We start from the raw sequence: 72,089 nt of genomic DNA on the forward strand, positions 1-72,089 counted from the left end.
AATAATTTGGGAACAGTGGAAAACAGTAGGATTCTAGACAATAGCAGGTACATGGAGTCACTGACCTCAGTTGGATGACAGCTGTTAGATGCAGGTGTGGGTCAGGCTTGCTTTAAAGATAAACTATCACTGTAGACGAATACAGAAATATGAAAAGAGCCTTAGATCTCATTACTAGGAGTGTGAGAGGATGAGGAGCCTAAAATAAAGGGGTTTTTGTTTGTTTGTTTACTTTTTCTTGCCTCTGTTTTAAAGTTTTCTACCCAGAAAGAAACACATATAACCTCAATGCAGTTTATTAAGTAAAAGAGCAATGCTATCTGTTACTCAATTGGAAAGCAGAGTATTTTGCTAGTCATCATGGTACAGAGGGTCTCCATAAATTTAAGAAAAGCATAGTCTACTTAACATATTGGCTTCAAGGCCAGCCAGCCTAGAACTCTATAACAAGCCTCTGCCTCAAACATAACAAAAAAAATAGAATATCAGGAATCCTGAGTCCCAAATTGTGCCCACACCCCTAACTGTAATCCTTTTATTTTCTTCTAAAAGGTAACAGCTATTCTTTTATCATGAACTTTTTTTTTTTTTTTTTTTGCTTTTTATACTAATACACCTTACATCCTTATACATTATACGTTTTCACTCACTGACCTTTATACAGTCATTTGGTATGTGCTTCTTGGTATGTGCATTTTTCATTCAATAGTAGATTTGTGATATCTATCTACACTATAGCATAAAACTTCTATTGTTCTTGTTATTGTGTAATATTCTTCTTGTGACCAGGCCACCATTGACTTATCCATTCTAGTTGACATGAAAAGCTACATACTTCCAGTTTAGAGCTATTTGGACTAACATCACTCTGGATATTTTTGTTTTTCTTTTGGTGCACATGTGCCTGTGTTTGTTAGGAGTTGGATAACTGAGTCATAACATATGCACATGTTCCATTTTGGTCGCACTTGCCAGTTTTCCAAAGTGTGCACCAATTTACACCCTTTCATTGTGCCAAACCTTTAACACTGTTTTCAGATTTTGAAAATTTAATCCTTCTGGTGGGTGTACAGTGGTATCTCACTGTGGTTTTAGTGTGCAGTTCTGTGGTGACTAATAAAGTTGAGCTTTTTTTCATATAATCATTGGTCTTTTCTATATTCTTTTACACACAGTTCCTATTTAAGCTTGCTATCCATCTTTCTTTTACTATATTGCCCTTTCCCTTATTTACTTTAGGAGTTCTTTATAGATTTTATATGAGAATTTTTTTGATTTCAATATATGACAGTAAACCCCTGCCTCAACCAGAGATAAATTTCCAGTGACCACTCAGTTAACATTTGTTGAGTGTCATTCTCACTCCCTTAATTTCCATTAGACTTCCAGAGCCTGAATGATGCCCATCTTGCTCAGCCCTTTGCAAATTTTCCTCGATACAGTCAAGAGGGACACCTTACAAAGGCTATAGAGCTGTTTCCTCTACCTCTCCTTCCTTTTTAAATCTCTCCTTTCCTCCAGTTGACTTCCCCCTTTCCTTAAGAACCTTGCCTTCACTTACCGAGTGGTTTATTATTAATGGGATGCTTAACAATGACCTTTGTTCAGTCACAGTGCCAAGACTTTAGATTTGCCAGACAATGTCCCTTCTAGGGGGTAGACACAACCTGGTGAGTGTGTGGTTTTTCTCCCAGATAATGAGGAATGGGAACTCAGAGGAATTAAAGGACTTGCCCAAGATCATACTTCAAATTTATTGACCTAGTTAAGATTAGATCTAAGGTCTCTGGTATGCACAGGTTTTCCCACTCTACTATGCTAGGAAATCCCACAGCACATAGCTGCACATTAACTGAAGTGGGTTTTTTTTCCCTCTATCATCTGAACGTAAGTGCTGTCTGTGTCTGTGTAACAACGTAATCGGTAGAGACTATGGCTCATGTCTGTCTGGACCCAGGTTGAGAGATCGCATCACCTCTGCTACTTTCCCATCTCCTGGCTGTCAAAGCCTGAAGGACAACAAATGGCTTGAGTAATGAGATGAGTTAAGATAGTGTCTCCCACGCTGAATTATGTGCCAGTTCCAGGACTACAGGATTCTGCCACAATCCATTTACACAAGAAATTAAATTGAAGATCGCAATGTAATATTCATATATTAAATCCTGGCGGACAATCAAAGTAATTAAGGCCAAATGCTCTGAATCATCCTGTGGCATCACGAACATTCTATTGCTGGGTTTTTAGAAGGACTTATTTCTACAACCAATTATCTTGGAAATCATTATGGCTCCTTTGGAATGCGAATAATTTGAAAGCCACCTTAATATACAGTAATACTTGAATCCTCTCACCACCATGAAAGAATTCTGTTAGATAGACATATTAAAAAGGCGAAAAAAGTGATTTTCAAGGGAAGAGAATTAGAGGATAAAATACTTGCTCTTTTTGCTTTGTTTTACAAAGGGAGTGGATATATTTCATCCTAAATTGATGCAGTTCGAAGTGAAGCAAGTTCCTAGGCTAATCTCATCTACAGAGTGATCTGCTTGTATTGCTCCCTGGCTCCCAAAAACACATTCTACTGTCTTAAAAGAAGGACTTAGAGGAATGGGGATTGCTCATCTTTAGCCCAAGCATGATGTACATGGAGTTGACTTTCACACCTCTGTCACTGTAGACTACCAAATGTTCTCCTGGTCATTTAGAGTCTCTCCAGCTATTTTTGTCTTTTAGCCAAGTCTACCTCATTGTTTAGTCTTAGTTCTTCTTGGTTCCTTTCCCACACATCTCTCTTAAAGCACTGATTATAAAGCCCTCAAGTTATTTACTGATACACAAACCTTTCAGTGGCAGAGGTATAGCTCAATCTTCCCAGTGTTCATGCTTTACCATGTGTGGGAGTTGAGACAGGTGCTTGGTATATGGTATATAGTACGTGGTTGTTAGACACATGAAGTGAGAGAATGCTCAACAATATGTCCAAACCTTTTACTACTTGGAAATGACAGGGTTACTGTCATGCAAGCATCAAGGGAAGTCTATGCTCCCTTATCGTTCAGTAAATCTTCTTAAACAATCACCAACAAGTGAAACCCTGTCTACTAAGACCATGTAAATAAAAGATAAAGAAAATCCATTCAGCTAACTTGTACTTTTTTGAGCTATACTTCAAAGCAAATTATTTCACCTGAACTAATTACAAGACTTGCTTAAATCTTGAATACTGCATACAAAAGAGTGGGGGGGGGGGCTCTGATTCATCTGTTTTGCCCGGAGGAGAATAATTAAAACTCTGCATATACAGTAATACTAACAAATTATTCCTTCTCATAAATATTTATCCATAGCCTAAGTTTGTTGATACTAAGCAGCAGCGTTGATATTAAGTGGCTTTACCTCAACTGTGTTCTCCTTTACTTCATAACAATTTTGATTTCCAGGTGAGGTACTATATATATTCCTAGTTCCAGTACAGATGTTGGCAGAGAAAACATTCTCTGTAGAATGAATTCATGAATGAATGAAATTTTAGGAGGCAGAATCTCTAAGTAATGTTATCATCAATGTAGAACTAACTGTTCACATTGGTTCTTTATCTAGTTAGCAGGCTATAGAAATTCAAAGCCCTTAGGCTACCCCGATCCTCCCCACAAAATATTGTTTTCTCTGAAAAGTCAGTTGTCTCACTCCTCCATGTGCCTAGCACTAGCCAGAAAAGGTGGTGCAGCCTGTGTGTCAGAACATGCCAGATGGTCACATGAATAGCCATCTGTGGCTTATCTGGAAGGGGCCTTGGAGGCTACATATTTTACATTATCAGGTGGCTATCAGTCAGTATTGGAAGCTTTGTCAAAAATATTGATAGTGAACAAAATCAATACACTGGGGCCACACTAAATATTTATTGGGGCAGATGCTCATGCCATGCTTGCTCAGAAAACCCAATCAACTTCTGTCCTGTTCTAAACTGCAGATTTAGATAGGAATAAATTAGCTTTTAGTCATAGAATCCCAGAATGTCAGGGCTGGAAAGACCTTTACAATTCATCTGGCCTTGTTTAACCCTGAGGTTTTCAAACTCTTCTTTATTAAGGAAAACTTTGTAGTTAGGAAGATATATAACAGCTCTGTTATTCTACATGGGGTATGGTTCTCATACTTTGGTCTTCTCATTATACACAAATTGTATATTATCCAAACTATAATAGATATAGAATATAATAGATATAATATAATAGAACTGGGCATATAGTGGGAAAAGTCCCAGTCTTGGGGTAGAACAAGATGAGTTACAATTCTGTCTTAGCTACAGGGCTGAAAAATGCTACCACTTACATCCATGCCTGAAGAGGCCTTTTGGATTGTCATTCAAACTGGTGGTGATAGTGGGGTGCAGCATCTGTTCCCAAGGAAGGGTGACAGAGTAGCTCACAGACTGTTAGCAGGCGTGAGTTTATTTAAATAAATCACATTGTTACCAACTGTTATAAAGGTCAGAGGAAAATTCAGAGGGAAGTGGAGAGATGCTAGTGCCTAGCATTAGAAAACTTTGGGGAGGGGGGATGGGATAGGGGGGCTTCTGGCAGGGAAACCGGGAAAGGGGATAAGATTTGAAATGAAAATAAAAATATCCAATAAAAAGAAAACTTCCTGAATGCAGAGGGCAGGAATTGAGCTGAGGTTAGTCTTCTTTGACTCTGGCTGTCTATCTCTTCATATGACCAGCATTTCCTGGGTCTCTATCATATTCTCTGGTAGTATATCTCTACTTCTTCCTGGGCCTGCCCTTTTGGTTGGACTGGCTTTTTATTTATGTTTTAATTTTTTGTCTGTTTGTTGCGATGTTGGATTTGGATAATGCCTTGCATCTTTTGGCACCTACATATCTGCATTGCTACCTTTCACATGCCCTTTTGCTTCAAAATGAATTAAGGAGGGGGCATGTGCTTCTCTGTATGTTTAGATCTCTGTGTCTGTGCAGATGGTTTGTTCTGGCTTTGTTTCCACCTTCATTGCTTTTCCTTACAAGAGTGTTGAACAGTTGGTACAAGGCAGGATGTATTTTATGTATTATGTTAAAGTTTTAAAAATTTTTATCTGTATAAATATTTTGCTTACATATGTATATATACATACACATACACATATACTTATGTTCTCAGTATCCAGCATACATGGGACATCTCATATATAGTTGTGAGATGCCTCATGCATATTGGGAACTGAGAATAGATCCTCTGCAAGAGCATCAAGTACTCTTAACTGCAAAGTCATCTCTCCAGCCTCAAGAGAGATAGCCTTCTAAACAGGTGGAAACCTAGCCATTTTAAGGTCAACTTGGGCATCCCATTGAAATTGTAATGTGCTCTGCAATCAGTGTGTGTGGGGTACAAATGGGAGAGAGTATTTTTCATCCCCTAAAGATCAGTTTCTTCCACATTTCTCAGATTTCTTCAATTATTGTTTTTTAACCATCTTTTATCTCTGTGCCTTTTCTCTTTATATCTTTCTTTTTGATGATACTCTTTTTCTATTTATTCTTTTTTATTTTTATTTTTTATTTTTTTAGTTTATGTCTCACCTTTCTATTCTTCTAATGCTATTCACTTTCCTTTCAGACTTTAGGAGCATAAAAATGGATTTATATTTACATACATACATATTTACATACAAATTTATTTTCTGCTTCTACTCTACTACCACTATAAAATTTTGGTCTGAGACCTGTCTTTATTTTGATTTTTCCCTGCCTTTTTCTTTTTATTCTCTTGAATCTTCTTTCTGACTTTCTCTTTCACTGTAATCTTCTTACTCTTCCTGATTTTTCTGTGGTGTTTCATTGTATTTTTCTCACCTCTCTGTTCTGTATTCTGTCCTTGTCCTTCTCTATTTTCTTCTGTTTATCTTTCCGATGGCCATTCCTCATACCTCTCTTTGAGGAGCTTCTGGTGTGCCAAAATGCCAGGCTCTTTTGTGCTTTATTTCCTCCTTCACCACACTTGAAACATCAGGAAAGGTCAGGAATTACTCCTGCACACCCTGGGCTGAGCTGTGGGTAGATAAGTTCATTATCTATCTTCTCACAAGTGGGTGGGATTGTCACTGCTCCAGGGAACCTAATCTTTTCATGCTTATTCCCCTCCCCCAAGGACCCCATCTGCACAGTCACTGTGCAACTCTAGTCACTGCTTACATTCCCTGCACGTCCAGTGCAGAGTGATGCGCCCCCAGGTGCAGTGGGAGAATTCATCAGCATCTGACAGGGCTAACGATTTACTCCTGAGAAATAATCCATATCCGGATAATAGATCACCCACTACTCCCCGAGATCATTTGTCTTGGCACTTAAATGGCACCAGAATCCAGGGACAGAGCCAGGACTCTATCCCAGGTTCATTGGTAAATGAATAGGCTGGAATAATAGTGTTAAGGATTATGATAAGGAATACTTTGCATTTGGGTGGTGCTTTTAAGCTCTATAAATTTGGAGGCAATTAACCTTTCTTGGCTAGGCTCTCTTGAATCTCACACACTGGACCCTGTTTGCAGATTTAGAAGCAGGGGACTTTAAGTGACTCCCTGGGTCGTACAGTTTGATACTGACAGAAAATGAGAGAAAAATTATTTTCTGACTCTTTGAGACTATCCCCTCTGATTATTACACAGCCTCCCAATTCTTGAACCTTCCTATTTGTCTGTAAGAAAGGAGACCATTAGCATTGAATCTTGTCTCTGCGTTAGCTAGCTGTGTGGTCTTTAGCAGGTTGTTTAGTCACTCAGAGCCTCAATGTCATTCTCTATGAAATGGGGATCTTAATAACTCCTCTTCATAGAACCATTATAGGGTCTAGCAAAATTTATACATGTAGAATGTTTATTATAGCACCTGGTTCATAGCAAAAGCTCCTTGAAAGTTAGATATGATTATTACTACTGCCTATCTCTTTGCAGGATGCAAAGGGAACTCATACAAATGCATGAGAAAATTGGTCTGGAGGAGGGGAAGAGATAATTGATGAGCCAGCTTTTGCAGTGTCCCTGAAGCCATTTATGGGGGAAGGGACTAGGAAGGGTGAATTCTGATGGCAGGAGGAGCTAAGGCAGAGAGGTCCTGCAGGCTCTGGAAACTGGCAAAGGAAAGGAAGAAGACAGGAGAGATGCATTTAATGCCTCGAACATGTTTGAGATCTTAAATGTGCAACAGGACTAATTGCTGACCTTACATTTTATTTGACTAAATTTTTTCACTGGTCTTAGCTGTCCCTGTTTTCTGGGGTTGATTATAATTCCCCTAGAATGGACAGGGGGCTGGTCTGAGAAAATGCTAAATACATAAAAGATTGAAAGAGCATATAGACTAAAAATAAAAAAAAAAATCTTGTGCAGGACCCTTTTGTGTAAATGGAAGACTCCTGTGCAAATATAGAGTTATTAATATTCCTAGCAGTGACACAATCTTTAGAACTCATTGTATGGAGTATGGCTGCTAGAACCTGACACATCATTTAGATGGAGATAAACATCCCGGAGTCCATATGCATGCGGAATCTTAGCTCAGATCTTCTCCCCCTTTGGTGAGTCTCTCTCTCTCTCTCTCTCTCTCTCTCTCTCTCTCTCTCTCTCTCTCTCTCTCTCTCTCTCTCCCTCCCTCCCTCCCTCCCTCCCTCCCTCCCTCTCTCTCTCTCTCTCTCTCTCTCACACACACACACACACACAATTTAGCCTTCAGTGAAATGACTCTGATGCTATGAGACTATGAGGCTCCCTGGAGAATAAATGCTATGTGCAGGCTCCTGAGTTCAAGCTTCAGGGTGCTGAGGAACTGATATGTCTCAAGAGCACAGCTCAACTCTTTTGGAGATAAAGGTTTTGTCAAAGTATGATGGTTGATTAATAATTCTCCCAAGTGAAGAGAGACCCATGTTTATCTGATGTTACATATTTAGAAAATACCCACTGTGGGGTCTAACTAGGTTTGGGCGAGCTGATGATATGGTTGAGGAGATGGACCACATGCATATGAAGATTGTTGACAATACAAAGCAATCCATTTGATAAAGAGATGTGAAATATAGTCAGGAGACTTGATGTAACATAGTCATTCTGACCTGTGACCTTCCCATCCCTTCAGAAAGGCAGTCTAGTATCATTGAAAGAATATTAACTTTAGAATTATATCAACCTAACTTAACATTTCAAATACTTCACAGGTTAACTAGGTGTCCTTTAACAAGTTGCTTAACTCCTATGTGGTGCAATTGTCTCATACATATCGGTGGAACAATAATAGACCCTGAAGATTATGCTCATGATTAAATGAAAGCACACACACAGAACACTGTAAGCATAATGCCAGGTACATGGGATGCACTCAATCCTTGGTTCTTACAACTATAATATGCAAGGAGAAAGGCAAGAATTGTTTGGAAGGAGAAAGGTTTTATTTTCCATTTCAGCTCTTTATATGGCTGACAGTAAATTTCATAGGAATGAAAACCAAAATATAACATATGTAAATAATAATTACCATATCACTCTATAATACCTTTTGTATGCCCCCTCAGTCTTGCTCACTAGATTTACTATGATCAAATTTATAGAACAATGAAATAGCAGAGGAGGCAAATTATATGCTTCTTATGATCTTGGACTCCTTTCTAAGTTCCAGCTTTCTCATCTGTAGAATGTAGTAAGAACACCTACTTAACAGTGCTTTCTGAATATTTAATTAAAATGTGTATGAAACCACTTGGTGTAGAAGGGGCTGAAAATAAATGCCTGCTCTATTTTACCATTTTCATCATAAAAATTGGGAATAAGACAAAACCACCTACAGAGGATATTATATGAGTACAGAGTCAAATAAGTATAAAAAAATGCTTGTAAACTGAAAAAATCCAATCATAACCTTCATGAAACCTTTGTTATGTATCAGGCACCAAATAATTAGCAAATGCTAGTCAGTAAAGCAAACATTAATTGTATGCTCTATTTAGTACATTATTTCAGATACTTTGGCGTGATCTAGAAAGGCAAGAACCAATAGAGAGGGTTGAGCCTCTGCATATAAGGTTGGAGCATTAGAGACAGGACTTTGAGAATTGATTCTTTAAGAGTACCAGAAAAGGCTTCAGAGGTGGAAGGAAAAAATCTGCCTTGTCTTCAGAGACAAAGTAAAAGAGAGTTTCCATGAGTGCAAATTTACAATGAGGGATAGGCCAGAGATATGTCCTCTTAGACTAGGTTTCCAAACAATAATTGGCATCTTCACTAAAAAGGATAGTGTGTGTGTGTGTGTGTGTGTGTGTGTGTGTGTGTGTAGTTGTAAAAGCCATCTTACTGTGAACACAGGAATTTGTGTATGAGAAAATGCAAGGCATTTGGCACTGAGGCTGGGGAGAAGGTTGAGTAAGAGCTGTAAGGAGACTGAGAAAAAGAGGAAAGTCATTTTGTCCAGGAATATATCATGCCTTGATAGATCATGAGGAAAAAGAAAACTTACATAAAAAGAAAAAATGGATCAACAGGTGGGAGACAGGATGATTAATAGGCAGAATGATTTTTAGAGATGAGACCTGGGATGTTTTTATTAAGAGAAAGGAGGCATTTGTTCTATGAGTAGAAAGGGACCAGGGGGTAGCAAACAATGCCAAGTGGCTGAGTGAGCAGAGAACAGGTGAGGAGTTATTGCATCTACAACTGGGAAGCAGCTACAAAGGCCTTCAATGGCTGGAGACTATAGGACAAGGTAAAAGAGCCAGTAGATAGCAGACACTATAAAAGTTCCAAGACTGAGAAGTAGGATTTAAAAGGAAAGAAAAATGCACTTTTTAGAGAGGGCTAAGAAGTACATGGACAGAGGGTAGAGGTCTGTCAGAGGGAAGTTAAAAGGTACAAGAAGATGAGAAGTTTCTTGGTGGCTGAGCTGCAGAACATCCATGCTGAGGGCTGGACCCAGAAATGCTCCCTTCTCCCTATGGGATGAAGATGAAGGATCAAAACCATAGCTTATATCTTTGGGCCTTGAACCTGGTTCTGGTTACTAATATTCTCATTCCTGACTCCATGGTCTATAGGGTACCTCAGAATCAATGACAAGGATATGGAGGCAGCTCTGATGACAGTGGGGTGTGCTTTCCAGGGGTGGTGATAGCAAGATGTGGTCCCAATTTCAGAGTACTAGACCACAGAGCATGTCCCACTGTGGGTGTCGAAGTCTACAGTGCATGTTTCATACCCTCATCACATAGTTTCTTTTTCCCTCATCTTTGAAACTATCACCCCCAGAGGTCCACTTAAAAACAGGCAGGCTGGTGGGGGTGATGGCACACACACTTTTAATTCCAGCACTTGGGAGACAGAAAAGTAGCTCTTTGTGAGTTCTCAGGCAACCTGATCCAAAGAGAAAGTTCTAGGATCTCCAGAGCCACACAAGAAACCCTGTCTCAAACAAAACAAACAAGCAAGCAAACACTACCTCCAACAACAACCAAAGCCGTCAGGTTCCAAAGTCACTTAGCCATAACTGTTTCTCTCATTTGTTAAAGCATTAGGCACTTAGAGTATTGTGACCAAGCCAAATGCATCCTCTACTAAAAGAAAGGAAAGTGATATTCTCACATATAACTAGCTCTTTGGCTTTTTGGTATACACACAGTATGGTGGATGTGACACGGGATCTTCACTCTACTTGGTCTACTCCAGTGATGGATTCTCTTCTCCAGCATGGCTGCTTTCTGGTCTTATGCAGGTTCCTTTCTAATGGTGTCACCCTAACTTGCCTCTCATTTTTCTGTCTAACAAATCTCCTGGGACATAGACAATTATATATAGGGCGGTGAGACAATTATAATCTTGGGGTACTTGAAAGTAAGAGGTGCTAGGTACAGAAGTTAGGGTAGATGCCAGATCCAAAGAAGACCCCAGGAGAGTCAGCCTTGGGATCTTTTGTTTTGTTACTGAACCAGTCCCCCAGCATGTTCTGACACTAACTTCTGTGGTTCCCAGACTGCAGAGACACAAGAAGAGAAGAGAAAATACCTCATTATCGAGTCTTACATCTCTCTTTAAGGCTTCAGTTATCTCAGAATTGAATTATAGTAGAGAAAGGCTTATTTGCATTGACAAATGCCAATTAATGGAGGAGATGATTAAAAGTGAGAGAAGCTACAGTCCCTGAAATGTCAGTGGTTGGTGTGCAAAAGAATTTCTTCATCACTTTGCCTCTCCATGTTCTAGCCCCTCCTTTCTCTTCCCTCATTTTTTTCCCTGCTTCTCCATGTTTTTCCATCCCTTCCTCCTGCTTGCTCCATCGACCCCCACTGTCCGTTACTGATGTTATTTTTCATGATCTACAGTTAAATGCCATTAATCCAGACAGGCATGTGAGAGTCCAGCTAAGCTGTCCCATGAACCAATCTCCTAAGCAGTCAGACTCAGGGAAATAGCAGGCAGACAGTCCCCCCACCCTGCCCCTCAAGGGTAATGGCAGTTAAACCAATGAACCAGAGTGGCTGCCCCTAAAGTAATTAATAAATCACTGGAGTCCAAGAGAAGTAGAAAACTCTCCAGCAAACAGTGTTCAGGACACTTGCTATGACCTCCTCTGCCTTGAATACCCATGGCACACTAGCCACACAGACCGAGACCGGCCCTGACTGCTCTCAAGGTGCCGCTCCCAGATTCCGCCTGGCCTGTCTCAGTTTCAGAGGGAGGTCATTCATTCCAATGGGATGTGACAGGTGCCATCTTCAGGCGCCTGGCTCTGCTCCCAGCAACAGAGACTGTCGCTGCCTGCAAATCCCCCAAGTGCTATGCTGGTCTGAGGAGAGCAAGCCCTGAGGTGGGGAGATGACCTTTCCAGAACTCAGAAACTCAAGGTGGGATGGCAAGGGCTGTGTTGCAGAATGAGCCCTGGGCTGGAAGGTTGGACATCTGGCTTCTAGTCTCATTTTATCTACGAAACTTGCTAGACGAAGTTGGGTAAGTCACTTCCCTTTTCTAGATTTCTGCAATGCCCCATGTGGTGTGAGAAGGTTATACTGGATTATCTCTAATGACTCTCTCAGTCCTGATAAATCCTGAAATTGAAAAAAGAAAACACCTTTTTTAAAAAAAAAAATCTCCATTTCTAGTTAAAATTTCTTTGGGAACACCTTCTCCAGGGCTTCAGTTTTGTTAACTTGTCACCAAATCCTTCACTTTCAAGTGTTCATTCAGTACTTGGTGACATTTACTAGTATTCAAGTTCCACCTAAGAAACAGAGTCCTCATGGATTATGTGGAGCATTTTTTTTTCTCTCCTGCTGTGCCAATTCTGCCCTTGGGGCTTGGCCACAGATGGAGTTCTGTGGGTGGGGAATGAGCCTTTGGCACTCAAACTTCAACCTAGACAGGCTAGGCAGCTGCTTAAGAGAAAGTTCCCCTCAGCTTTGTATTTTCAAATACTTTTATGTTGAAATAATGGCACAATAAAGAGTTGTTTACAATATTAAAGTTTTGGTTTCATAGAAGTTGAAAACGAAGCAATTGTTACCAGAGGCCAGGATTTAAATATAATAATACATGTGTGGATCAAAATATCACACAGTACCCTACAAATAAGCACATTTTTATGTTACTGTGTATCAGTTAAAGGTAAATAGAAATAGCAAAATGCTTGCACATTCCACCATATTAACAACTGTCCCCTCCGCCTCAGTGGAAAATATGCTGTATTTGGACTTTGTTCCTAAACATGTTGGAATACATCTAGAAATAAGAACATTCGTAGCTGGAAAAATTGTCAGGCTTTGTGAGGGCTTCTGGACTCAGAAAAGGGTATGTGTCTAGTATCACTGGCAGTATATACAGTCTGAAGAGAGTCAATAAGTATATAGTCTGTAGATTTCAGTTTGCACATGTATAGCAAATGCAAGGAAGGCAGGCACAAGAGAATGATACACTAGCAGCAATCCAAATAAAGTCTTATGTTAATTTCTCCTTCATCAACTTGCCAAAGCCTGCTTAAACATCTGCAGGTCACACTAGACAGAGAAGAACTTCAGAGCTAGTAATTGTCAGGAGCTCCTCTGGCCACAGGTCTGGGAGGACTTGTAATATATCGAAACATATGCTTCTTTTTATGCTCATCCCCCAAATACTTGTAACTGGAAGCCACAAAATTTTCTACATGAAAAACTCAATTGTATGTATTGTTTATTTTGTAGTGTACACTGTACCTCTGTATAGTTTTTTTATATGCAATACCATTTGCTTTTCTGGATCAGGGCATAAAGAAAGGATCACCTACCTACTTTTTCTTTTTTGTGACATTTTCTGTACCCCCTTAGTTTGTACTATTCTCTCCAACCCCACCCTGTTAAGGCTTACAGAGTTGGAAAATTCTTTCATCCTGCCTACCCCCTCATTCAAAGAACAAAATGCTTTACAAGATTAAGTGAACACTTTGGATTTTTTAACTTGATTTTTATCTTTTCATTCAACCAGAGGGGTTTGTGTGTGGGAGATGCACTTGTCAACTAAAAGCAATTTCTCTGCCTCCTTGGGGACTGAGGTGTAATCGTGGCTCTGTCTTTCTGATGTCAGAATGAAACTCGAATTTTCTTGAGTGGTGTCAGCACACTGACAGACAACTCCTGGGATCTAGCAAGGAGGACTAGTAAAGAATGTGCTGTGGGGAGAGAGAACTGGAGACTCAGCTCATTTTTCTTCCCCTGGGTGACTTTATACCACTGGCTACTTAGTTTACCTCACCCCTATAACTTAAAAACACAAGAATAAAATTTCTCCACTTCCACATTACAAGCATTAGTAGAGGACTTTGTCAGGTTTTTGTTTAGAAGGAATAAAACTATAGGATGAAATTTCATGGAAGCACTATATCTTAAAATGCTATTAAACAACTGAAAGAAAGGTCTAGTTTTCCTTGTACAATTCTCCCTAAGGGATTAAAAAAAAAAAAAAAAGAATCACAAGATCGTCGGAGGCTCAAGACCCATAAAATTCCCTCATGATTTCTCGGATAGAGTCACCGTGAACTCAGATATCCCAAGCGGAAACCAGGAAGGCAGAATCTTGAGGTCCTTGGTACTGGGGTTTCCTTTATCAAGTATGTATGATTGACATGAACAACATATGGACATTTTATTAGTCTTCTCAAATCAGGGTATGTTGGGAGGCAGGGTTCCTAATCTACCATTCCCTCTACAGGCATATAGGTAGGGTCATTATTGTCTCATGTGAGGGTGGGACTAAGATCCATCCTCCATTTCATAGAAGTTCAGGGACACAGCCTTGCTCACATTCATTCATCTGGTCATGTACTGCGATGTTGGCCTCATTCATGAGGTCTTAACTCCAAACACTCAGCTATTTCTACATTGCTTCACCTCCCTCTTCCTTAACAAAAAGAGCCCAACACATAGGATACTCAAATGAAAAATCTGACTAGGCAGTGCTAAAATACAAGGACTCTCAGAAAGTTCAAACAGATGAACTTTTTGAATATGCCTGAACTATAAAGGTTAAGTTTTAAGAGCTGGTCCATTTTTTTGTAGTACATATTCATCCATTTCCCTAAGAGGAAGTAGAGTGGGGTTAAAATGATCTTTTTTTTTTTCTGATGACTGCCCCAAGGTTTCTTGTAGCTTAGATAAAATGGTAAGAGTGGCACAGGGTGTATGACAGATTTATTTCCTTGGTAATACAGTTTTCCCAATTTTAGTGAGCATACCTCCCCAATGAGTAACCTTTGAAATGTAAATTTCTGGTCCTTATGCCCAGAATGTTTTTGTTTGTTTCCTTTTGTTTATAAGGAAGGTTTCCTGGGGATTGGATCTAGGGCGCTAAAAAAATTCTTATTTGGAGATAGGGTCTCACATAGCTTTGTAGACTGGCCTGGAATTTGTGCTTCCCGAGCTTTGATCTACTGACTGGGATAGATTATAAGTGTGCCGTCATGCCAGACCGGAAATTTTTATTCAGCAGAACAGAAGTGAGTGTGTATTGTTAGAATGCACCTGAATTGATGTTTCTTGCCCCAAACACTATACCCTAAGAAACAATGAGCACTGACAAATTCTAAAGACCTTTGAGTCTTAGAGCTGTACTGAATTATCAACCATTGTTTGCCTGGTAATAAGCACTTTTGTACTTAAAGAGAAAGGAAGGTCTGAAGCTTTCCTTTTGAACGTCACTGAGTCCCTAGATGACTTCATCACTGTGCTAAAGACCCCACAGTAGATTTATGCCTAAATTAGGATCAGAGTTCATGGTTCTTATTGTATTATAGAAGAGGAGACTTAAGATACAGTTAACAGTTAAGCGTTAGACCTTGAACTATCAGGATGAGGACAATGATGCGCTACATGTCCTAGTCAGGAATGGTTGAGGCTCATGAGTAAGTTTCTGATACTTTTATGAGGCTACTGAGGACTCTTTTGCACTAGGAAAGATGACCTAACTGAATACGTACTTCCATATAGGAAATGAGCTTTCTCCCAGTCACCAAAGTGACCAATGCTACTAGCACAACCCCAAACTATAGTCCCAAATAATTAGTATATCTGGCTTAGTATGCTGTTCAACAAAGATATTATTATTTTTTGAGTAGAGTTTTCTAACTAGAGAATAATATGTTTATTAAAGAAAAATTGAAAAATGCTACAATATGAAAATAATAAAACAGTTAAAATTGTCCATAATTGAATTGCCTAAATACAATCATGATTAAGATTCCAATGTGGGTTTTTTTTGCAGCGTTTTTCCTACATATAGGTATATTATTTATTTGTACTGTCTGGATTATAGTGTTCACACATTTTGCATCCTGACTTATTTTCATTTGAAAATATCATAAGCGTATTTTCAGATTATCATATAAGCTTCCAAATTATATATTTAAAAATAATTGCATAATAATTCATCCATTGAACCAGCATTATTTGCATTACTAAATATGGCACCTAGAGGGCATTTGGTAAATATTTGTTGAATGAATTAGGAGATTGATGGATGAATGCATTGCCCTATTATGTGACATTTAGTTAAAGTAAAGATTTTTCAAATGGAACTTTATTATTTTGTTTCTAGAATTATGAACTCTACATTTCTCTTTCTCCCCTGCCTCCTGAAGTGTACATGTGTTGGCTTGTTAACAACTATTGGCACCTGTATTTTACAAATGAGAAAACAAAGAGGTTGAACATCTCTCTCAAGGTTACATACCTGGTGCATAGCACAGCTGGATTCTCCATCTAGGTTTGTGAGTGTTTTGGCATTTTTAACTTTACCACATTACACTTCTTGAAAAAATATTTAAAAGGCCATAGAGAAGGATTACATCCTGGGCTTAGAATTCAGTTAGAGCTAGTCTGAAAGCAAGAAATTCAACTACTAAACACCTAAAAGAGGAACAGGTAAGTAGGTAGCCTTTTTGTCATGAGTAAGTCAAACAAAAATTAATTTAGTTGAAAAATTTAAAAGTAGAACTCCCCTGAGGCCATAAAGAGGCTGGTAAGCTGAAGAGAATAAGTAAGGTCACCACCCAGAACCTGAAGGTGGGCTTTCTTAGGTATCACACTTGTTTGGTTTGGGTGACCGAGTATTTGCACAGCAGAAATTGGCAAAGGAGCTCGCGATGGATGCTTGATGGTTTTTAAAAGCTATGGGAAATTGGAAATGCTTTAGAAATGGTGCAAACGATAAGGGATACCATGTTTCCCGGAAAGAACGAAGATGAGTTGAAACCCTTTCAATTCTAGCTGTAGCTCTACTGTACTAAGAAGCACGTGGGCATGTACAGGTTAGTTTTCCTGCTTATGCACCCCTTCTGCCACATTAACACTAATACCAGTGGTTAGCCAAGCAAATGTAATAACCGCTCTACTCAAAGGACCCGAGCTTGCAGCTTCAACTCCTCTGGCCCACAAATGAGCTGGTGGACGGTTTTTCTTCTTTTCCCACCTTCCCACTTTTGAGTGACAGAGCACCATTTTCCCAGTGGAGACACTCTGGGCACAGAGTCACATCTGTACATCTAGCAATGAAGAAAAGGGGTAGAAAGGAATGTGGGTTTTAAGGCTGAGAGGCAAAAAGAAAATTAGCTTTAGAAATTTTGTGTGCCCCTGCCCCGTGTGGTCTCTGGTGGCTGCTATGTCTCTCTCAGGACTGGGGAGGGGTAAGAGCTGGTTTACTACTACCAGGAGTCCCAAGCATTGAGCCCACTTCAGGACGTGCTTTCCATATGTATATAAAAATTAAAAGTACAAAGCCTTAAGATAAGTGCAAATATAGCCAACACAGTACCACCCCTCACTGAAATATCAAATATCAAATTCTTTCTAAAAATAAATGGTGGTGCCCCTCCTATACCGGGACTCTGACAAAAACATAGGCCATAGCTGTTAAGTTGGCTACAACAGGAACCCCCCCCCCCCCATTTATGAGTACTGGACACTGTGTATCTCCAGGGCAGGTAGGAATCAAACCCCTTAAAATAAAATTTACCAGGCAGGAGAATATTGCTTCCTTTTCTGAGAAAAATCTCAAGGCCAAGAAAATAAAATTTCTCTGAGATTCTTCCTGTGGGAAAAAGTCAACTCTCCTATTTACATTCTGGGTCCTCAACAAGGAACCGGAGCTTTAAAATTAAATCGTATTTGGTGCTAAACTTGCTGGGGTGAGGTGTCTCTTAAAAATGGGGGAGTGAGTGTTGGACAGGAGAGGGAAATGTTCCTAAGGATTTAGGCCTCATTTAGATTCAGGGGTTTGGACACCAGGACTAATTTCCGCTGAGACTGGGCTTACTGACAGCTGGGATGACCTCCGCTAAAACATGGAGGTTTCTAGGGGCTGGGATATAGATCTGAGGTTCGCTGGGACAGGTGCACTATGTTGTCCTCAAGCGGAGGAGCTTCTGGAAACAGGCCTGATTTTAAATGCTCTATCAAGGGCAACAGGGGGTCGAGGACAGAAGGCCCTCCTCAGATTTGGGGCTCACCAGGACTAAAATGCCTTCACCCCTCAAAATGTGACCTCCCAAAGGATAGGAGCTTGGTACTGTCCTCAAAGTCAGAGCTTCTCTAGACAGGAGCTGGGTTCTGGACTCCCTTTGCGTGGGGGGAAGGGGCTGCAGGGCCTATGGCCCTCCCCTCCGGCGGGAGGGGGCCTCTTCTGAGGCCCTGCCCCCTTTCTGACAAGCTTGAGGTGTCCGGTGACGGTGACCAAGATTCTTAGTGCTGGGTGCAGGGTGCGGCCCAGGGCGTGGTCACCGGGGGCTACTTAGAGCAGTTCTAGCGGGGCGACTGCACGGAGGAGGTTAGCTGAGAGGCTGCCGGGCACTCAACACGGGTTATGGCGTGGATGCTGGACTGCCTTTTCGCATCGGCCTTTGAGCCCCGCCCCCGCCGTGGTGAGTGGGGCCCACCTTGTCGCAGGGCTGGGGTGCTCAGCTGGGGGCTGCCGGGGGGTGAGGGACTGCAGCCCCGACTGGGTGCCCTAGGGCTTGGCTCCCTCCCACCCCCTTGCCTGCTTTCCCGCTGGCTTTTAGCTAATTATTCTTGGCTCAAGGGACTGCCCCGTCGAGGACCCGCATAAATCACCAGCTTTGCCGGGAACTCAGAGCAATCGCACTAATGGCTCCGCAGAACTCGGGGTGAGCACGGGGGAGGAGTCGCTGGCTCTATCCTAAGGTGGGGACAGCCAGAGCCTCCTGGCCAGCAAGCCATCCCGCAACCCAGCACTCTAAAAGCCCCAGGGGGACCTTCTCTTTCAGGGCATCAAGAACCCAGGGACTCTGACTTGGAAGTGCAGTTTCCTTTTGCCATAAAGCCCGTCCCCCTTGTCCCAATCTCAGCTGAAGAACAGCAGCCCTGGCCTCTTGAGTCGTCTAATTTAACCCCTCCATTTAAGAGATAATGATATTGAAACCAGACAAGGGAAAGGCCTGCCCAAGGTCATCCATGTAGTTGGCAGCCAATCTGGAACAGCTTAGGCTCTGCTAACTGTTCATTGCCCTAAACTGCTCAGTGGTGAGGGCCTGGGGTCTTTACTCTGGGCCTTTCCTTGAGTATTTGAGGTCAGTCAGTGCTTGGTTCCCTTACTCTCATAGAATGAAGGGCATAAATATTCAAACTGCACAGCTTCTGTGTACATTTGTTTATCCCATTTCACCTTTCTGAAATGCCTTCTATAAAACTTTTCTTTTTTAAAGTTTCAGGAGACTAATGCAATACTTTGTAGATTCCCTAGGGACCCCCATGAACCCCCAAATCTACACTGTCCTTCACTTCCCTTTGACAAGCCCCACCCGCTTCAGGCTGCCACCTGCCCCCCATGGCCACCTGTTTTTCCATAGTCTCCAACTCCAAAATCTATATTAGTGAGAATGCGTCATTGGTCACCAGCCATAGACCAAACCTGGTGTTGTCTCTTCTTTCTTCTGCCCCCTCACAGGCAAGGGAGGGGAAGCACCAAGAGGAGGGGCCTCAGAAACTGAATTCATAGGAGATCTGATTTTAGTCCTAGCGCTCTGCTAACACCCACCCCAGTAGTCTCATTTCCTGCTAAGGGACTGAAGCAGTTTAGCCAGTTCAAGTACACACTCTGACGGATGATAATCTCTCTGAACTTTAAAATGATTTGTATCCACTGAAGGTTATTTTTTCTGTGCCTTTAAAGTGTGCAATCCTGGTGAAGGAAGGAAGGAAGGAAGGAAGGAAGGAAGGAAGGAAGGAAGGAAGGAAAAGGAAAAGGTCTGTGTAGTGGCATTAGTTTGTTGCCAGAATTAGGGGTACTGAAGCAGGAGGATTGTGAGTTCAAGGTCTGCCTAGCCAAAGTAGTAAGTTTGAGGCCAGCCTAGGCTATAGAAAGGTAAGGGAAGGGAGAAGGGGGAGGAGGTAAAAGGGGGGGGAGGAGGGAGGAAACAAAGGAGTCTTATACGTTTTGAGGCCTTAGGTCTCAAACACCCTTGAAGGCTGTCACATAACTGCAATGAGAGATCAAGTATACAGAGGCTCCTCCTTATGGGGAATCCCCCTCCCATCATAAAACAGCAAGGTCTATCATAATCAAAGGGTATGCCCCGATTATGCCCTGGCCATCTGGAACCGAACATTGCCACCCTCCCCGCTCTACCACTCAGTGCAGTTCTGTCTCATTCTAATCTCCCCAGTTTCTCCATTGGTTGAACATGTGGCAGGGCCCACCTCTAGCTGCTGCTCTTTGAACAGTCTTCAAGTTATAAAAGTCAATGACCAGACCAAAAGAACATATCCAGCTGTGCCCTGTAAATTTAGTCCTGAATGGCTTACTTACTCTCTTCGGAAAGCCTACACTGCTACCAAATGTACACAAATGCACATAGCCATAAATATGTGTATGTGTACACATCCCAAACCCATGCACACTCTACACAAGGCCATAAACGGCTATAAATATACTATATACATGAATTGCATAATTTCCATAAAACACCATACTCATTATGCACATATGTGCCACCCACACATCCATGCAAATTCTACGAAGTTGACAGATTATCCACATTGCAATTACTTTCAAGGAAAGCTACTTAAAATTAAGTAAACACAAGTTCTTTTCACAGTGCCCATTTTCTGTTTAGTCAGTGTTTAAAACAAACACAAAGCCTGCATTTCCAGCTGGCGAGACCTGTCCACCGAATACTCCTATGACACACCAGGTCTATTACCCCCACACGGTGACTGCTAATATATGTAAAGTGCTACCCAAATGCTGGGCCCAGGAACTCAGCCTTACTCGCTCATGTCACAAAACATCACATTTAAGTATAAAATAAAGGCAAGGAAACATGTTTTGACCAGTTAAGAGTATATACTGTATTGCTTTCCCAGTGGGAAACACTGCAACAAGAAGAGTAACTTTGGGCGTAGAAGAACTGTTGATATTTTATGGCATTAGAATTGCCCTTGGCTTCTCTTTCCAAATGCCTTTAAAAATCCTTAGGCATCAGAGCTGTTAGAGATATATGGCCACAGACTGAGCAGAATGTGGGAGATATTCTACGTAGTTCTTTTGTCAGAGTAATCTTTTGAGGTTTTTAGCGTCAATGGAAAATTATATGAAGGTATTTGGTAAGGCTATCACTAAGGTCTGGGAGACATGGGGTGGGGTGGGGCAGAAAGCCAACACCATTGATTGACCCACTTGAAATTCCCTTCCCAGTTCACTCCTGGCATAAGATTTGGCTTCAAGCATTGTGACTTCTATACAGCAGCCAAAACTCGGAAGCTGAAGGGACCCTGGGGTCCATTTCACATACAAATCTAATCTTCTTTTAGAGGCAATACCTAATCGATTTGCTGAGCCCAGGCCTGAGTGGGCTGGAGCAAAATCATTTTCCAAAGGGAGGGCAAAATTGCCAAAAGGACATCTCACTCCCCTGGCCAGGCGGGTCAGATAAATATGAAATTCACCAAGGACACCCCATTCCCAAATTCCTCTGTGAATGACTTCTTTCTGCCTCAAGACTTTGCTCCACATATGAGGCAGGGCTAAGCTTACCACGTTCAACCACACTCTAGTTACCACGAGCATAAAAACGCAGAATCTGTGGCTTGAAAACTGGCATAAATAATCTGTATGCAAATGTACCCCAGGCTCTAGCAGGAGAGCTGACATTCATCAAGCTTAAATATCAAATGACAGAGAGCACATTGAACACATCAGGAGAGCAGGACACCAGGTCCCTGAGGGTGGTTATGGCAATTGTGAAATACACATCATTCCTTCGTTTTCACACTTACCTAAGACAACCTAAATGACCAATAATAGTGCAGCGGCTAAATTAACTTTATGACATATTTACTTGATAGATAGAATACAACCACCAAAATGTGGTCTGAAGAATACATAATAACATGGAAAATGGCATGATCAAAACCATCACAGGTGAATTTTGGAAAGACCAGAAGAAAATTCCTAGCAGGTAAACCAGGAGATTCCAGAAGGGGAGCAAAATGGTACTTTGGGTTTTGTTTTCTTAAAGCTGAATACAGTTTCCCTTTAAATTTTAAAAATCAATATAAAGGCTGATCAAAGGCCTATGATACATAATCAATCTGTACACTAAACTTAAATTTCATTATACACAGTTCAATCTAAATCTTTTTCCTTCATATTTTTGTTTAAATATAGCGACTACATCAAACCAGGTGATTGTGAACTGTCCCCTATTGCTGGGTGAGAAAAGGGGCACAGCTGGTTGGAGTCCTGGGCCTGATCCTATAGTGTTATTGCAAGCCTATTACTTCCCTTCCCTTCAAGTGGCATGGCTACATTGTTGGGTTATTAATGACAGGAAGAATCATTACTGTTGTACATGAAATTATATGATTTTTATGCTTCGGGTATCAGAAGACACATATTTTTACTCTCCTCCAAATGTTAACCAACAACCATGCACTTTGTGTAAACTACCGAGTTTTACCTTCAGAACAAGTCTCTAAGGTATTCGTGTCTCCACTTTAAAGACTTGACAGATCTTCAGATACACCTCTTGAGAAACCACTCGGCTTCTTTAGATGGGCACACAGTACTCAGCAGCCAGTAGGTCCCTGCTTAGTAAGAAAACCTATGCAGCTCTATGGGCTTATCCTAAACTGCTGCTCCAACTATTCTCTGTATGATTTGGCTGATTCTTATGTATTACTCCTCTCACTTTTCCTCTCAAAGCAGAGGCTCCAGGATCTTCTGAGATGAACATAGAACTACTAATATAATAGCTTGCAGGGTGGTGCCAAGGGTCTGAGAGAAAGGGGACCGTGTAAAGGAGAGGGTTGAATTAAAAAAAAAAATTCAAAGACTCGCCTCTCAGAACTCTGGCTCCCATGAATATCAGTACTTTTCTCATCTGTCAAAGTTTCGGCCCCTCCCTAGCATAATAATCACCCAGGCCACTACCTGGACTCCCATCCCTTAACCTTACCTTCTGCTCTAGTGTAACTAACTTTATCTTATAGTAACTTGCTTTGGTCTTTAGAGGGAGGCAATAGCACCAGGGAGGAAGGGGTACAGAGAGGAGAGTTTTTCTTTAACTGGGAAAAAATAATTAGAGACCTAATTTTCATTATGTCATATCTACCAGAGAGCCATGATTGCCTCCCATCCCATTTTCCTCTGATCCTTGAAATTTGCTATATCTTAGGAACTCTCCTTGATTTCTAGATAGAGATGAGTAGAAAATACACCCCCCCCCATCAAGAAATAGTCTCTACTTTTTTTTTTTTTTTTTAGCACAATAGCACCTATTTAAGGGCAAGTTGGGAAAGTCTGAACATGTAGCAGAAGGCTTCAGAGTTTATGGAGTATTACTTCTCAAACCCAGGTCCCATTAACACTGCCAAGAGAAACTACGGAGTGAGAATTGAACTAAGATCTGATTCTTTTGGGGCTGCATTGGGCCAATCCAAAAATATCATCCTAAAAGAAGAAGGGGCTTTTTCAAGTGTGTTAGACAAACCAGTAATGAGAAACGATATCTATTTAATCAGTGGGTGCCACACCCTGAACATCCTAGTGATGACTGCACAAGAAAGGGGAAAATGAAGAAGGGAATTAACTAACCTTTTCTTGAACATTTATTACGAGTGTCAGGTATTTGGCTGGGGCTTTCTACGATTCATCTCCTTTCTCATCTAAGCAATTCTAAGGCAGCCGTTTTGCATGTGGGGAAACTGAGGCTTGGAGAAGTGAAGTAACCTTCCCAGAGCTCACAGCCAAGTGTGACCAAGATAGATAAACCTGCGGCTTCAAAGTTGCTTTATTCCAATGCCTGTGATTTTTCTCCGCTCTCACAAAAAAGACAAAAGACCTGTGCTCAATGACTTTATTTTTATGGGGAAATGAAGATTTCTTTCCCTATTACAGTTCACATTTTATTGTCTTGAGCCTGTAGACCCTTATATTTTAGAATAAACAGAAGGCTGGAGACATTAAGGCTCCTTTGTCTTTACAATACTCCATCTAGTCCTCATTTTGTATGGACACATTTCTCATACTCCGAAGGACAAACTTATGATAGCAGTTTAAAAATAAAAGGAAATTGGTGGAGAGAGAGAGAGAGAGAGAGAGAGAGAGAGAGAGAGAGAGAGAGAGAGAGAGAGAGAGTTTATGATGGTGGCAGTAGTCCTTCCTGGCAGCCCCATCATCTCTCATAATTTACAGGAGTCCTAGGTGAGAGTGTCTCAAAGTATGTTAATATCCGTTGGCCCAATATGACATCTTAAAAACCTCTCAAATCTGGAGACTTTAGCTTCTTCAGAGTTTGTTCCCATTTCACAGGCTCATAAATTGAGCTAAAAGGTCCCTGTAGATGCAAGTGGATTGCCTAGATTTAGATAGGTTATTCAGTGGTGAGAGAGAGAGAGAGAGAGAGAGAGAGAGAGAGAGAGAGAGAGAGAGAGAGAGAGAGAGAGAGAGAGACAGAGAGAGAGAGAGAGAGAGAGAGAGACAGAGACAGAGAGAGAGAGAGAGAGAGAGAGAGAGAGAGAGAGAGAGAAAGGGAGGGAGGGAGGGAGGGAGGGAGGGAGGAGAGAGAGAGAGAGAGAGAGAGAGAGAGAGAGAGAGAGAGAGAGAGAGAGAGAGAGAGAGAGAGAGTGATTGTTCAATGGGACAAAGGCAGAAAATCTTCTAGGAAGGGAAGCATGCAGATGGTTGGCAGTGAGGAAGCAGAAATGAGGCTGGTGTCTTTGGTAGGGGAGGGTTGGGGTGTCAGAGTGACCCATGCTGGGCTGAGTGCCTGAGACCAGATGCTGAAACATACTGAAGTTTTTTCTGAGCTCCTTTTACAGATTGAAGTGTAGTGAAATCAAAGGTTTCAGGTGTTTTCTGTCCAGTGACTCTCAGAACTTCCATCCCTATTCTTTTTTCCATTCTGACAGAAGCCTTTCCGTGTACCTAATACTTTAAGCAATGCTTTTCCTGTCCCACCCCACCCAGGATGAGGTGCTGACCCAAGCCCAGCTGGGGGCAGCTTTATGGATGTTCCTACTGCTTTTCATCCATACACTAGGCTCATTTGTGCCAGTTGAAAGGGCACAATAATAACAGTGGCAATTTAAATCGTGCTTCTCACTTTTCCCCCAGGAAAAGTGGCAAAGTGACTCACCACTATTGAATTGTCCCTCTCGCTCCAATCTCTGACCCCTTTGCAGCAGCCCAAGATGGTTCCCTGGGGGCTCAGTTGGGAGCCAGAGCTTCTAGCCATCCTTTGGCTCTGACTAGGCTGACACCACGCCCCCCATAAATGTGTTCTCCCAAATGCAATGTATTGTTTTAATTAGAATTTCTCAGATGAAGTCACTTGGAAGGCATTAGAGCAGCATGAGCCTTGTTAGGCAAGCACAGTCCCCGCCCCCCAGCACGAATAACACAAAATAGGGTCCATTCGGGAGGGGGATTCTACTTGTTTTATATATATATATATATATATATATATATATATATATATATATGTATGTATGTATGTATGTATGTATGTATGTATATATATATATGTATATATATATATATATATATATATATATATATATATATATATATATATATATATATATATATATATATATAAAATTTGATATGGTGAGGACAGGTTTGCTTGAAATTCACTGCAGAGCAGCTTCTGTTAGGGGTGCTACACAAGCAGGTCTTGGGGATCTATGAAACAGTGCCAATATTCCTTCCTTATCCCTCACCTCTATTCCTCCCAGTTTTCAATTCTGTAATGCTATGACCAGAAGGTGGGTTGGGGGGGAGCTCATTCTTGGTTTTCTTTCAGCACTAGCCTAAGGAGAGCTCCCGGAACTGGAGGTGGTGAGATGCGGTTAGATGGAGAATGCTTCAGCTGTCTGAGAGCCAGAGTAATTATGCTGAGTACTCTTGGTACTGTCAGTAAACTCAGAAGAAGGAAGCCCTGGGAAACGATGCTGTTTGATAAAGACTTCACTGTCTAACAGGAAATCAGAGAACTTTTATTGAAGCTGCCTGCTACAGGAGAATGATTTTAGGGGGCATGACAGACCTGAGTTCAAACACTAGCTCTGCCTCCTAGGACCTGCATGTCACTGGGGAGATGAGTTAACTATTCTGAGTCTGATTTGTGAAGTGTAATCATACCTCTGTCTTCCTCACAGCCCCACTGTGAGGACTGAAAGAGATAATACATATAATGGGACTTAGCACTGTGCCCGGTACACAGGAAGTGCTTTGTAAATGAAAACAGTATTGGGATAATTATTATCATTCTTCCTATATACCAGGTGTTCTCTGTAGCAGTCCTTACATTTGCAAGGGGGGACCGATATCTACAGTTATGTATGACTATGCCCTAAGAAGTATGAAGAGGATGGAGGCCCTCAGCTAGGAGGAAGGGGCAGAAAAAAAGGCAGAGAAAGTTTTGTGATTCTTTCATTAAGTCTTAAAAAAATATTAAGTAGGAGTTTGTCATTAGGCCCAGGAGGAAAGGGCTTCCAGGCAACTGCATCTGCCCACACAAAGTCATAGAGGTGTGAAAACAGCCAGGCCTTGAACAAATACTTGTGCTCAGCTGGAGACTAACTGGGACCTCCTGGTGGGGTGGTGGTGACATGGGTCAGTGATCAACAATTTTTCCAGATTACTCCCACTAGCCCCTGCACCGCGCATTAGGCGCCCTACCTGTCCAAATCTCGTGCGATGCCTTCTTCTTCGGTCTCTAAGCAGCAGGTAAGTTCACACCCTGCCACATCCGACCTGGCAGGCAGCGTTGGAAGAGCAGACCTCCACCCCTCCATGGAGATCAAGCCCGCGGGCGCCCCTGCTGGGGTCGCCAGCCCATACCTCCTTCTTAATCCCAATCTTGGTGCAATGTATACACACACACACACACACACACACACACACACACACACACAAACACACACAGACACAATCACACACACACACAGAGAGAGAACACTATTCAAAAGATTCTTTTAAATACTCTTGTGATTTTTACACACTGCACCCACATACTCCCATGATCTCCCTCCAAGACACACGGTACTCAATTCTCTGTGCAGGCATATAAATTGGACACACAGGTCCAAACCACACACTTGAACATACAATTAAAATACACATAAAACCTTCACATGCACAAGCCTTTGCACACAAACACTTTAGCACTCTTATACAGGTGCCTTGCTCACAAATGCACACACTACACACCACAATAAACACTACCTGTAAAAGCACACTGACACACATCTAAGTTTAAGCACACATGAAATATACATATGCACACAACCTTCAGCAGGCACACACACTGTTAACTTACATACATTCACCACAGCAGCTTCACAGACCCGGCAGAATTCCACATCGAACATACCTACATTCAGACCGCGCCCTCATAGTCACTCTACAGTCAGGCAGAATCATACATCTTACAAGCATGCACACACCAACAGCAGAAACACATGCCTCTTCATGTCACAGAGCAAAGGTACCCCACCAAACACTTGAGTTAAATCATGCACCTCACCCCCCCCCATCGCACACATTCGGCCACACACAAACACATATACAGATGTGCCTTACCCGCGCGCGTACACACGCGTACATGCATACATACATACACATACAGCCCGCCCCCTCCTTCTCTCAGGGCGGAAGAGAGGGGGGCGAGGAGTGGAGGCGGGGAAGAAAGGAGGGAGGATGGGCGTGCAAGGCGGAGCGGACACAGAGGCTCTTTTCCCTTTGACCCGAGGGTGTTGCCCCTCTGTCCCGGGCCAAAACAGTGAGTTGGATCCAGGTATGGTCCAGTCGGAACCCAGGAAAACAGAAAGTCCGGGGATTTCGCCAGCAGGCGCGAGCACTCAGCGAGGACCCTGACTCAGATTGTGGTCGACCCCGCTCGAGGCTCCTCCTCCCAGTACCCTCCCCCTGTCCCATCTGTTTGACCTCTGCCCCTCCCCCCGGGTGTGCTGCTTCTTTCTTTATGCCTGAGAGTGGATCTCTGAGGAGTGTGGGGCTTTATTGGTTTCAAAAAGTAAAGAGTTGAGATTTGCATAGAAGCTTGTTGCGGAAACCTCTAGCTTATAGCTCGAAGACTTCTCTTAATGGAGAGCTCATTATTTTTGCATAGCAACAGATTTACTACATACAAGGCAGCGGCAGTTAGAAATCACTGACTCAGTGCTGGACACACAGTAGGACGCTGCCCCCCCCCCCTTACGTCAGCAAATCTAACAGGGCTCTTTGCAGCCTAGAGGAACCTGTGTCTGTTCTCACGAAGCCAGGGAGAGCTCTTTTCCCCCCTGAGCACTCAGCCCTGCTTTTCAGGCACACAGCAACCTTGGACCTAGAGCCACCGGCGGCAGGGGGCGGCAGAGTATCCGAAGGGGATTTTCAATTCTTGCACCTTAGCCTCTCAGTAAACTCCAACGTTTCTCCACAGACATGATTATTTAGACTTCAGTCTTTTGCTTGTGTTCTCTTTCTGTGGAGATGGACCGCAGGCGAGGGAAATGGAGGAAGAGACGGTCTCTCCTCCTCACTACTCAGAGCCAAGCGCATAAAGTTCTGTGCAAAGCCTGTAGGTTTTCAAGTGGTCAGTGGTTCGAATTTCCATGCTGCCACTTTGCAGATGACTACCTAGGCAAGTCGCAGGGTATTCCTGGAGTTGACATCTAAAAGACATCTCGTTCCTTCCGTGAGCTTTATTTAAAAGTATAAGGATGTGTGGGCTTGGGGGACAAGAATCTGGACAATTTTGAGGGACTTGGTCACTAGCTGATGCCCTTAAGCCAGGAAGTCAGAGGGTGATAAGGTGTTCAGCAAACTTTCAGTTAATTCTCAAGCAATGCTGTGTTGAAGGGAAATGCCTGCATGGATGTCTTCATGACATTAGTCCCTAACCATAAACATTTCTAGTTACAGCTCCAGTTCTTGAGGTTGTGGTAGGGTCGTCCCACCTGACACATCTACCCACAGGAACTTCCTACCCCTCTGACATATTTTCTCCTTTACAAAGTGGTATAGTGATCTTCATACATTTGTTGGGAACACTCACTGGGGGCTAGAGATGTCTCTTGTTGCTTTACATTCTGACAGTGCCTAGTGTAGTGCTGGACACACAGCCTAAATGAAATGCAGAAAAGAGATGTCCTGGGTGAAATCCCTTGGCAACACTGAGAGTTGGAGGTTCAAAAAAAATAGTTAAGAACACAGAAGAGGGACTTGGATAGCGGCAATACAGGTACTGTGGGGATAGAGGGGAATGGCCTTGGGCAAGGGGCTATTGGATTCCTCCTCAAAGTCCTTAATCTCAAAGTCCTATTGAATGGGTGAGTTTTTTGTTTGTTTGTTTTCTTTTTTATTTCATTTTTTTTCAATGCAGCTGAGGCTTCTGCAATTAATTAAGGAGAAAGCCTCTTTCCTGGAGGGCAGAGGCCTTATCCAGCCAAAGGGTGAGTCACCACCTAGGAGCTGGGCAGCAGGGGTGGTGCTGAAGTGACAAAGAATCAGTGCAAGATACCACAGAGAGATTACCTGAATGGTGATGAGAAAGGGGATGAGACGGGAGCCTGAGTCTCAGTCCCCCGAGGCAGAGTCTAAGTGATAGAGTGACTACATCTATATATATATACAGAGTCAACTCCTACCGGGCCTCCCTATGTTTGTCTCCACCAAGTGCCCAAGGGTACTCCTGAAGTTCTTCCCAGAGCAGAAAGTGGAATGAAAAGCACTTCTCCTAGGGTTAGGTATGTGTGTGTGTGTGTGTGTGTGTGTGTGTGTGTGTGTAAGACCTGGGTTCCCATCTGATTCTACTGTTGGTTTGGTGACCCAGAACAAGTTCTTTTCCACTGCTGCTTCAGTACTAAGGTAAGTGCTCAGCTTTTGCAACAGTCATCTATTCACTTCTCTACCCTCCCCCCCCCCAAAAAAAAAATCGAGGGCAACCATCTATTCTCCTATTGCTCAGTTGAGAAAACTGAGGCCAAGTAACATCCACTGCTGGACCTATTTAATATCTCAAATCATTTTGGTGTATTTATGTTACCATGGCAATCATTGCAATTTAAGCCAACAATTTGCCAGTTTTCTGCCTGAATTGGCTTCCTATGAATTCAGGTTCAAATCATGCTTCCCTGCTGTCTTTCGACACTAATATGTAGCTGGGTACATAAGTGGATTTTTTTTCCATTTCTGATAACATAACCTTTATACCAAACATTAGCCTTTTTCTGTCATGCCAGCTTAAACTTCTACCTTAAAAGGCAAGTACCATAACTGGGGGTATAACTCAGTAGTGATATGAAGGTCTAGCATGCCCCAAACCCTGAGCCCAGTCCCTAGTACCACTCAAAGCAAGCACAATAGAAAGATGTGGCTCAGCATCAGTACTTTATCACAAGGAAGTGGGGGAAATTGTCTGCAGGATGCTGCAGTGAGGAAGAGGAACAATGCTGCCAGCGACAGAAGGAGGGGCTGCAGAAAACTCTAGAGATGGAGACCGGGAGTGAGAGAATGAGGATGGGGATGAATATGCCAGGGACAGTTGGATCAGCCTCAAGTGCTCCCTCCCTCCTTTTCTCCATCTCCTGGTCTGATGCTGTAGAACTTATAAAGGGAAAGCACTCAGCCCATTTCCAACAAGAGAGGAAGACATCCTCTCCTTCAATGGAAAACAAACGCATCCTGAACATTCCAATTATACTTCTGAGTGGGGTAAGATTTATTTAATCTCAGGGGGAGAGCTCAAGATCATCCTAGTGGTAGTGATGGTGGTACTTGTACCCAAAACAGCACACACCTATGCAGCCAGTGACAGAAAAGTGTCCCCCACTCCCCGCTCTGTGTGTGCATGTGTGTATGTGTGTGTGTGTTTCCAGGGATCTACTGTATCCCCTATCATCTCTCTCCTTTCTGGTCCATTTCTGCAGAGAAATTTGCCACTAAGCTTCTGGATCTCTCTTCTACGCTGCATTCTTTAGAGTCACATGTCTTACTTAGTCTTTGGGAAAGTAAGGGCAAATCTTCCTGGGCCTTCTCTGAAGCCATGTCTGCCCAGAACAAGCAGCTGCTTTCTAGCTTTTTCTTTTTCCTTTCTCATCCTTCTCTCCTGAGCCTGGGTTCTGCTCCTCCTTTCTTCTTTCTTGCTTGCCTTATACATAGTCTGTAACATTCTGAACTATCACTTTCTCCAATGTATTTTAACCTTTTAACAACCACATTCTCTTGCTGTCCATTGACTTTACACAAAAGAATAACAAAGTCAGTTGCAAGGGGAGGCCATTGTGCATTGGAAGTGCCTCTCCTTTGAGAGCTTGCATCATAGTAGAATATTGAATATACTTTATTCTTTGTCAATAATAAGTTATTGTCTGATGGAATGTTGATTTATAGATATAATCGGTGGGCTATAGATTGTAAGAGGGCAGTCTTGAAAAAAGTTTTAGATGCATACCCCTGTGGCTTCCCCAGATGTCTAGACATATAAAAACAACAAGAAAGGATGAAGATAACAGTAATTGGTTAGGGGAGGTAGGTTGGCAGAAGTTATTGAGGTCACTGCTATGCAGGTGGGTGACTTGTTACTATTTGCTTCCCTAGTTCACTGAACTTGGAACAAAGTGACCTTTTAAGATCAGAGACCTTGGACAAAAGTGGGAGCTAAAAGAGTGAGGCAAGGTGTGGAGAGTGGTGGTCTTTGGGCAGCCCTTACATGCAAAGGGTCCACAAAGGATGTTTCATGATCATAAGAACCAGGTCAGAAGGGAATAAATGTGCTATATTGAAGAGGGAGCTGAGTATGGAACTAAGAGATGTGGACCCTCACATTGGCCTTGGAACTAATAAGCTTAGTGTTTGGGGGTACATTTCTGAACCTTCTGAACCCCACTTTTGCCTTTCCCTCATCTGTAATATGAGACTGTGGAGCATGGCCAGGAGAGAGAGGGCATTTGGAAATGCTCAAAAATGGGGGACTCTTAGGGCTGTATCTTAAAGATGAAATTGTTTTGAATAAAAGGAGAGAAGATTATGGGGTACGTATAAAAACGGTGGGAGTAGTCCAGGGAATTCAGCAAACAGGTATGCCTGAGGCACGGAGCTGGCTGCTGTGTAGAAAATTGCTATGAATCAGCCCCTACCCCACCGCGGAAAGCTGTACACGGGGTGGGGGAATCGGAGTGGCAGAGGCGAGCGCTCACAGCGCCTGCAGCTCCTCTCAGGACTAGCAGCGGCGCACTGCCAGGCTAGCAGGTCTCCACACCTCTTATTCCTTGGCCGGACCAGGAGAGTCGCTAAGAGGTAGAACAGGGGCTGGACATCAGGGACCCAAGTGGGACCCTCTGTGGGGTGGCGAGAGAGGGCGTGAGGGTCCTCACAACAGAGGTTCCGACGTGTGGGAGGGAAAGGAGAACAGATAGTGTTAAACTTGTTGCCAGGATTTTCGGGTAAGGGCACCAAGGGAGAATTCCTAGGACAGACGGATTTTTTTTCCAGTTATCACGGGGGGGGGGGGTGGCTGCGGGGGGCGGGAGATGGAGAGTAGTTTTGGGCGCTGCGGGGGGTCTTGGTTTAACTTTGCAGGTTAAGCGCTCCCAGGAGCTAGTTAGGGGCGGGACTTGAAGCCCAACTCAGTCGGAAGGCCTTGTTCTCTGGCTCAGTGGCTGCCACCAGCTGAGAGTAACCCCTTAATTCAAGGGTATAGAGTTTGTGCTAAAATCCCTGTTCCTGGGGTCAAGAGCCTGCACCCCAGCTTAAGATGAGGAGGGAAAGCAACTTGCTACCCTCACTCTCCACATTTTGGGTCCCTTGGATCAGCTGAGGACTGGAGGGGGGCTCTCTTTTGAGTAGCAGCACTGTGACACCCCCCCACCCCGTCCTGCAGTTCACTAATTTCCTCCTTAGAATAAGCAAGGACTCTGCAGTCAGAGTGCTCCGTCTCTCTACAAAGCTGTTTAGAGAAACAATATAATGACAAATTATTATGTCAGTCGTGTTTGGGGTTTGGAGGTGCCCACTGACTTGCCCAAGGCCATCCAGCTGCGTAGTCACTAAGCAGGCCTCCTGACTCCTGGTCTTCTTGAAGAGAGGAGTCTGTCTACTTTTGAGAGAATGCAGTTTGATATTGGTATTTTAGAAATATGGTTATTTGAAGGTAGTTTTAAAATGTCATTTTTATTCATGAAAACTACAGGGGAAAGTATCTCCCACCGACCCAATTCCCTATGATAGTCCTTCAGACAGGATTTTGAAGAAGAAAACTGGCAGAAAAGAGTATGCTAGTTGAGGATGATATAATCAAAGGGAAGAGAAGTGGGAAGGGGCACAGAAAGGAAGCCTGGGTTATGAGGATTTCCTTACTCTGCATGTTTTCTTGACATGACCTCCGCCCAGGTGGTCTGGGGGATTGCTCTATTGCTGTTTTCTTTCTCATGTACATTGTGTAGAAGCCACAGATATGATCTGGAAGGGCAAATGGTTGATGATGCGCCATTTAATTCATTCTCATTTCTCTCTGTTACAGTCAACACAGGGGAGACAAGTGTTTGTGCAAATCTGTGAAAGAGTATGTGGGTGTGCGTGTGTAGATGGCGGCTTGTAAGTGGAGCAGATAGGGAGGAGAAAGAGAGAGGCATACAGGATGTCTGGGAAGGATGTCCTCTGTGTACCAAAAGCCAACATTTGAAGAAAGGTCTGTCTGGTATGAGTAGGGCTGGAGATATAGTCCATTCTTAATAGTCTTTATGGGAACAAAGGAGAGAAAATGCATTTGAATTAGTAAAGAGAAATACAAAAGCATGGTGATCCTTCTCTTTCAGTCCTGTGGCATTTATGTGACCTTCAACTAGGCCATAAGATCCCAAGGGCAGGATGAGGCCTTCCATTTAGCTAACCTCCCCCCTTCCTAGCAGCCCTGGATTATTCATAGTGCTGAGCAAGCCATAGTGGTACTCAATTCCTTCTGTGGCCCAGGTAGTTTTCCCTACATCTCACAAGCTAACTTGATCTCCCCACATCCTGCATCTCTCATCAAGGAAGACCCAGTAGAGGCAAAGTGAGCTTCCTGCTAGCAGTAGGTTTGCTTTCATTTTCACTCATTAAAGGTGGTTCTGGTTCAGGGCATTCTTCAGCAGGGAGAGAGTCCCCATCAATATTCAGATAAAAGTACTTCGGCCTAGCAGTCCTTGTATAGTAGACTTGAAGTGTTTTTTCTTTTTTGAGTGAGAGGGGGTCTTTACTCTGGGACAAATATGCCCTTTATATGATTCTTTTATCATACCTTATCTTTGGATTTGTACCCCTAAAACATACCTTGCATGCTATGTTTGTTATAGTAAAAGGGCATAGACTCAAGACTCACAGAAGTGAGGTACTTTAGTAAGTCATACACTTGGTGTTTGAATATGTAAGGCTTCCATTTTGATCCAGGTTTCCTGTGTGAAACACACACACACACACACACACACACACACACACAGAGAGAGAGAGAGGGGGGATTTACAGAGACACATAGAGAGAGAGATTGACAGAAACAGAGAAAGAGATACATATACAGAGAGGTAGTGAGAGAGAAATAGAGAAAGAGAAGGAGACAGAGAGATACAGAGAACCTTTATTTCTACTTCTCAGATACTTTTGTATAACTTGAGTTAAGTCAGAAGTTCTCAAGAGCTCTAGTTAGTTGTTGTCTTCTGTAAAGAGGAGATAATCCCAACCCACCTCCTTTCCAGGGGTTGTTGTAAGAAAGTGGCATGATTCATTTGTTCATGAATCATGGATAGCTGTTTTAATTGTAAGAGCTTTATGTTCTCACAAACCCTTAGAGTTTATAATCCTATGATTCACCCAAAGAACACTTATTGAACACCTACTGTGTGCCAGGGCCTAGACATAAAGGACGGATAGAAAGTATTTGAGAAAATGAGAAGTACAAGGCAAATTAAGCATTCATTAATTTTTAACACCCCATGCTGATAGAACATCTTATTTTTTCTCTCCTTTGCCACCATTTGATAGAAATAGTAACTAAAAGATGGAAAATATGACATAGCTTGTGATGGCAGTATTATTCTGTACCCTGATACACACTGCAGACAACAGTGAGAAAATATACATCTTGCATTTGATATTGTATTGCCTTGTTTACACTATCCTTTGGGATGTTTATAGCTTAATGATTGCCTTTTACCACCTTGAACTGGAGTTTTTTTTCTTTAGTCCATAAAATTTGAAAAGGGCATACTACATTCTATGGAATGAAAATTGTACAAAGATGCTGTTATTTCTGGTGGTGCCTGCCTTCTCTATGATTTCCTCTGGATTTAGGGAATTTGACTTTATTATGTATTCATTCTTCTGAGTTCATTATCTAGCAATGCAAAAGTCTTGCAGCTATGGAGGGAATTAGTAGATGGGGTAGTAGAAAATGCCCTGATACTGAGAAATGGGTTCATATCCACTCTTTTAGTAAGTTGTTGTGTTGCCTTGAAAAAAAAATCTCATTTCTCTCTGAGCCTCAGTTTCCTGAATTGCAAAAGAGGTTTTGGACAAGGTTTAACTCTGATGCTAATAGTACAATATTTTTGAAAGAGAATTTTAGACACAGGGCTTTTCTTGAACTATTTTGACAGTGCTACCTCCTGTTTATGAGCCTCTGTCGTGGCATGATGGGCTGACTGCGGGGACTGAAGAACGCAGTCCTCAGATTTAATTATCTTGGGGCATCACCACTGCACAGGCTAAAATGAGTCATTTTGTTCACTGCATCTGCAGCCTTTGCTGAAATGGAGGTTATGGGATAACAACTTAAAGGCTAACTCATTAATGCTCGAGATGAATGAGCTAATGTGTCCGCAGACCACATTGGTGCCCAGATGTGTTCAGCTGGAGCCCTGTATCTCTTTTTTCAGGTCGGGATGTATTAGTGGGGGTGTCTCTATGCATTGTCACTGCCTGTATACGTTTGAATGACGTAGATGTGATCCCTTCTGGACACCCAGCTCCTTGCACTATCAGTTTCTTCAACACGAAGGAGTTTTCAGTGGCTCAATTCTAATGATGCCACAAGGTGCCTAATTAATAGATATTCCAACCATAGAGTCAGCATGGCCCCTGTGGTTGTTTTTTCCAATCTGTGTTTACTGGTGGGAGTTAGACCAATCCTAACTATTTGATGGGAGCAATGAAGTAAATAGGTCTCCACATTGTGAAGGTTGTGGATTTATGGTTAGCTGAGAACATTTCTGCTCTCTCCATGTTCAAGTGGTTGACCTTTCTAAACTTAATTTGTTTCCCCATCTGTGCCATGCATTTCAGGAGGACATGGAGAATAGGTTTGATACCACCCAAGAGTGCTCACCCCCTTTGCGCTGTTCAATACTGCTGCCCTTTGTTCAGATTCTCCTGCTTGCTTTCTATTCATTTCTGAACTCCTTTGCTGATCTAAATGATATTATTATAAGTTCTTCTGTTGGTAACATGGAAAAACTGGATGGTTTGAAAGAGAAATACATTTGCGGATATATCTGCATTTTACTCATCTGAATAACAGCATTTGAAATATTTAATTATGCAGTTAGTTTTTCTGACTCTTGTAAGATGATTAAAAATGCTTGAAATTTAAGAGGGAAGAAGACAGAGCTTTTTCTAATATATCCCCAGATATCTTCATCTGTGCTAATTTAATTCAAACTTAGTAGAAATTGAACAGAGTGGAGTAATCAATGCATGGATACCAATTCCTATTTTATGTAATCACTTTGCAACCTGACAGTTTCAGATGGGTTTGGGACCTCTGAAAAGAATCCTTGATAGCACCTCATTATTTTTTTTTAAAAGGCAGTGTTATTTATTACACACACATTTACCATGCAACTGTGGAAATGGAAACTATGTCACTTCCCCACTTTACAGAGGGGGTCACCAAGACTCAGAATCAACTGGGTTCTCCTATGCTTTTATAGATAAAAAATAATAAAGCTTGACTTTGGTTCTAACATTTTTGCCCACTGCAGTGTTTGTATTAAAAAATTACTTTTGCAAATACCTTGAATTCTAGACCAAAATTCAGCTAGTTTGTTTTCACCTTCCTTCTTGGGTATCCTTTTGATTTCATAGTCATTTAAGGTAGCTCTATACCAAGCTGAAGGGGGGAGGGGATGGCCCTGAAGCAAGAGAGGTCTCTTGGGCATTTTGTTCCCTGCGGTGAGCCTTCTTTTGTATCCAGTTTGGAGAGTCAGGCCTGAGGACAAATAGGTTGGTAAAATCTAAAGAAGTTGTTTTATGCCTGTCTCTTACTGTTGAATCCTGTTTATTTCCTTGGACTCCCCATTTGCTGTTCCTTGGGCATTCTAGTCTGTCTCCCTAGCTCTGCTGTAGTCTTGGGGCCTACTGGCTATCTGAGAACCTTGAAGGTAGGCAAGATGGAGTCAATTTTGTTGGCAGTACTGCAGCCTATAACTGTGGTTAAGTTCATCCCTGTATGAAGCAGAGAGGCAATGACAAACGGTTTATTGTAAGGCCTTTGATTTCCCTCGGAATTGTAAGCATCTAGGCTGAGTCATCTCTCTCAAAGGCTCTTCTCTCTCTCTCTCTCTCTCTCCCTCTCCCTTTTGGGTTGATGATGATTTGAGGTTTCACTGTTTGTTCTTACCTTTTTTTTTTGAGGAGGGGAGGGATTTATTTCCATCCTGTATTTTTGGGGAGAGAAGCAGCTCTGCTCTCTGGGTGAACAGCTCTGGTAAGCTACAAGAAGAAATAGCTGAAACTCCAAGACAGGTACAAAGATGTTTGGATTGGGATGGGGGGGGCTGTGATGTTATAAATTTTAAGCCAAAGCTAGAGACTGTGTATCAAAATGAGACCATCATTGATGGATTTTAGATTTGCTACTGTAAGTGGGGTTTGCTAGAAGTTTAGTATGAAACTGCACTTAAATGCGTATATGCCTTTGGTTAAAATGGTTCCTTTGTGGTTATTTGGAGGTACAGCTTTGGTGTTCACTTTGGGTTTAGGGTATGTGCTTTGCAGTTGAAGGAATTTCAGAATCTATGGGCTTTCATCTAGGCTTCCTCTAAAAGCCACAACATGAGGAAGCCTCATTCTTTCTCATGCTGTATCAGTTAGCCAGCAAGCTTTTCCTGTATCTATGACTTGCCATTATATGAGGAAAAAGAATTTGTTGATAAAACTCAAGAAATATATTTTCTTTTTAAACAACATTGCTCATTTGTTTAGATTATACGATAGACCTTTTTCCTATCTTTTATCTGCCACACCACAGCCATATTACTGATTTTGAATTTTAAGCTTCTCTTAGAATAATGTATAGAACATATTTGTAAATCTTCATGAGAGTAAAGCTTCAAAAAATAGTAAAGGATTGCTTCTTTTTGTCAAAAGCCTTAGTTCTCTATGTTCCAAATTACTTTCTCTGCCATGTACATTTCCACACAAACCATGAACCTGGAAGCTAGCCTAAACTTTTCCTTTCCATTAAAATTAATTTAGCACTAAGCCCTGTCATTTCCATACAGGATCTCTGATATATGTCATCAGCCCTTTGACCCTTAGCTGATCTACCTGCTTCAGACTTTCTCCTCAAGCAGGGTTTTCATGGCTATGTGCATTTTTATAAAGCTACAGCTATGACTCTGTCACTTCCTGCCTAAACCCCTATAGTAGTGCCCTATTGCCAAGAGAACATGGTGTTATGAGGCCTTTCATGATTTATCTTCTCCCAACTTCTGCATGTTTCTTTAAGTTGGTAACATTCTTTGTTTCATTTCTTACTCTGCTCACAAGCTGTTATCTCTCTGTCTCTGTCTCTCTGCCCCCCCCCAATCTCAAGGCAGACTTCTGTCTATTCTCACAGTACTTTTATTTATACCTTTGCTAGCTGCCATACCAAAAGGTATTGCAAACTGTTGCTAACCTGTGTATGTCCTTCACTGCACTGTTGAATCTTCTATGAAAGGAGCAGGATTCTCTTGTTCACTCCCTAATTATTTACTGCCTGGATTAAAGTGGACAATTAATACAGATTTCTCTTTATTACAGATTTCTCTTTTTTTCTTTGAATGAATTGCTGAAAGAACAAGAGTAATAGAGGATGTGATAAAAAGATGCTTATGTGGGGTCCAGGGAAATATTCACTGAGGAATGTGTAGCCTGGACACAAAATCAGATAGGGCTATGGAGGGAGGCCATATAAAACACCTTTGCCATTATATTAAGACAAACTTCCCTGTGATTACTAATTCTGTATAGAGTCTAACTAAGAATAGTCTAGAGATTAAGTTTGTTTTCATAAAAGTTGACCCCCCCCCAGGAAATGAGAAAAAAACTATAAAATATTAAAGACTATTTGTTAGAATTTTGGTGTGTTTCTTTCAGTGATTTAGGCATGTTTTTCTTCACATGGATGCAATCATTATTTTTGTATTTTGTATTTGTTGTTGAAAACTTCTTCATAGACATAAATGAATGCATCATTTTCCATACTAGTTATTACGTAATTATATAAGTAATCTTATTTCTGAGCTAGCTTTTCCTCTTTCTTCTTTTTTTTTTCTTAGTGGATGGTTCATTTGTATATGATGTTTCCTGTCTGTAGCAAGATTTCATTAGGATAGATTCCTAGAAGGGGAATTACTAGGTCAAAAGGCCTGGGGACAAATTTTGGCTCCAAATCTGTGTGTCCAGCTTGTCTTCTGAAAGAGTTATTTAAATTTACAGTGCTCATTATCTTGGATAGATGCCTCCTTTTTACCTAACCCTGATAGCTTAGAGCATCATCATGGGAAAAAAAAAACCTTATCAGTGTTGTAGTTAATTAATAGAAATTATTATGTCTTACTGTTGTGTCAAGCTGTTTTTAAAAATATAAGGTTGCTTATTTTTTAAAATTATTTTCTTTAATTTTTGTTAGTTTCTCTCTCTCTCTTTTGGATTATCTACTCAGAGCAGTTTTCTTTCTTTCTTTTTTTTTCAAGTTGGTTTTTCTTTTTTTCCCCCTGAATATTCAACACAGAGGCAGTTCTGCTTGAGGGTGAAGCCGCCTCCCAGTTTTCCCTCCCTCTTTACCCCCCTCCCTATAGTTCCTTCCACCAGGTCCAGTCAGTGACAATCTGATGATGCAGTCTTGATAATCATCCGATTCCAGAATGGGTGGCTGCACTCCTTTTCTAAAGGCAGCAAGGACATGGTGTCCCAGAATCTTACCCCTTTTGCTGTTGTTGCCTGCCTTCATTATTTTAGTGAGCGTCCTGGGAGGAGCCCCAGGACAGAACCCAGAGCGCAGGATGGACATGGTATCCATACACAGCCTCTCTGAGCTGGAGCGCCTGAAGCTGCAAGAGACTGCTTACCACGAACTCGTGGCCAGACATTTCCTCTCTGAATTCAAGCCGGACAGAGGTGAGCTGTACCCGGAGTGTGGCGTCCTCGCCTTTGGGCGAGTAGACCCCCCGGGCAGAACCGGGCAACTTGAAAGTCTAGGAGAGTAAAAGGGGGTCATTTACTGGTCTCAGAACCGGACCAATCTCCTGGTGCCCCCGGAACGGAGGAAGCAGGAGTTGAATACTGTTTGTTAAATTTCAGAAAAGGTAAAAAGATTAGTTGAGTTGAGTTGAAACCTGGGGTTTTGAGGGAATAGTAAGCCCGGAAAGACGGAGGACAGGTGAAGAAACGGGGCTCATCAGGTACGGTGGGAGAATCGGGCAAAGGGGGACCAAGGCTTAAAGGGACACTCTAAAAGAGAACTGGGACAGGAAGAGACTGCGCGGTTGAGAGAGAGACAGTGAGAAAGAGACAGAGAGACACGCACCAACCGGGGCAAAGAGCGGGCTGGTGGTGCGGGCTTGAGGTATGGCTGCGGGAGGTGCGCTCTGAGCGCAATCCAACCCTGCTGGCTATGGGGACCAGGCACAGGATCGGGTTCTAGCGCTCCGGGAGACCTCAGGGGTATGCGCACAGATTTGGCTGCGGGCTCTACCGGAGGTGGGTGCTCACTGCTAGAGGGGCGCTCCCCTAAGACTGGGAAGTGCATGGGTGGGCGCCAAGACTGCCAGGCGCGCACCCCAGGTGCAGCCAGAACTGAGTGAAGCAAAGAGTGAGGAGACCCCTGGCAGTCACTACTGCGGGGATTTGGCGCGGAGACACAGCCAGGTGTCGCCTATTCTCTCACCGCAGCAGAGGGAACCAAGGCAAAAAGGCGCGTGAGTGCTTCCGCAGTAACTTGGCGACCCTCACCCGTGGTGGCGCTGCAGGCAGAGCCCCTCCCCTCGCCTGTTGCATGATCCCAGTGCCTCTGAGCTTTTGAATTTATGTTTTAAGTGTGTTGAGTAATTACTGGTTCATAGTAAGATGCGTCTGGCGCATTTATTTGCTTAGGCTAAATTCTTGGAACCTTGCACGTGCTAGGTGGGGCTAATCTTGTGGTCAGGTGGGGAAACTGAGGCTGGGCGAAAGCAAACAGCATTCTTGGGATGGACAGAGCGTCACTCCCCCCTCCCGTGGCTACAAATCAATGAAATGTTTCAGTTGCATCTCACTTTCTATGTGTATGTGAATGCAAATGTCTTTTTCTTTTCTCCTTCCATAGTTGAATCTGCTGACCGTCCAAACACCCTGGAGAAGTGGTTTCTGATTCTGAGAGGACAAGACAGGGGTGAGGGGAATTCTCTCTCTCTCTCTCTCTCTCTCTCTCTCTCTCTCTCTCTCTCTCTCTCTCTCTCTCTCTCTCTCTCTCTCCCTCCCTCCCTCCTTCCCTCCCTCCCCCCCCCCCGAAAAAAATAAAAATAAAATGCAAACTCTTCTCTGGTAGTGTGGCCCTAAATACTGGAAATGGTCAGTGCTTATAGCCCCTCCCCCCCCCCGAACACTCTTCCTTCTCCCTCCCAGAAACACCCCCTCAGGGGTTTCTATCAAGAAATGAAGGAATAAATGCTGGTTCCTGGGGTGGTCCTCTCACACCTGCCTTAGCTTTCCGTGGACACACCACTCGCAGAATTTGAAGAGATCTTGCCCATTGCTTCAAGGTGCTCCTGCACTGGCAAAACATAAGCAAGGATGAAACTTTGAGCCAAATTTGGCATTTGAGTGACACCAAGTCATTTTTACCTAACCACTTCAGGGTCTCGCTCCCCAGGGAGGGGCACTGCGGGCCTGGGGGAGTAGGATTCATTATGGACGATTGCTTAGAAGAGTGCTATAAGCCCACGCACTTCCCCCTAATATAAAAGTGCTGCAGGTCTTTGAAATTTCTCACTCTTTCTCAGCTGCGTCACTCAAGACATTTGGCATTCGCCTGGAAGAGGTTCTGGTGAATGAGCTTACCCGCCGCAAGCAACGTGAACTGACAGACACCATGCAGGTTGAAGATATCAACGGTTCCACTGGTCGTCGTCGTCGGGGAAACGTGGTGCAGAGAATGTTTGGACGCATGAGGCGCTTTTTCAGTCGCAGGAGGAATGAGCCCACCACCCTGCCCAGAGAGTTCACTCGCCGTGGGCGTCGCGTAAGTTCAGTCTTAGAGGTTTCGGGCAGGGGCCTTTTGTGGAAAGAGGTCATGGCTTGTGTCCTTATGGTCTGGGGGCTGAACAGAAATAGAAACGGTGGGCTTGTCTTATCACACAGAGACTGTCAAGTTCTGGATGTTGCTCAGCACTTAGGAATGTCCCAGTGGTTGCTCCTTTTTCTCCAGGTCATGATAGTCTGGATTTTCCCACAGGGTGCCATTTCTGTGGATAGTGTGGATGAGCTGGAGAATGGAGCCCTGCTGCTGCAGATCCTGCAGCTCTCACACCTTTCACTGCCCATCGGGCAGCGACTGCTGGGATCCAAAAGGAAGATGAGCCTCAATCCAATTGCTCAACAAATCCCTCAGATTGTTGAGACTTGCTGCAAATTCATTGAGAAACATGGTAAGGGATCCGCAAATGGTTAAATCAAGGAAGGAGGCAACTAAGCGAAACAAAACAAAAAAGAAAGAAAGAATGTTCTAGAAAGGGAGAGAAAGAAGTTGTGGACTGGAAGTCTTTAGTAGCGTTCTCCTGATAATTTCACTGAAATTTGGGATGCAGATGCTTAGGGAGAACAAGGAAAACATAACTGGGGAACAGGGGTCATGGATACTCAGAATCTCTGGTCTTTTCTTTCAGGCCTAAGCTCCGTGGGGATTTTCACCATTGAGTACTCTCTGCGGAGGGTGCTTGAGGTAAACTGACTGTATTTACATGTTGGTTCTTTAGGTAAGAAAAGAAAGGTAGAAATAAGGGTTCTTTCATATATATATAGGGTAGTGTCGTGGTTGACAGTGTGTGTGAGGGCAGCTATGATCTTCTTTACAGACCCTTAGACATACTAGGTAGCCAGATATCTTCACTGAAGCCTGTCACACCTTGAAGAACTGTTGAAGACCCAGCCAGTGCTGGGCAAGGAAGACATTTCACATCTTCTTCTCCCTCTTTTAGCTCCGTGCATTGTTTGACAAGGGCCTGGATATTGTGCTGGATGACAGTGTGAATGTCCATGATGTGGCTGAACTCCTCAAGGAGTTTTTCCGTGAGATGGAGGACTCTCTGCTGCCAGATGAGCTGTACATGTCCTTCCTCCTGACTGCAAGTGAGTTTTCTGCCCTCCATTGCTGGGGCCAAAGGGGGAAAAATACACGAATCTGGGGAAAATAACAAGAAAGTGCAGGCTAGAGAATCTTCATGAATCTAGGGTAGAATGAACAACAGAATATGGAACATAATCTTTCCAGAATACACAGTCATTATTTTAATAAAAATAAACACATTAGTAAAACCTGGTGCTTGTTTTGTGTCCCTTGCTGTTCCCTTATAAATCTGTTGCTTAGAAATTTCTCTTCAGCTTCTGGAAGTTGTTAAATGTGCCCCTTAAGGTAAAGAAGAACCCAGACTCTATAGAGATTTAATTTTGAGGTTGAGAAGGGCACATCTTGCTTTAGAGACCCTGATTTCAGTCAGATGTTTTGTGAGGAAGCAAAAACAGGTTACTTTGGTACTTTGTCCAGTCACTAGCAACCATGAGGCAGAAATATTTTTCCTTTGATATCAAAGGTATCAAAGGACTGCCAAAGCTAGTCCTCTAAGCCAGCCCCATTTTCTTCCTCTAGCTCTGAAACCCAAGGACCAGGTTTCTGCCCTGCAGCTTCTGGTCTACCTGATGCCACCTTGCAACAGTGACACCCTTGAACGTCTGCTGAAGGCACTGCATAAAATCACTGAGAACTGTGAAGACTCCATTGGCATTGATGGACAGCTGGTAAAAAATGTGGAAAAGGGTTGTGAAAATAAGATGGTTGTAAAGTGGGCAAAGAGGGAAAATCCAACAATAAAAAAATTATACATCTATTTGCGTAGCTTCTAGTACCCACTCAAGGTTGATCCCAACTTTTTACCTAGGTTCCAGGAAACCGAATGACTTCCACCAACTTGGCCTTGGTGTTTGGAACTTCCCTCCTGAAGAAGGGGAAGTTGGCCAAGAAGGAATCCAGGAAGACTAAACTGGGGATTGATCACTATGTTGCATCTGTCAATGTGGTCCGCGCCATGATTGATAACTGGGACATCCTCTTCCAGGTAAGTAGGGATTTTTGAATACACTCATTTCACACATTCTTCTATTCACAATACAAGTGAAAGTTCCACGTGGATAACCAAGACTAGAATATCTTCCATTTGCTGATCACAGTGCCTTCATTCAGAATACCCAATAAAGATCAGTATAAATAAAAAAGAACATGCAATTAAGGTTACTACTTTTACCTTCAGGTGCCCCCCCATATTCAGAAGCAGGTTGCTAAGCGTGTGTGGAAGTCCAGCCCTGAAGCCCTAGATTTTATCAGACGCCGGAACCTGAGGAAGATCCAGTGAGTGTAGTTTTTATTTCCTGGCTTGTTAATGTTTAACCTACAGATAGGACTTACAGTTTCACACTATCTTGATATTAGCAAACTTTATGGCAAACCTATTAACTTCATTTTTTTTCTCATTCAGGAGTGCTCGCATAAAGATGGAAGAGGATGCTTTACTTTCTGATCCAGTGGAAAGCTCTGCTGAAGCCCAGGCTGCTCTCTTTGCCCAGAGCCAGCCCTTTGATGAAGGTCAGTTCCCTTCTAAGGATCAGTGCCTTGCAGAAGGCCAAGCCCTTCCAGAGAGTTGGATTTGTGCTGAAGATAAGCCCCTTGAGGAAGATGAGTCCTCTGAGAATGTTGTGTCTGTAAATGAAGAATTAGTATTTGAATGTTTCAGTGAATGAGTTGTTTTGCGGGAATTTCAAGGTCTTGAAATCTTGAGGGCATACTAGAGTTTGATAAAGAAGATTATGGTAAGTATGAGGAAGGGGATGGTGATAACACACTAAATTTTGATGATCTACCTAACCCTTGAGTATATTCTAGAACTTGATGAAATCCTAGAACTCATGGAGACACAGGACTTTGAAGATTTACCTTATTTTCATGTGGTTTCAGACCCTGAAGGAGTCACAGATGTGCCCGTGATGCTGAATCTTGGAGCTACCATGAACTATGACTTTGAAGATGATTCAGATTTTGAAGACCAGGACCATCTGGATCTTGCAGAGGTTCCCTATCTTGATGTAATTCCAAACAACGAAGACACCGACTCAGATGAGGATGAAATCCCAGGTAACGATGAAGCCCCAGTCATTAATAAAATACCAGATAATATGAATGCCCTAAATGATGATAAGCCCCAAGATTCAGGAGAAGTTCCCAACCTTGAAGAGATCCCTGCAGCTGATTAAGTCCCAAAATGATGAATCATCAAATGAGGAAAAGATCCCAAACCATAAAGAATATCCAAAAGTTAATGGGATTTCATACTCTAAAGAAGACCTCAATTTTTATAAAGTTCCAGCTCTGCTTTTTTGCCTTGTATTGTATTTGAAACTCAAAAGTAGGTCTTAGTGTCTTGAGCTATTTGCAAAGTATGAAGTCTAGAAAAGTAAGAAGTTAACATTGTCACTATTTTCCAGGTTCTGCTGTGGCACCCACCATGCCTGCCGGCACTGCCCGTTCCCATGACAACGATGGAGGAGCGGGTAACCCCCCCAGTGCAGACCACCCATTGCCCCGTGTGCCCCGGGAGAAGAAGGGCAAATCTGGCACCGGCTTCTTTCCTTAGATGTTTTCCCTTCTACAAGGTGGCGGACAGGGGGAAAGGGTGGGGGTAGATCTGGAGTGTCACAGGAAACAGTAGAGTCTTGAGGACAAAGGACTGAAGATAAGAAGGGGTTCCACCTGATGCTCGGGTCAGGATAGGAATTCCAAATACACTGCCAGCCCCATCACTGGGGATGCTTGGTATTTTCAGCTGGTAAAAGCAGAGATATATTTCTGTGTCATGCCCAGGCTCCCTGGTGCTACCGTGCCTTCTCTTTTACCCCTGATCCAGGCTTTCTCTCACTACAGCAGCCCCTTCCTTTAATTGATGTTACATTTGTGGTAAACATTTGTCCCAGAGAAGCTCACAAATCTCGAGGTGCTTTCCCTCCCCCCAAGGGGATTGCATGCTTTTCCTGACTTTCCTACCCTCCTCCCAAGAGCTCACTGGAAAGGCCCTCAAGAGGTATGTTAGAATGTTAGGTCAGCCTACTGACAGCTGAGGAACAATTAATGCTAAACGGTGTCACACCAACTCATAGCCTTGTCCCCGCAGCAACACCACTGTCTCAGAATTTCTCCCCCTCAAATTATTTAGACCAATGGCTCGTCACACAGCCACTCTAAAATACATTCTGTGCAGTTTTGCTCAGGACATGCCAATGGGGAAACCACAAGTATAAGCCTAATTAGCTTTTCTGGGGTCAAAGGTTAGAGGGAAAAAAATAGATTTTAGTCCTGGACTTGTTTTAAAGACAGCTGGTGTTCACACCCCTGTTGTCAGCAAAACAACTAGTTAGGCACAGACACATAGTTCCAAGTAGTTAAAATCACCTGATTACAAACACTCTTATTTATCGTCTCTGTAGATCCTCTATGCAGGGCGGTACAAATTTGCGGGACTTGCTCTGGTAAAACACAGATATGGGTTATGTATGACATTCAAATTATAAGTGATATTTATGGGTAACAACAGCTAAGATCCTTAGAACGAAGAATGTATTGTATTGAGGGATAGAAACTGATCACACAATGGGTAACAACCACAGAGCTCGAAGATTTGTGATTGTTAAAACTTCTCTGGCATTTCATCATTAATAAACATCTGTGTTGTGATTGCAGCATATTCATGGTGTGTAGCGTGATTTTTTTCACTTACAATTTTGGGGGGGAAAATTTGGGGAAGCTCTAAATGAAGATCTGAAGCTGGAACTAACAAACAAGATGAATAATAGGGAGGGGCTGATATGAAATGAAGAAGAAGAGATGACATGATATAAAAGGGAGAGCGGATGTGGAATAAAAAAGGAGTGGGTGATATGAGATAAGAGATGATGGGGAATAAAAAAGAGAGCATGAGGTGGGATAAAGAGAGTTAAGGAGTATAAAAAGATATATGAAATAAATGGGAGAGATGATGCTTGATGAAGAGGAAAGATTGATATGGGGTAAGGGAGAAGGGTGATGGGTAATCAAAAGGAGGTGATATAAGTTAAAGTGGAGAAAAGCTTAAGAGTAAAGAAAGGATGGTATGGGATGAGAGTGGGGATAGGGAATAAAATTGTGAGAATGACACTGAATAACTGGGTGACAGGGAATAAAGGAGAGGGGATGACATGGCCTAATAGGGAATAATGACAGGCAATAAAGAGGAAGGGATGACATGGTATTTGGGGAAGAGGTGGCTGTGGATAGAGAAGAGTAAGTGGCATGGAATAAAGGAGAAATATAGTGGTGACTAAGGAGGGGAGGAGGAAGCAAGGGATAAAGGGGATGGTGTATAAAGAAGATGGGCTGATACTGGGTAAGGAGGAGGGTTGATGAAGAATGCAAAAAAGGGGATGGCATTGCATAGCAGAAGTGACAGGGAATAGAGAAGAAAGATGATGTGGCATAATAAGGAAAGATAATGGGAAATAAAGAGGAGGGAATGACATGGTATAAAAGTAAGGGGTGATTGTACATAAAGAGGAAGAGGTGGCGTGGGATAAAGGGAATACACTAGAATGAGTAAAGAAGAGGGAGTGATATGGGGTAAGAAGGTAGAACAATAGAAGATAAGGAAGATAGGATGGCATGGGTTAGGGGGCTGGTAAGAAATATTGAAGAGGAGATGAGTGCATAAAATGAAAGGATGATAGGGAACAAAAGGGAGGAGATAACAGGGTACCTATTACCTGTGGGGTGATTCTAGGTAAATATAATAACATAACAGGAAAAATAGTGGAAAACAGGAAGGCACTACATGGGATAAAGAGAATGATGTAGTATAAAGAAGGTGTGGTATGAAATAAAGAGAATAGATAATAGTGTATGAAGATAAGGGAATATTATAGGACAAGAGGGAAGCATGATACATAGAAAAGGGGGAATGGTATAGGATAAAGGGGAGTGACAGCGGTGAATTAAGAAGACAGGATGATATGGAGTAAGGAGGAGGGGGTAATGGAGAATAAGGCCGAGGGACTGAGAAGGGATGGGTAGGAAGGGTCCAGAGAATTAAGAGGACTGTGTGGTATGAGATAAGGAGAGGAGTGATATGGAGTAAAGAGGGGAGGACGATATAAGGAGGGTGATAAAGTAAAAAGAGAATGAGACAATAGGAGAGGATGATGTATAATTGGAGAGGGTGATATGTGATAAAGTAAACTGGTAAGAAGATGAAAAAAAAGATGATATGAATTAAAGGGTGAGACTAAAAGACTGAGAAATAAGAGGGAATAAAATGAATAAATAGAGGATATGAGAAAGAATAAAGGGTGTGTGGTTTTGGAAAGCTACAAAGGAATGATATAGAGTCTATAATGGTCCTTTATATATAAATGGTTCTCATCTTGTGGATCACGACCTCCTTGGAGTTCATATCAAATATCCTGCATGTCATATATTTACATTCCAACTCATAACAGTAGCAAAGTGATAGTTACAAAGTAGCAATGAAATAATTTTAATGTTGGAGTTCACAACAGAGAAACTCAGTAAAAGGTTGAAGCATTAGGAAGGTTGAGAATGATTGGTCTAGAGGAAAAAGGGTTGGTTGTATAAAATAACTTGGAAAATGCTGAGTTGACTTACTGGCAGGAACCAGACAGAGATGCCTCCTCAGGGACTATGTTAGAGTCCTATAGATACAGCTGAGCATGCTTGCAGCTAACCATCTGACTGAACTTGGGGATCCCAATGAGGGTGCTAAAGAAAGGAACTAAGGAGCTGAAAGGGGTTGCAATCTCACGGGAAGAACATTATCAACCAACCAAAACCTCTAAATCCCCCATGGACTAAAACACCAACATTTGAGCACACATTGAGAGACCTATTGAAGCAGTTGCACATGTAGCTGAAGATAGAAGTGTCTGGAATCAATATGAGAAGAGGTCTTTGGTCCAAGGAGGATATGTTTTCCCGATGTAGGGGAATGCCAAGGCAATGAGGTGGAGAGGGTGATTAGGAGGGAGTGCACCTTTGTGAAGAAAAATGGGGGTGAGGGGGGATAGGAGCAGGGTGGAGGGAAAAGGATAACATCTCGAATGTAAATACAGACTATCTAATAAAATTATGAAAAGAATAAAATTATATAGGATACACATCAATAAGGACACAGGATAAAAAGGGGTAAGATGAAGTGAAATAATGAGGAATAAAGTGGGAACAAGTGAATCCCTCTGATTGAATGAAAAGACCCCTTGAAAAGTTAAATTACTCTCAACATCCCTTTAACTCCTCAAAACCATGACCTCTTTTTCTTTAAGTATTATTCTTACACACACACACACACACACACACACACACACACACACACACACACACTGCTAGGTTCATTTGGTCTTATATATTTATTTTAATAGAGGTTTATAGACAGCAGCCATGTAACAGAGCTTACTCCTATAATGACATATTTGTAATAATTATAATGCCATTTAACACATATGGAATTATTTTAAAGTATCTGGTATCATTACAAGTGTTACATACATTATTTAACTTAATAGTCATACCAATTCTCAGAGATACATATTCTTGCCATCCTTATAAAATAAAAATAAAGCGAAGTTTAAATAGTCTGCCCAGAGTCATAGCTCATTGGTAGACAAGTAGCATGTAGACAAGTAGACATTTTCTTTAAATCTCATGATAAAGGCCAGCTCACAGACTTTATTGATGTTCCCAGTCCTGTGTGTAGCCTGACTGGCATGACCAACATTGTGCATATACCTTGACTTCTCTGATCTGTATATTTCAGCATTCCAATCACTCCCAACCACTTAACATCTCTAGGCATGTCTAGACCTCTAATGAGCTGAGCTCAAATCCCACTGAGACTCAACTCTGCCAACAATGCTTGGGTCTCCCAACATTTGCTATCAGTCTGCAATTAGGCACATGGGGTCCAGTGTCCCCTCTTTCACTTATTTCTTATCCAATCACGATCTGGAGCAAATGAATTTAGCAGTGAGTGTATCATTATATCATGGTCTGCCCAATGCCATATCTAAAGTCTTTAGTATCAGCTTTAGGTCCCTCCAAACACGAGACTGCACCAGTCTCATCTTTAACTTTGTGGGAGGAAGGGACAGCACCTGAAATATTGGCAAACCCACCAGTAAGAAGGACCCCCTTTAGAATATGTTAACCCTCCATCATACAGAGGCATAAATTTTTATTTCCTAAAGGATGTTGAAGCCATTTGAACTCCTTTTCCTCAAGTATACAAATCACTATTGTAGTTAAATTACTGAGTTCTTCTATCTTCATTCCTGGACACCCTTGCTTATGGTGTTACCCATTTACTTGTGTGGATATTTCCCTATCACAAGGCATTTACTTGGCCAGGCATCTTCCATTCCTAGCAACTGTTTTTAGCCTTTCATCACTATACCAAGTGCTAACCTCTGTTAATCTGGCATTGTATGATAGACCACTCTTTCTTTCTCCCCCTGGGGTTATGTAACCTACATGTCTACTCACCCCAAAATGAATCAAAGTAGAGACTGTACCAATGTCCAATTTGTTGAAGAGAGGTTATTGGTGTTGTTGAGGTTACAAAAGGGAATATGTGTAAAGGGTTACTTTTAAGGAACAGGAATAACTTAAAGGAAGCTACATTACTAAAAACATCACCTCAATACAGGTGACAATGCACTCCTGGAACTCTCTATGCAGCTAGCAAGCAACTCAACATTGCTAATATCTCTTTCCTTCCCTGGTTTGTCTGTTCATCCCTAGTAACTACTGTTTTTATCCTGTTGGGTAGTGGGGAGGGACTGTTGGGAGGAAGTAAAAACTATTCTAAATTTGGGGAAGGGGACACATGACCAAAATATATTGGATGACAAAAATAAATATAAAAATAATGTAAGTTTTTTTCTCCTGGGCATGAGATCTTTTGTTTACCTTGAGGCCCATGAGCATCACCTCCCTGGAGTAAATGTTTCAATTCGGAAGGAATGTTACAACTTGGAGAAAAATACCCTATAACAGCTGTATGGAATAATTTGTTCAGTATTTTTCTTCTCACTATTTTTTCAATATTTACCAATTAGACATCTGTTCCCACAACTTCAATGAGATAATTGTGGAAGAGGTAACTACCAACAGCCTATTATTATATTCAACAAACATTTCATTTTTAATTAAACATTTTTTTTTATTTTGAGATAATTGTAGATGAACTTTTAGTTTGAGACTCAATGCTGAAGGGCTGGATAGATGACTCAGAGGTTAAGAGTACTCGTTGGTCTTCCAGAGGACCAGAGTGCAATTTCCAGCATCTACATGGTGGCTCACACCATTTGTAACTCCAAGTTCAGGGAACGTGATGCCCTCTTCTTATCTCCTCAGGTGTCAGCCATGCATGTAATGCATATAAACACACACACACATGCACATACACACACATACATACATTTAAGGAAAATACTTGTATACATGACATAAATAAATCATTTTAAAAAGAGTCAGTGCTGAGACTGGGGGTTATATATGTCTGTAATCTCAACACTCAGAATGTAGTGGGTCTGGAGTAGAGGATGAAGAGTTTAAGGCTATCTTAAGATACATAGCAAGATGCTTCCTCAAAAACCAAGTGGGAGAAAATAACTAATGCAAAGATGTTCTTTTTAATTTCTATTAATTTTTCCTAGCACTAACAGCTTGCAAGCCTAAAATATAGTATTATAGCTAAGGTACTGAAATTGATAGAGCACAGATACAATAAAGGTCCATCACTACCAGCATCACCTCTGCTGCCCTTTACAGAAAAAAAAAAAAAATAAGCCCGCTTTTCATTTTCAGCTGTCCTGTCTTCTTCAAAATGTTTACTTTCGCCCAATGTGGGGCTCAAACCTAAGACCCTGAGATTAAGAGTCTCATGCTCTACCGACCAGGCACATCTGTCCTCTCTTCTTAACTCCTAGTTATTAATTTTGCTTTATTGTTACAACTTTGCATTTTCAAATATGATAAGTGGAATTGTACACATGTTACCTTTAGGGTTTAAAGTTTTTTATTCAGTACAAATCTTAAGATACATCCAGGTTATTGCATGCAACAATACCTTGTCTCTTTCTACTACTGAATAGTACTTCACCCATCTGTTGAAGGGCATTTTGGTTGTTTTCAGTTTTGTAATATTGTAAGCCAAACTCTATAAACAACTGTGTAGCCCGATGGCTAATTCTGGATATCAAATTGACACACAGGAATGGAGAACCCCAGCTAAAGAATTGCCTTCATCAGCTTAGCCTGTGGGCATTAAGGTGTGTGTATGTGTGTGTGTGTGTGTGTGTGTGTGTGTGTATGTGTGTGTGTGTGTGTGTGTGTGTGTGTGTGCCTGTGATTTTCTTGATTGTTAATTGAGGTGGGAGGACTTAAGCTTTGTAGGCCATACTGACCCAAAACCGATTGACCTGGGATGTATTAAAAATGTATGTGAGCAAATCAGAATGGGACAATAAGAAACACTCCTCCTTGATTTCTGCTTTTAGTATCTTTCTCTAAGTTCCTGTTTTGAGCTTTTGTGCTTGCTTCCTGGATGATGGTCTATAAACTGCAAGCTGAAATAAACACTTCCTCCCTTTAAGTTGCTTTTGGTCATGTTGTTTATCAAAGCAACAGAAAATATTGAGGATATATAGTGGTTTTGAGTACATAATTGGTTTTTATTCTATTGGAATCAATGCTCAGGTGTACAGTTGTAGGTCCTAGATAATTGTGTGTTAAGATCTATCAATAGCCAGCTAATTGTTTTTCAGAGCTAATACATGACTTTATGTATTCCCACTAGCAACATATGAGTGACAGAATTGCTTTGTATATTTTTGGCATTTTATGTTATTCTTTTATTTTACCCACTCTGATAATTGTGCTGTGATAAATTATTGTGGTTTTGATGCATTCATCTTTACTTGATACCTAATGATTCTGCAAATCATTCTGTGTGTTTATGCACTGTCTATATACTCTCCAGAGAAATGTTTGTTCATATTGATATTTTTCCAGCAATATTTGCTAAAAGGTTGTAGTTTATCAAATTACTTTTTGCATTTGAAAAAATTAGTTGAGTCATTTGGAAGCACTATCTTTAACATTGTACTGTGCCTGCTGTTCTACCAACTACATATTGTGTTGTTCATTGTAGCTTAGACTGTGTTTTGACATTGATCAATTTGAGTCCTCTGACTCTATTCTTCAGTATTGCCTTGGTCATTTCACTGTTCATTTACATTAAAAAATAAATAAGTATAAATTGCATTTATACATGTCCTTAATTTTTAATACTATTATAAGTGGATTGTACTTTATAAGAAATTTGAACTGTTCATTGACAAAATATATAGGAAAGCAGAGAGCTGTTGCAAGCTGCATATTTGAAATACTAGTTGTTTTTTGATGAGCAAAACAGCTGGGAACTTGCTTTGCCATAAATGGAGAAGAGTCTGAGGGAAGTGACAGGTTCAAGTTAGAATCTATCTCAAGGGGAGGCTCCAAGGCCTGACACTATTACTCATTCTGTGGTATGCTCACAGACAGGACCCCAGCAGGTTATTTGAAACTGTTAGCTTTCCTATGGGGTTGTCCTCCTCAGCTTCTTCCAGCTTTTTCCTAAGTCAATCGCAAGGATAACCAACTTCAGTCCATTGGTTAGGTATAAGTGTCTGCTTCTGTCTTGGTCAGCTGCTTGCTGGGACTCTCAGAGGGGAGCCATGCCAGGGTCCTGTCTGTAAGCATACCACATAATGAGTGATAGTGTCAGGCCTTGGAGCCTCCTCTTGGGATAGATTCCATTTATGTGCCTGCAGTAGACAGGAACAATTCTGTGTCAGAGTTTTTGTCTGTGGGGTAACAACCCCATCCCTCTACTTGATGATGTTCTGTCTTTCTACTGAAGGTGGACTCTACAAGTTCCCTCTCCCCACTGTTGAGTATTTCATCTGAGGTACCTCCATTTGAGTCCTGATAGTCTCTTGCCTCCTAGATCTCTGGTACATTATAGAGGGTACCTGCTTATCTCCTAACTCCTGGGGTTGCCTGTATCCATTTATTCTGCTGACCCTCTAGCCTTCACCTCTGTTTCCCCAATACCTGATAATGTTCCCCTTTCCCCCTCCCTTTCCCCTTGGTCAACCTGGTCACTCTATTCCTCTGCTCCCCATGATTGTTTCTTTCTCCCTTCCAAGTGGGATTAAGGTATCCTCACTTGAGTCCTTCAGCTTCTTAACCTTTTTCAGTTCTGTGGACTGTATCCTTAGTATTCTGTACCGTTTTATTAGCTACTGCCCACTTATTAGTGAGTATATACCATGGATGTCCTTTTGAGTCTGAGTACCTCACTCAGGATGGTATTTCTTAGTTCCATCCATTTGCCTGCAAAACTCAGGATGTACCCCTTCTTAATAGCTGAGTAGTATTCTATTGTGTAAAAACACCCACATTTTCTGTATCTGTTCTTCTATTGTGGGGCATCTGGATTGTTTCTACCTTCTGGCTATCACAAAAAGGCTGCTATGAACATGGTGGAAAATCTGCCCAGTATAGCTGGGTCTTCAGGTAGATCTATTTACAATTTTCTGAGGAATCTCCAGATTGATTTCCAGAGTGGTTGTACCAGTTTGCAGTCCCACAGCAATGAAGGAGTGCTCCTTTTTCTCGATATTCTTGCCAACATGTGCTGTCACATGGGTTTTTGATCTTTGCCATTCTGATTGGTGTGAGGTGGAACCTCGGGGTGGTTTGATTTGTATTTCCCTAATGACTAAGGACTTTGGACATTTCTTTAAGTGCTTCTTGGCCATTTGGGATTCATCTGTTGTGAATTCACAAAGACAGACACTATATCAAAATAAAAGACTGAAGAAAAAGAAAAACTCTTCCAAACAAATGGTCCCAAGAAACGAGCAGAAGTTGCCACCCCAATATCCAATAAAATAGACTTTTAATAAAAATTTATCAAGCAAAATGGGGGAAGAACACTTTATACTCATCAAAGGAAAAATCTACTAAGAGAAAATCTCAATTCTGAACATCTATGCCCCAAATGCAAGTTCACACACATTCATAAAAGAAATATTACTACAGTTCAAAACACACATTAAACTCCACACAGTAATAGTGGAGACATCAATACCCAACTCTCACCAATGGACAGGTCATTGAAACCGAAACTAAATAGAGACACAGTGAAACTAAGAACCAAATGAATTTAACAGATATCTACAGAGCAGTTCATCCAAAAAACAAAAGGATATACCTTTTTCTCAGCACCTCATGGAAACTTCTCCAAAACTGACTATATATATATATATATATATATATATATATATAATCAGACACAAAACAAGCCTTATCAAATACAAGAAGATAGAAATAATCCCACCCATCCTATCAGATCACCATGGACTAAGGCTGGACCTCAATATCAACAAAAACAAAAGAAAACCCACATACTCTGGGACACTGAACAACTCTCTACTCCATTATGACTTGGTCGGGAAGAAATACAGAAAGAAATTAAAGACTTCCAAGAAAATATTGAGAATAATGACACTGCACACCCAAATTTATGGGGCACAAGGAAAGCAGTGCTAAGAGTAAAATTTATAGCCCTAAGTGCCCTGGTAAAGAAATTGGAGAGATACTAGACTAGCAACTTAACAGCACACCTGGAAACTCTAGAAAAAAAAAAGAAGCAAACACAACCAAGAGGAGTAGAAATCAGGACATAGTCAAACTCAGGGCAGAAATCAACCAAATTGAAACAGAGAACTATACAAAGTACCAACAAAACCAAAAGCTGGTCCTATGAGAAAATCAACAAGACAGATACATCCCAAGCCAAACTAACTACAGAACACAGAGACAGTATTCAAATCAACAAAATCAGAAATAAAAAGGGAGATATAACAACAGCAAGTGAAGAAATTCCCCAAATCATCAGATCCTACTAAAAAAGGCTATACTCAATAAAACTGGCAGGTACGCTATCTAAATATAAGCATATCCCCAAAGGACATGGAATTGGAAAGATCAATGTGCAATTTCATCTGGAATAACAAAAGACCTAGAATAGCGAAATCCATCCTCAACAACAAAAAAACATCAGCGGGAATCACTATCCCTGACCTCAAGCTATATTACAAGGCAATTGTGCTGAAAACTGCATGGTACTGGTACAGAAATAGGCAAGTGGATCAATGGAATAGAATAGAAGATTCAGAAATGAGCCCTCATGTATATGGTCACCTGATTTTTGACAAAGGAGCAGTAAACATTCAATGGAAAAAGGACAGCCTATTCAACAAATGGTGCTGGTCCAACTGGCACTCAACATGCAAAAGAATGAAAATAGACCCGTTCTTATCTCCTTGTACAAAGCTCAAGTGTAAGTGGATTAAAGATCTCCACATTAAACCTGATACACTGGAATTATTAGATGAGAAAGTAGGGAAAACCTTAGAACACATAGGCACAGGAGAAAATTTCCTGAACAAAACACCAATGGCTCAAGCTCTAAGGTCAAAGATTAACAAATGGGACTTAATGAGATTGCAAAGTTTCTGTAAGGCTAAGGACATCGTCAAGAAAACAAAACGGCAACCAACAGAATGGGAAAAGATCTTTACCAACACCACATCAGATAGAGGCCTAATATCTAAGGTGTACAAGGAACTCAAAAAGCTCGACACCAGAGAATCAAATAACCCTATTAAAAAATGGGGTACAGAGCTAAACAAATCTTTCTCAGTTGAGGAACTCCGAATGGCCGAAAAACATCTGAGGAAGTGCTCGACATCCTTAGCCATCAGGGAAATGCAAATCAAAACAACCCTAAGATTCCACCTCACTCCAGTCAGATTGGCCAAGATCCAAAACTCAGATGACAGCAGGTGCTGGCGAGGCTGCGGAGAAATAGGAACACTTCTCCACTGTTGGTGGGGTTGCAAGCTAATACAACCACTCTGGAAATCTGTCTGGCGATACCTCAGAAAATTGGATATAGTACTACCTGAAGACCCAGCTATTCCACTTCTGGGCATATACCCCAGAGACACTTTAATACACAACAAAGATATATGCACCACAATGTTCATAGCGGCTCTATTTATAATAGCCAGAAGCTGGAAGGAACCCAGATGTCCTTCAGAAGACGAATGGATACAAAAATTGTGGTACATACACACAATGGAATACTACTCAGCCACCAGAAACAATGACTTAACCAAATTCTTAAGAAAATGGCTGCATCTAGAGAAGATCATCCTGAGTGAGATAACCCAGTCACAAAAGAACAGACATAATATGCTGTCACTGATAGTGGGATGCTAACCCCAGAGGCTTGCACTCCCCCAGAAACAACTCACAGACTGTATGAAGTCCAAGAAATAAAGAAAACAAAAACTATACATATATTCACAAAACAAGAAGACTTTGACTATTTCCATGTTGCGTTTTGTTTTGCATGTACTTTACGCTTATTGCAACTAGTACGTTTTCAATGCATACTGTCAAGCCCTTGAAAAAAATCAAGTACCGACTAAAAAACATATTCACATGGTTTTATGTAAAATTTATTTTAATGTCTGAAAAAACAGTACTGACAAAAATGTATAATTTTAAGCAAAAAATGTTTAAAATCTTTACATCTATCTTTGTTTTGAAAAATAAAATCGTTTTTTTTAAAAAAAAAAAAAAAAAAAAAAGAAGTCATTAAAAAACTCCCAACCAAAAAAATCCTAGAGCCAGGTGGCTTTAGTGTAGAATTCAAAGAAGAACAAATACCATCACTCCTCAAACTATTCCAAAAAAAATAGAAACAGAAGGAACACTAATTTATTCTATGAACTCACAGTCACTCTGACATCTAAACCACACAAAGACCCAACAAAGAAAAAGAACTTCAGACCATTTTTGTTATAAATATTGATACATAAACACTCAGTAAAATTCTTGAAAACTGGATCAAAACAATTATTCAACATGACCAAGTAGGCTGGCAAGGTTGGTTCAATATAAGAAAACTCATTAACACAATCCATTATATAAACAAACTCAAAGAAGTAAATGACATGATCATCTCATTATATGTTTTAAAAGGCTTTGAAAAATATAACACCCCTTAAGCTTAAAAATATTGGAGAGATCAGAAAGTAAAGGCCTATACCTAAACAGAACAAAAGCAGTATACAGCAAACCAACAACCAATATCAAATTAAATGTAAAGAAACTTGAAGCAATCCCACTAAAATCAGGGACTAGACAAGGATGCCCACTCTCTCCATTCAATATAGTACTCCAATTTCTAGCCAGAGCAGTAAGACAACAGAAGATAATCAAGGTAATACAAATTGGCAAAGAAGAAGTTAAGTTGTCACTATTTCTAGATGATATGATAGTATCCATAAGCAACCCCAAAAATTCTCCCAGAGAACTTCTAAAGCTGATAAACAACTTCAGTAAAGTGCTGGATATAAACTTAATTCAAACAAATCAGTAGCCTTTGTACAAATGATAAACTGGCTGAGAAAAAAATAGGGAAACAGCACCCTTTGTAATAGTCACCAATAATATAAAATATCTTGGGGTAACTCTAACCAAACAAGTGAAAGATCTGTATGATTAGAACTTCAAGGCTCTCAAAAAAGAAATGGAAGCTTCTGCTTTCCAGATGTCTCCTGAAACTGATCCTGTGCTACAGCTCTTCATACAAAATTTCTGCTCAGAAAGAGCTGGTCTCCAAGGAGTGCTGACACACATGCTTACATGAGGGACAAGCCAGAATCAGAGACAGCAAGACTACCTAACACCATAGATAACCAGAAAGTGAGAGGCCAGTGAAAAAAACCTATGCAAAAGATACCAAGGCCACTTGACATCATCAGAATCCAGGTCCCCCACTACTACAAGCCCTGAATATCCCAACACACCTGAAAAGCAAGATTCTGATTTAAAATCGAATCTCAAATAACAAATAACAAATAAAGAAATACAGAAGAACACAAATAAACAGGTAGAAACCCTTAAAGAGGAAGCAAAACACATAAATATCATAAAGAAATAGAGGAAATATAACCAAACAGGTGAATCAATTAAACAAAACCATTCAGTATCTAAAACAGAAAGAGAGACAATAAAGAAATCAACAAGAGAGGCAACACTGGAGATAGAAAATCTAGGAAAGAGATCAGGAGTCACATATGCAAACATCACTAGCAGAATACAATAGATAGAACAGAAAATCTCAGGGGCAGAAGATTTCATAGAAAATATTGACACAATAGTCAAAAAATGCAAAATGCAAAAAGGTCCTAACCCCAAACATTCCAGGAAATTCAGGACACAATGAGTAGACCAAATCTAAGAATAATAAGTATAGAAGAGATCAAAGATTCCCAACTTAAAAGGCTAGTAAATAGTTCAACAAAATTATAGAAGAAAAGGAGATGACCATAACCATACAAAAAGTCTATAGAACTCCAAATATATTGGACCAGAAAAGAAATTCATATAATAGTCCAAACACCAATTGCACAAGACAAAGAAAGAATATTGAAAGAACTAATGGAAAAAAGGTCAAGTGACATATAAAGGCAGACCTATCAAAATCACACCAGACTTCTCAACAGACTATGAAAGCCAGAAGATCCTGGGCAGATGTCATACGGAACCTAAGAGAACACAAATGCCAGCCCAGGATACTATATCCAGCAAAACACTCAATTAACATTGATGGAGAAACCAAGCTATTTTATGACAAAACATCAGTGAATTCAATTCTCCAATAAAAAACACAGACTATCAGACTAGATAGGTAAACAGGATCTAGCATTTGCTGCATACAGGAAGCTTATCTCAGCGACAGACAATACCTTAGAGTAGAAGGCCGGGATAAAAACTTTCCAAGCGAATGATCCCAAGAAACAAGACGGATTAGCAAAATGAAGGAGATAGAGAAAGAACAGAAGGAGCTGAAAGGGTCTGCAACCCCATGGGAAAAACAAAATTATCAACCAAACGAACCCTCCAGAACTCCGAGGGCCTAAAACACCAACCATTGTGCACACATGGAGAGACCCAAGGCTTTAGTTGCATATGCAGCAGAAAATAGCATTGTCTGGCATCAATGGAAAAAGAGGCCTTTGATCCAGTTAAGGCTCATTTTCCCAGTGTAGGGGAATGCCAAGGTGCTGAGGTAGGAGAGGATGGTTGGGAGAGGGAGCACCTTCATAAAAGCAAGGGGATGGGGAGGGGAATAGGAGTTAGGGGAAGGGGAATAAGAGTTGGGGGGAGGGGTACTATTTGAAATGCAAATACAGAGAATATCCAATAAAAAATTTAAAAAATAAAGAAAACAATAAAAAGGCTCCATGAACAAACTAGAATTTCAAATATTGCTCTATATTGTCAATGAACAAAAGGATTTTTTAAAGGTAGAATATCCCATTTTTTTGATTGGGCTGCTTGTTTTTTTTTTTACAGGTTAGCTTAATGAGGTCTTTGTATATTTTAGATATTAGCCCTCTACTAGATGTGGAGTTAGTACAGTTTATTTTTTATTATTATTTATTATTATTATTATTATTATTATTATTATTATTATTATTATTATTATTTTGCCAATTTGTAGATTGCTGATTTTTCCGACTGGCTATCTCCTTTGATTTATAGAAGATTTCCACTTTCATGAGGTCCCATTTATCAACCAATTCTTGATCTTAGAATCTGAGCCACTGGAGTTCTGTTTAGGAAAATTTCCCCTCTGCCAATGAGTTCAAGACTCATTCCCACATTCTCTTCTATTAGATTCAGTGTGTTTGGTTTTGTGTTGATGTTCTTGATCCACATGGATGTAAGCTTTGTGCAATGTGACAAATATAAATCTATTTTAATTTTCTTCATACCTACTGCCAATTAGAATAATACCATTTATTGAAGATGATTTCTTTTTTCCACTGTGATTTTGGCCAAAGATCAAGTGTACATAGGTATGTGGTTTTATTTTTGGGTCTTCAATTCTATTCCATTGATCAACCTGTCTGTCTCTGTATCAGTACCATGTTGTTTTTATCACTATTGCTCTGTAGTATAGCTTCAGGTCAGGGATAATGACTCCCTTGGAATTTCTCTTATTGTTAAGAATTATTTTTCCTACCCAGTTTTTTTTTTCATATGAAATTGAAAATTGATCTTTCCATGTCTTCCAGGAATTGTGATGGGTTTTAATAGGGATTGTATTGAATCTACAGATTGCTTTTGTAGAGATGGTTAATTTTACTATGTTAATCCTTCCAATCCATGAGCATGAAAAAAACTCTCCATTTTCTGGGTTCTTCTTTTATTCCTTTCTTTTTGAAAATTATATATTTTATTTATTTGTATTTCAAATGTTGTCCCCTTTCCTAGTTTTCCCTCTGCAAACGCCCTATTCCATCCCCCCTTACCCTGTTTCTATGAGGGTGCTCACCCACCCACTCACCAATTTCAACCTCAATGTATCAGCATTCCTCTACACTGTGGCCTTCATAGGACCAAGGGACTCCTCTCCTATTGATGCAGGTAAGTCCCCTTCACTCCTTCAGTCCTTCCCTAATTCCTTCAATGGGATCCCTGTGATCAGTCCTATGGTTATCTTAGAGCATCTGTATTGGTTAGGATCTGGCAGAGCCTGTCAAATGACAATCAGGCTCCTGTCAGGAAGCACTTCTTGGTATCATCAATAGTGTCTGGGTTTGGTGTCTGCATTTGGGATGGATCCCCAGGTGGGGCAGTCTCGGTATGGCTTTCCTTATATTCTCTGCTGCACTAATTGTCCCTGTATTTCCTTTAGACAGGAACAGTTCTGGCTTAGAATTTTGGAGAAGGGTGAGAGCCACATCCTTCAACAGGCGTTATGGGCATGCCTAACCTCTGGGCATGGTCTTAAAAGTTACTCTATTTCCTTTCTAGGGTATTTCAGCTAATGTCATCCCTGTGGGGTAGGGGGAGACTCTTGTTTTGCTAGCATCTGGGAAGTTCTGCTTGTTACACCTACTTCCCAATCCCCATTGCTAAACACCGCTGCTTAATTTCCTGACACACTGTACATCTCCTCCATCCCCTCCTATACCTGATTCTGCTCTACTTTTCTCTCCCTACTTCTCTCTTCCTCCCAAGTTTCTCCCACTTTCTACTTATCTTGATTATTTTGTTCTCCCTTCTAAGGACTGAAGAATATACTCTTTGGTCTTCCTTCCTCTTGAGCTTTAGGTGGTTCCTGAGTTGTATTGTGGGTATTTCTAACTCTTTGCCCAATATCAACTTATAGTGAGTACATACCATGTATGTTCTTTTGTGACTGACTTACATCACTCAGGTTGATATTTTCTAGGTTCATCAAATAGCCTAAGAATTTCATGAAGTCGTTTCCTCTCAGCACCTCATGGAACCTTCTCCAAAATTGACCATACAGTCGTCACAAAACAAGCCTCAACAGACACAAGAAGATTGAAATACTCCCTTGCATCGTATCAGATCACCATGGACTAAGGCTGGTCTTCAATAACAACAAAGTCAACAAAAAGCCCATACACACATGGATGCTGAACAATGCTCTACTCAATGATAACATGGTCAAGGAAGAAAAAAAAACTCTATCTTTTTTTCTCTTTTGAATTCTTCTTTTGTTATATTCCTTCAAGTTTATATATATATATATAATATTTATAATATATTCATATTTATATTATATATAATCATCTAGTTTAACACTTTAAATATGGTGTTATATGGAGCTTTCCTTTATAATTTTTTTATCATGTTGAATGATTTTCCACTCTACTTCTAGATTATGGATTTGGCCATGAGTAGGAATTGAAGTTTTCTCAGGAGACCTTTGTTTATATAGCCATACAATTTATCTGTTTTAGCTTTGAATGTGAAGGACATAATGACCAATTTTTAGGATTGAACTAGCCTTGTGACCATGAGGTTAATCCTACTTGTTAATAGTCTAATTGTTTTTATAATTTATATGTACAATTTAACTTTTGATGCCAACTTTGTAGTTTATTTTCATGAAATACTTTTTGGAGTTTTTTTCCTCTTAATATTATTATGGTATGAAGATACTTCTAGCCTCATAGAATAGTGTTCCCTCTGCTTCAATTTTCTTAAAAATGTTTGTAGCAAACTGATATTTATCAGTCTTGAAATGTTTGAAAGAACTCATAAGACAAAACTAAGGTTAATATATCCTTTTTAGAAGATTTAAAATGATTGATTTAGTTGATTTAATACATATAGTGACATTCAGGCTATCTGCTTCTATTCAGACAATGTTCATTTTCTTTAAGTTTTAGTAACTAGTATCTTCCATTTTAACCAAAGTTATAAAATATTCAATTATAAGTTTTCTTCAAGAATTTATTTATTTTTAACTGCATGTGGAATTAGCAATGCTAACATCTATTTGATTTCTGACATTGCAATTCTGTGTATATAATATTATTGTTGAACTTAGTAATAGAGATTTCAATATTACTTATCTTTAACAATTTGGAGGGTAGAATGAAGGGAGTGAAAGAGGAATGGTAATACAGAAGAAGGAAAAGCATGTAAATAAAACTAAGGATGTTTGGGAAAGTCAAATAAAAGCATATTATTTTATAAGGTTACGTTTTATAATGGAGTTATGTTTTATACCATTGGAGTGATAATCCCTTTCCAAGAGACAGACTACATAAAATAGCCCCTGTGCTAGGCATAGGAAAATATCCTTTTATTGGTTGTTGGGATTCAAGAGGTTTTCTAAATAATACAATCTATTACTGTTACCCTTAGTGCATCCTGGAACTTGAAGGTAAGACTCTGCTGCTGACAACACCACAAAAATTTCTGAAAGAGGACTTGGAAGAATGAGGCTGGTATTGATGTGGAAGTGGCATTTTTGTCTTGGGGGTAACAAACAGCTATATAAATGGACTTAATGTTGTCTCAATATGTTGGAATCTATGCCTAGCAATATAAACCCAGCCAAGTATTCAGGGCCGGAAAGTTCATAGACCCTATATGACACCCCATTGCTATAATTTCCTAAACCAGTATAATTTTTAACAGCATTCAAAACACATAATTTATACTTACCAACATGTGTAGCCCTCACCCTTCATCAGTTAAACTTCTTTCTGGAGCAGAGACCATTAAGGAAATGCACAACTGATCAAAACACAGAGAACCGCTGACCATAGAGAATGGATAACCCTGAATGGTGTACACTGCAATCCCTAAAGCTAAGATTCAGGAAAAACCGTGGAGAATGGGTCAGAGAATTTGCAAGAACCAGAGGACCAGGATGTTCCCTGCTAAATAATGTCTTCTAGACCACTATAAAATTTCAGCAATATGCTTGCAGAAAGAAGACTTGCATAAGGACAACATCAGTTGACAAGCCAATGTAGATAGAGGAAATTTCACATAGATTTCACCCCTAGAGAAATAAAGAGCTCCAATAATCAGTGGCTTCTGAATGAGAATCATATTTTTCATGGTCAGGAGCCGTGAGAAGAAATCAACCTTAAATACTTATCCCCAAGCACAAGTATATATGCACAACACTAAATAGACACAATAGAATGTGCATATGTGTGTGTGTGTGTGTGTGTGTGTGTGTGTGTGTGCGTGTGCCTTTGTGCATGTATGTGCATGTGTGTAATGTAACAATACTAAGTATAAAGATAGCAGAGTTATGGAGCCAACATAGATAATCCAACAGTAGAAAAATAAATGAATAAAACTTGGTAGAGACCCATGAGGATTTTTTCTGCTATGAAGAACAAACTTATCTTGTTTTTAGTAAATGACTTTATGTAACTAAGCTAGCCTCTGAAAGGCAAGCAAGCATGTGTTTTCTCTCATTTGTGGTTCCTAGATTTCTTATTTATATTAAATTATATATGCACATATTACCTGAGCATAGAAGAAAACTATATGGGAAGAAACAGTGTTACTGTTAGGTAGAAGGAGAAGGAGGAAGAAAGAGAGAGTATGCTCAATGAATGAGTGCACTTGAGTGAAATGTGTTTGTGTATCGCAGAGCCATTCACAAGTAGTTGGAGATTGAAGAGTTCTATGAAGCAGTGTGTTTCAAGATATCACATTGCTTCTGTTTCAATCTGAAACATACTGCAGCTGTGGCTACCTGTCCCAGACCTGAATATCGGCAGCAAAAATGGAAAAAGCCATAGGAATGGAAGGACAACTAGTTGGGAAGAAGGGTATCCTCAGAAATGGGAAAAGTGAATAGTGAGAGGTGAATATGATCTTAATAACTCTATTTTCTAATAAAGTTTCAAAATAAAAATAAATATAATTTGTGGAAGTTTGGCTATGGTTGGCCCAGAAAGTTGCACTATTAGGAGGTGTGGCATTTTTGGTGTAGGTGTGGCATTGTTGGAGGAAGTGTGTCAAGGTGATGTTGGTCTTAAGACCCTCCTTCTAGCTGCCCATGAGACAGCCTCTCTCCTGGCTGCAGTCAGATCAAGACACAGAATGCTCAGATCCTTTTCCAGCTTCATGCCTACCTGTACACTGCCATGCTTCCCCCATGATGATAATGCACTGAACCTCACAACCTGTAAGCTAGCCCCAACTAAACGTTTTTCCTTGTTAAGAGTTGCTTTGGTCATAGTGTCTCTTCATAGCAATGGAAACCCAACTAGGATATAATGAAAAAGAATTGTCTTTGGTTAAAGTGATTTTTTTCTATTGCTTTCTTACTGTTACAATCAGTTTATACTCAATTATTAAAATTAATTTTAAGTTAGTATGCAAAGTAATGGGTTTCATTGTGACATTTTGAAATGCATATTAAATACATGAAGCTATTATTTAATACTTTGTTCTTGTTCCTCTTCACTACTCTAGCCCCAGAATTCTTTTTTCCTTGTGGCAGATCCTTTTACCTCTCTCAAATAGGCCCCTCTTTATGTGTCATATGACCTTTATTTTCCCCCTTCTTCTTCCCTCTCATCTCCTTTAAACTTCTTAGTCACATTTTATTTGATTTTTAAAATTATTTCATTTCTTTTGATTGCCTTGGATGTTTATTTTAAAGTTTTTCATGATGGACACCTACACTGTTCATTTTAGAAGTTTATAATTTTCCAGTTTATGTATTTAATGCTATCTGTGTTCCATTTAGTTTGTTTTTGTTGTGGACCACAAATTACAAAAAATATAATTTTTCTTTTTTATTAAAACTATTTTAAAATTATCTTTAGATATGTTCATTGGCCCATAAATTATGTAAAAGTAAATTTTAAATTTCCAACTATTTGATATTTTAAATTATGTTTTTGTTATTGGTTACTAGTTTAATTTCATTACCATCTAAGAATATATTTTGTATGACTTCACTTATTTTAAAATTGTTAATGTATTTTTATTTAAAAAATCATTTTAAGAGAACTCAAAAGTTAATAGAAAGATTAAAATGAATTATGGAGATTAAGACATAAAAATATCCACATATGTTTAAAACCTTTCCCATTGTCAATGTCCCTATTCAGGTTGTATATTTGTTGGAAGTGATAGACTTACGGGGATCTGTTACCACTACTTTATATTGGGGTTTGTTATTGGTTGTATATATTCTGTGAGTTTGGACTATTATTTAATGAATAATATATATCCTTCATGATGGTGATATGTAGTGTATATCCATAGCCTTAAAATTGCTTTGTATTCTGCTCTCTATTAATCCCTCCACTTATTAATCTCCACTGATCCTTTTATTTTTTTACTGTCTTTGTAGTTACTAAGAAAACCGTATCATTGAAAGCACAGTATATGCTATTTCTAGAATGGGTTATTTCACTTAGTAATATACAGTTATGTTTCCAATAGGTCTTTTCATGGCTTTATGGCTCATTTCCTTTTAGCATTGAATCATATTCTGCTATCTAGATATACCACAATTTATCCATCCATTGATAGAAATACATCTTTGTTTTATGCCTCAAATATGGTTAATCTTTATTAATATTCCATGTATGTTTGAGAAGAATGAAAATTCTGCTGTGAGGTTAAATATAGTGCTGTTGAAATAATCTTTATTCTTTTTGGCTTTCTGGTTGCTTAATTTATCTTCATCACTAATGTTTTTCCCTGTTACAAAGTCAATTTTGTTTATAATAATACTAGTGCTAATGTTGTATATTTTTCTTCATTAAAAACACATTTCTGGTGGTTTGAACAGGTATGGCCCTCATAGACTAATGTGCTTGAATACTTGGCCATGGGGAGAGAGGTACTATTAGGAGGTGTCTCCTTGTTGGAGTTGTGGTCTTGTTGGAGGATGTGTGTCAGTCACTGTGGAGGTAGGCTTTGAGGTCATATATGCTCAATCTCCACCTAGTGAGGTACACAGTCCCCTTCTGCTGCTTGTGAATCAATAAGTAGAATTTTAACTTTTTCTCAGCACCATGTCTGCATGCATACTAGCATGCCTCCCACTGTGATGATTTGGACTAAAACTACGCAACTGTAAGCCATCCGTAAGCAAATGTTTTCCTTTATAAGAGTTGCCTTGATCATGGTGTCTCTTTACAACAATAAAACCCTAACTAAGACAATACTTTTATATTTTCTGGGAACATTTTTATTAAACACTAGTTAGGTCTTATTTGCCTTTAGTGCTGCATTTTGATCTGTGACACTTAAAATTATTGTTACTATATTTAGATTAATGTTGACTATATTTATATCTATTGGTGTAAGAAATACTTTTCTGTACACTGTGATCTTAACTGATCATTTTACATGATTCCACTTTTAGCTCATCTGTTAGAGTACCAATTATGTTTTTCTCAAAAATTTTCATAGATAGTTATAAACCTTTTATTTTAATTAATTTTAATTAATTTAGGCGTACCTGAAAATGAGATTATTCATTGTCAATAGTGAAGGTACCTCACAACAGTATATTTCAAATTATTTTCTTTGGTTCATTAGGACAATATTATTTACTATTTTATTTATTCATATGTCAATATTACCTAATGTATTATTATTATTTATATTTTAATCAAAAATTTCAAAAGGAGAAGGGCTAAACTGTTGGCTCAAGGATAAAGCACACTTGCTGTACTTTCAAAGGGCTCTGGTTTCAGGGAATTCTATACCCTTTTCTGACTTCTGTGGGCACTATGCATACATGCTTTCTACAAATATACATGCAGGTAAAATACTCATACACATAAGCTAAAATAAATATTTTTGAAAATATTTATATAGTGGGAGAAAGTGTCATAATGGTAGCATAATCAAAACACATTATATTCAACTATGAAAATTTTAAACCATAAATAGAAAAGAAAAAAGAAAAAGATGAAAGTTAAATTTTATATAATTTACTGATAATGAGTCCACTATTGTTTTAAAATAGGGTGAAGCTGTGATTCTGACTACAATTTTCCTTCTGCCTTAAGAAATCCTCGAATACTTCCTGTAAAGAGGTACTCATGGAACAAAATGCTTCTTGTCTCCATCCTAGAAAGTTTCTTTTTTCTTTGGAAAGACAATTTTATTGAGTATCAAATTTAGTGTTGGTGGGTCTTCATTCTCTTTCTTCATTCTCTTTCACTACTGCAGATAAATTCACTGTGATTTATATTTGTGTGCTTTCATAAGCAAATTGGATTTGCCCTGGGCTTCTTTGAAAAGTGTATCCTTATCTCTGATTTCTTTCCCTAAATGTGACATATTTATATGATAATTTGAATATTTGATTCAGTAGAATATTGTGTATTCTGAAAATCCTAGGTCCATGGCTTGGTGTCTAACATTGACTTTTGGGGAAGTTATTTGCAGTGAGTATTTCCAATGTTTCTTTTCCATTCTTTCTGATTTGCCTGTAATACATTATGTGGAGATTTTTCACAGTTCTTGGTTCTCCTTTGTTTTTCATGTCTTTTTTTTTTTTTTTTTTTTTTTTTTTTTTTGCACTCGGGTTTGAAAAATGTCTATGAACCTACCACTAAGATAACTTTAAGTTCTTGAGCTCTGTTGATTCCACTAATGAACCCATTAGAAGCATTCCTCATTTTCATTTTAAAGAGCATTTAAAACATTCTTACTTTGAATTCCCATCACTCTGACTACATTACTCATCTACTCCTACATGTTGCTTACTTTTTCATTAAATTCTATAATAAACTTACTTTAAAATTCCTCTCTGAAAAGTCCCAAATCCATAGCACATATGAGTATTGTTCTGATGCTTATATTGTTTCTTCAGGCTGTGGCTTTTCTTGCCTTTTGGTGTACTTTGTAATTCTTGTTGAAAACTCAGTACACATTTGCTATTAGAAATTAAGGTAACTCAACCTTTTGTTTGAGAATTCATATTCTGCTTATCAGGAATTCAGTTGTATTTAATCCCTTCCATATTTATAGGTGCCTCAAGCTCCCACTTTGTCTAGTAGAGTTGTTTTTATTTCCTCAGTTAATGTTGCACTTCACTAAGTATTTATATCGAGGAAAGTCTCTGCATTGCAGCCCTTTAGACTATAATTCACTAATATACTACATCTGGTGTGGTGATAATGAGTGGCATGGAGGTGGGGGAATGGAAATCTTAATTATCCTATCTTAACCATATAAAAATGGGGTTCCATTAGGATACTTTTTTGTATGTGTATAACATACTTTGTTCCTATCCATATCTGAGTGCTCCCCCTCATCCTTGCAGGAGACAATTTATAATCTTCTGATTGAATCTATTCTTAATGGGTCTGTGCCTCTAATATGTAATCTTTTTACAAGAGTTTCTTTAGTAAGACCTTTATATATTCTTCCCTTCATTGCTCTCCTTGGCTAAATATAATGCTGATCAATTTTCTTAAAATTCTCACTTTTCTGTTAGGTATGGGGTGTGGATCATAGCTATAATCCTTCCCTCACGGGATGTGGAAGCATGGGCGATTTCTGAGAATTCAAGACTACTGTAGGTTACATAAGTGGTAAGCCTGGGCTACAGTCAAAGATCTCCATCTTAACAAAAACAAACACCTCCAAAACAACCAAAGACAAATCCTTGTCTCTTTTGGAAATACTATTGCTTTGTGTAAAACAGTATGGTTAGAGGTTGCTGGAAAGTTGGAGGTAGTCTCTTCTTTCTGATGAGATAAAGTTTCAGAATTATAGTTAATGGCTTTAAGAAACCTGGAGACATAGGACTACTCTGTAGAATGATCTAGATATACTGCGTAATGGCAAATTATCTAGTCTTTTTACCCCCAAAGTCATAAGATTTTCTTTGAATTCTAGGACTCTTTGTGAGATCCTGGTAGGATTCCTAGAGGGGATGTGTGATTTGAATGAGAATGGCCTCCATGGGCTCATATATTTGAATACTCGCTCTGTAGTTGGTAGAACTGGTTTAGAAAGGGTTAGGAAGAGGTCTAGCATTAAAGGAGGTGTGTCACTGGAGATAATATTTGAAGTTTTAAAATGTCACACAGGCTCAGGCTTGTCTTCTGTGCCTACAACTTGTGAATTAGGATGTAAGTTCTTAGCTACTGCCTCAGCACCACACCTGCTTGATGTTCACTGTTATGATGGCCTTGGACTCATCCTAAAGCTGCAGGCAAGCCCCCAATTAAGGCACTATTCATAACAATAGGATGTAAATAAAACAAAGTGTAGAAAATTTTGGGGCTTCCTAAAGAGCTGATCCTCCCTGTATCTCATTCTCATGCTAATCCACATTTCTCTTCATAAATGTTTCAGGTCAACCATTTCAATGTTCCTACCACCTTATATCCCCAGTGCTTTCTATGCTAGTAAAACAGATTTCAATTGCTATGTACTTAGTAGAGTGTGTCTCCTTCTCCAGTTTTGGTGATAATAGTTTATGATAAATAGTACCTTGGATTTCTGATGAATCCACGTAAAGTCACTTTTTTTTCTTTTAAAATTGTATTTCTAATTAGTATATAAGGTAATAGACTTCATTATATATATTTACATTTGTGATTCCTCTGTCACTTCTTTCCCCATTCTCTGTGCCACCATACATATTCTATTTCCATTTCTTTTTTATCTTTTGAGAGTTTTTAAAATGTGATTTGATTGTATTCACCCCATTCAACACTTCCCATATGCACCCTCTTCTCTACCCACTCTCTCTGTTGCTGGGAATTGAAACCAGGACTTGTCATACTTCTTAGGCGAGTGCACTATCACAAACATATATCCCCACAACTTTTAAAGTGCAATACTTTTTATGTTTCCTGATATTTCTTCTTGGATATTCTCTGTATTTATATTTCAGATGATTTCCCCCAATTCAATACCCCCGCCCCCTCCCATTGCCTCCATGAAGGTGCTCCCTCTCTCAACGACCCTTTCCAACCTCAGCACCTTGGCATTCCGCTACACTGGGGGAAAAAAA

At 40.5% G+C, this 72,089-nt stretch overlaps 1 protein-coding gene across 3 annotated transcripts; it reads left to right on the forward strand.

Moving 5' to 3' along the window:
• Positions 1-18,357: 18,357 nt before the first annotated feature.
• ARHGAP36 (Rho GTPase activating protein 36) lies at positions 18,358-46,194 on the forward strand (the record flags this gene model as incomplete). 3 transcript variants are annotated; one of them, XM_080910664.1, is made up of 13 exons in its annotated part: positions 18,358-18,415; positions 40,273-40,431; positions 41,618-41,683; positions 42,294-42,532; positions 42,746-42,938; positions 43,176-43,231; positions 43,488-43,638; positions 44,156-44,304; positions 44,445-44,621; positions 44,814-44,911; positions 45,039-45,145; positions 45,515-45,691; positions 46,042-46,194. In XM_080910664.1, 13 exons carry the CDS (start codon positions 18,358-18,360, stop codon positions 46,188-46,190), a joined length of 1,779 nt encoding a protein of 592 aa, XP_080766790.1. In that variant the 3' UTR covers positions 46,191-46,194. The 3 variants fall into 3 exon arrangements, with proteins under 3 accessions (XP_080766790.1, XP_080766792.1, XP_080766791.1); XM_080910666.1 differs by lacking the exon at positions 45,515-45,691; XM_080910665.1 differs by lacking the exons at positions 18,358-18,415; positions 45,515-45,691 and having other exon boundaries at positions 40,179-40,431.
• Between the last annotated feature and the right edge of the window lie 25,895 nt (positions 46,195-72,089).

This window comes from Micromys minutus, assembly GCF_963924665.1.
Source record: "Micromys minutus genome assembly, chromosome: X".
NCBI classification, from domain to species: Eukaryota; Metazoa; Chordata; class Mammalia; order Rodentia; family Muridae; genus Micromys; species Micromys minutus.